Source organism: Ylistrum balloti, unplaced genomic scaffold (assembly GCF_031769215.1).
Source record: "Ylistrum balloti isolate Yb309-2 unplaced genomic scaffold, AGI_CSIRO_Ybal_v1 Utg369922, whole genome shotgun sequence".
NCBI lineage: Eukaryota > Metazoa > Mollusca > Bivalvia > Pectinida > Pectinidae > Ylistrum > Ylistrum balloti.
The window spans coordinates 3,080-75,168 of record NW_026782039.1 but is presented as its reverse complement, the minus strand read 5'-3'; the positions used below and the strand labels follow the sequence as shown (position 1 = coordinate 75,168).

Sequence of the window (72,089 nt, the reverse complement as noted above, 5' to 3'; positions counted from 1 at the left end):
AAGGTGCTATCTACTTGAGTGTCTTTTCGATTATAACATTTGTTCCAATGTACAAAAAATACTTCGAGTCTACATTTGGCGTAGGATGTATTTTTATTGAGTTGAATTTATCATAGAAACCAATGAATAATACGACATGTCAAAAAATCGTTCTTAAATGTCAAAATCGATTAAACGAGGGGAAATGAATGCGTACATTGTACAGTCATTTACTTGGTTCTTGTAATCTTATCTCTGAATATTTTGCATTATAGTACCTCCGGAAACCCATTCTATGACATCCCGTCATCGTCGCAGCGTCACACCAATAACTGGTAAGAATCCTGCTTATTTCCGTCAGCCACTGGTCTCTAGATAATTTGCCTGGAATATTGTTTGTGTCGTCTTGGTTCAACGTCCGCATACTTCGGTTAACAAATTATCATTCGATTAAGCTCAAGCTGAAACACTAAATAATGCTGAGAAGCTAATAATATGATGATTATACAGACAGGAAATGTGAAGTACAGACAACAATTACTTTCACATAGGTAAAGGTCACGGCCATTAGAATCCATATTATGTACACTTAAACGTGTAATCCTTCTCAACATGAAACTCAATGAAAGTGTTTATATATTGTTTTAGCGGAAGTATACACTCTAAATATATAAGTCGATTGTTTTAATGCGAAATACACGAGTCTTTTGTGTAAAACCTGATTATTTTCATCACAGTCGAGACCATTGGGATAATATCCCTTCCTCAGGCTTGTTACTTTCCTCATCTTATATATTAGAATTTATGATTAGTCTCGCCTTTCCTAACAAAACTTCAATATCAAAATCTTGAAAAAAGAGTGTAAACATGTATTCACACACCATTCTCTATAATCAATAACGAGGAACGAGGAAATATTTTGTTGATGTTAGAATAAAAATATGATGGATGATTCTTTCAATCAATGATTTTCGGAAAGTTATCGTCATGTTTTGACTTCTAAAACTAGAAGACATGTTATTCTCAAAAAAAGAAAAATAAAAAACAGCAAGCAAATACTGAATTGTCAACAAAATATTAATCAAAATCTACAAAAGAAGGACGTTTATCTATGTCAACCCTACAAATATCCAATTCTAAAATTGAGAGTACAGTTCGAGACAACAAAAAACCAGGCATACTTAGATATGGCATAGCATACAACTTCATACTTTGGTTTATAGTACTGACAATTTCTGTCATACACTTTGCTTATTGATCCAATATTTGCCCTAGTTTATCCTCTTTGTTTTCATAATTTAGGACACAACCTTAATACAGTGATAGTAACTCGGACCATGTTTCCTTTTATTATAGCTTCACTAGCTTTGTTTATGCTAAGATGTATAAATGGCCCATCATCTCCGTTTGTCTGAACAAGAAAATCAGTCACTTCACACAACAATATCAATTATATTTGCTGAAAAGTTAGGAAATTCAAGCTTATCAATATTGGACTATAGCAGCGAAGAAACAATCATAATGAGAAACAACGGATACTAACACTAGAAGGTTGTGAGAATAATATCATAATTCGATCGAAGAAATTTGGTTGGTTTAACTTTTTGAAAGTCTGTAGGAAGCAATCACATTTCCAAAATTTACTGTAGTGTGAATCACTATTTTATTCCCATTCCGCAAATATTGAAGTTTAAAATGATGAGCAATTCAGTTTAAGTTTGGTATATGTACAGTTGTTTTGAAAGCCTCTCAAATGTGTAATATAGAAGAAACCTATATATTCACTGTTGTAGACTCGATGTAGTGATTTTGATCAAAAAGCGAAGATTACCAAGTACACTGATAGATTTCTAGAAAGACTTTTTACCTTGTCTACCAGGAAAAAAGGACAGTTTACTCTCCGAGATAACGAAATAACGTTGTCAAAATTTTATGTTTTCTTTCTATTTTTACACGTGATCATTGTACACTCATATTCGGTGGGATTATTGTGTCTTTGCTTTGATACCCAGTTATCTAAAAGGCTATTTGTAGACATTGTGGTGATGAGACTATAGATCTAAATATACAGGTGGTGTGATTACATGACAGGGCTCAAAAATACCCGATACGGCCAATATTTGTCACAAATGTGAATTAGGAAATACAGCCATATAATTTTGTGATGACCTTAATCTTCTATATTGTACCTATATATAAAATACTTAATAAATGAAGGTCAGGGTGAGGATTTGAATCCTTCTTAATGTAAATAACATCCCTCGTGCGTCTGCATTGGGAATAACAAATTAACTACATGGCATTATGTTGATTAAACTTAAACATGACACTGATCGTAAAATAATGAATTCTATCAACAAATTATGTTCATGATTTTTTTCAAATATCTAATCAACTACATGTGTCCAATGTATTAATGTAGATACTCATGATATAGATCGTTAAATTTTTGGTTTCCTGATTGATGTCAAATTGAGTATCGTCTTAATGTTTAAATGTTCATTTAAAAACCAATGGATCTAAATCGATAATATTTTTAACTTTTAGAAAGAGTTAAATGATATCGTGATTTAAAGGTTATTATTCATTGTTTTTGATATTAGGTGAATGTTTCTTCTTTACACTAGGTTTGACTAAAATAGATGTACATCTGCTAACATATGTCATATGTTGTATTCAGATTTAGAATCTAATATGCCGATACAACTCTCAAGTAAAAATAATACTTACAAAGATTAGAAAAAAACCATGAATATTCTGTTTCACCATCGTGTCCATACTGTTACAGTTACACGTGTCAGTTCAAGAAAATAGCAATCGGACTACTTTACACGCCATTTATATTCTAATTAAAGAAACCTACCGAAATTCTGAAAAGTGTTAAGATATTTCATTCTTGCTAATATGAAATTCTATGTTGCATCATTAACACCGATGCTGTGGGCTGGCCCCTTTCATTTATCCGACTTTCCCTCTAGAGCAACCTTGATTATATAATGTCTGGCGTCACTCTAGTGTCATTTACACCTCATATGGCTGTATAATGCGCTTTATTTATCATAGGATGCATACACTGAATAATGTCATGGTATATTAGTATTTCTTTAGTACTGGTTGAGATGTGACTCGCTCTAATGGTAGGAGTACAGACACACACACTGTATTGAGGAACGCATTGCCACTAATGGACGACAACACAGGACATCCATGCACATTGCCACTAATGGACGACAGCACAGGACCGATGCGCTCAATGCCGCTAGTAGACAATACCGTGTTGCGCTTCTCATTACCGCTTGTAGATGACAACGGTTCATCATCTTCATCACAAATGTATATATTTCCTCATCACAATGTTTGAGTAATGTTACTTAGTATCAATCTTACTTAGTATAATCATTTAGTATCAGTATAGCTTGGTTTCAATGTTACCTAGTAATATATGTTACTTAGTATCAATGTTACTTAGTAATAGATATACTTAGTATCAATGTTACTTGGTACTTATAGATACTTATAGATGTCAAGGACAAGAAAAGCTTGAAAAATGGACTAAAGCAACAAAAACATACCGACATGTTTACGTTGCTTGTTATAAGGATGAGATAGCTTTAATTTGTTTACCTTACTTGTTTTTAGAATAATATATCATTATAAGGATGAGATGTTTACGTAAAAGGGGGAATGCGTATTATTTCAGACACTATGGTGAGGAATCCTTGATGATCGTTGGAGCATTGGTGGGGAAAAGTGATGTATAGTTCGATATTACTTCTGGATCATGGCATCACCGAAATTACATTTTTTAAATTCGCAGTGCATGTATCGTCGTTTTGGCCGACAAAAATGTCGATATTTTTTTCATTATTAAAAGAGCCGATCAAAACGTTCTTGAGTCTGTGTTTAAATTTCTTTTACATCTTTGAATTCATAAATCAACCAACCAACCAACCAACTAACTAACTGACTGACTGACTAACTTACTAACTAACGTCGTATACAGACACCCGAGTAAATAATGTCATCACGATTTCATATTTTATATCGTATACATGTTGAATATTTATCTGGGCTATCCAGTTTTTTTTTGTTTTATTTTAATACAATACGGTTTAGTGAACTTTACTGTAAACATGTGCCATACTGCTGTTTGTATCTTTCCGTAATGGAAACTCCAATAGCGAGTGATGAAGGCGATTCTTAATTTTGATGTTGGATGAGGTAATGTACATCGTGTAAAAGTTAAGTATTCCTATAGGAGAATGATTTTTCTGATGCAGATTTTCAAGATGGATAAAAAAAAATTTGGGATCATAATCCACATTCTACTTATTCTATGTGTTTAATATACACTATCATATAATACTTGATTTTGTTGAGAACATAGCTGAATCCGGTGTTTATACAGATTCATGTGTAGTTAAGGAACCAAAGTTTACAACCGATTTTGGCACATCCGTGAAACAAAAGCAAAGCACCATGATAACAAATAATGAAACCTGTGGGAAGTAGAAGTGCAGTGAAACCATGAAAATGTAAACGTCGTCAGCACATTCATACCTGACTAGAAATGATAATGAAGCGATTTTTTGGTTTGATATGAACGGAAATTGTTCTTATTTCATTCTTCATTTTTACATTTCTCCTGTGATCTTATAATGTTTATACACTAGTTCAGGAGGACAAAAATAGCTAGGTATAGTATTTTCTCAACTATTAAAGCGCAGCGATAAGATCAATGTTACATTGAAAAATGAATGCATTTCAGCTATTCTTCCGTATGACCTACAATCAGAACGGTAATTATTTATGAAATATGGGTTTTTAAAAATATTGACGTCCTTGGCCGTGATTCCTTAACATGACCTTTGGTAATCTCGTATGTCACCGGAATTAATAACGCATGTACACGTTAGGTCACTTCCGGCGATTGATGTAGTGATAATCAATAACTAAGCATACGCAGTAATAGCAGTAATTTTACATGCCATGTTGTCACTTCACATTAGACTCCGGAGCAAAAATGATAAACGCATATTTTGGTTGTGGTCGAATAGTCATTATCGTGTTTATCTTATTAGAACGCTTGCATATATCATAACCGCCATGAAGGATACAGCTGTTTATTATGTACATGTCTGGATTATAAAAGTTACATTAAACGGAGTTTTTATCGGTTAACCTGCGCCGTAATCAATAACTACAAAAACTGAACCTTTGTGTTTAAAAAATGAAAAGGAATTTCAAAAGACTCATAATCGACCAAAGCATAATTTCTTCCTTCATGAAAGTTTATTATTCATATAATGACGTCATAACAACACAGCTGTAACGTCAGAATCCGCGTCCATCACGAGAACCGATTTTATACCACGACAAGATGACCTTTAATCGTGCTATATGGTGCTCCAGACGTCATTGTTCCGCATCCACAAAGAGGCGTTGATTACTGACATACGTTTGAATTAATTTCAATATCTGTAAAGAAGTCCTATTTATGGTGGAAACACCAGTGAATGAATGACGTGTGAACTTTGATTAAGTTGACAATTTGGCAGGAATTGCGCTTCACAAACACGTGGAAATAATAAAAAATGAACTAGGTTTTTTCTTTTTTTTTTATTATGATTTCCCTGTTTTCTTATTTAATTCCATTTATTGCATCGACGATTGTACGCTTAATTATTATTTGTTATATATTTTGATTTTCCATAAACTATTTTGATAAACTATTAGTTTTGCTTATCAATTAGCATCATAGTACTGCTATGCTGTTATACCGTTACACTCATTCTGATAGTATCAACAAGCATAGGCTGGTACAGCGCTGGTTAATTTATCGAAGGAATAGGTCTTTTGTGACAGAAACTCGTCGTTTTTGTATGTTTTTTTCTTACTCTCGCAGGTTTTTTTAATTACATGAAAGACTAGCTTAAGCTAATTTTAAACAACGGCTATACAACAATCATTTTTGGTGTATCATCTATGTTTATACCATCTGTTAACTTTTTCTCGGAACAGTCATTTCTCTTTAATTGTGATAAATATGGCATGAAAGAGCGCATAAAAATAAAATGACTAGTATTTAATTTGCTGTCAATAGCTAATCACTTGTGACATGTAGGGTGGTTAAACACGGCTGTTGCTATTCAGAAATGGAAATTTTACTATAGGAAAATTGAAATCATCACGCTTACCATAAAGCTTAGTGGATAGTTATTTATCTTATAGAAAAATATTGAGGTTAGGTGTTGATGTAGAAGAGACTGCCGTATTAAGTTAGCCAAAAATGAGCCATAGTTTATTTCCGATGCCAATGTTCTGTTGGAAAATTCTACCAACAATGTATATATACTGAAGGGGATGATGTTGAAAACTAACGCAATATGTCCACCAAAAGCTTTCGTAGCATCACTGACGAGCACTATCAGGACGAAACAGCTTTATGATGTAGTTTGAAGCGATGTTTAAGACTAACGTATCTAACTCTGTATTTACATCAAAAGGTACTATTGAATAGGTAACAGGCACTGCTGGTAAACTTTTAGTTCCCGAAATTTGCCGAGATTATTTGCATGCCACGTTTTCATTCATTCGAATAATGGAAATGTTCAGAATATGGAATATTCAGAATATGACTGCTTAAGATAATAGTATAAAAAAGGCTGTTTATATGGAGTTTTGTGAAATTTATATCCTGCTCATTAAAACTCATTAATTCCAATAATTGTAATACGGAGACATGATAAGCCTCATTTCCTCTTTCAAAAGATTGGATAATGTGTAGATAGGGTTTCTTTCATTGTCTAGCAATCCTAGTTCTTTTTGTATTCCGGAAATATAGTAAGAAATATAATAACAAGGGACAAGGATCAAACTGTATGGCCTATATGAACTAACAAACACAATTTAAGACGCCAAAAATAAGCTGTAGATAGGCCGTTTTACGTTTATGAATATTGCTGACTTGAGGTATGGTTCGTGGCAAGGAATCTATTTCTGCAATATGTGATCACTGAAAAGCGATGGCCTATTTCCCTATGAAGCGTTTGATCTTTATATTTGAATTAACGTATCGTGGAAACAAATTATATGGGAGGCCTTTTATGACAGTGGTATCGATAAAAATAACTTTTAATAGGATTCTGCCTTTAGCATGACGTTATTAATTCCCTGTAATATTCATCTGCATCAATGTATTTTTCAGAACTAAAACATCAGTTTACCATAAACCATGTCTTTTAATTCAGCAGAATAGATGGTGAATATAGATCAAATCGTTATTAATATGTAACACTTAATGAATGCTATTGGTCCAGTATGATGAGTCTTATCGCCATCAAACAATGAACATTCAATTTGCCTTTGTAAAGGGAAAATGCGTAAAGGAAATGATTTTATTTTTGTGACAAGATATTAATACTTCCCTCACTCATAATCAAAGGATAACACAAAATTGTTAAAATGCAAAACATCGGAAATTCTCATTTCGACCCTAATGACGAAAGATTAGCCCTCTAGCGAAATATGAGTATGCGCAGTCAAGTTGCAGTATGTTACGAACACAAATGGCTTGCGGTGGAGGTTCGCCGATTCCTTGTAACGGCTTGCGTTGATGATTGCTTAAATCTGCGTCACGTGTGACTAGCAAAACGTTTAAACAGCATTGGCAAAGCGGTAGAAAGGTTGAACACGTCAAAGGATTGCCTCCTTGGTTCAATCGCTCAGAGATAATTTTGAATTACTTAAAATGAATTTGGTATACAATGGATCTAGGTAATGTCGGCAGAATAGAGGAATATTTAATTTCTGACGCAAAAGTATTAAGACGGGTTTCCACTCCATTCAAATTATCATTTCGCATTAATGAGTGTCTCTGGTTATAAATTAGGATATTTTCGTATAGCTTGCTTGTCACTTGACGACATCTTGAACAAAAAAATGTTGATATTGGGAACAGACCCTTGTGTATCGAAACACCTGCGACATTTAAACACCGTAGGCTGGGAATGCAGGAAGGCTGCTACATAGAAATTTGAAATAATCACGATTATTATACAACGTGGTGCAATTAATATATAGTCGTCACGTAGAACATAGCAAATATAGCGTTTTAGATATAGAATATAACATGAAAGTCATGGTCCAAAGGAGACTTTATCAGAATGTCCGTTTGGTAGAATGTGTTGTCCTGACGAAATACATGAAATATTGATTGTGGCCAAATTGAAGATCATTGATGTATGAGATTGCAGGTGGTAGACATGCTAGTGAGCTTTCACTCCCCGAGGTTTGCCGTAACCTGCATGACATGTTTTTATTTATCCAGTAGTGGAACGCTTCAGGATACACATATGTACTTGGCATTGCCCTAAAATGATCAGATTTATGGAACTTACAAAATTCATTGAATCATGGGGCTAGTACATCTCCCAACCGATGTTTAAACGATTCGGTACTTAGCATCACTGACAAGTCCTACAAGGACAAAAAGAGCTGTACGATGCGTTTTAATTCATTATTTGGCTATACTGTATCTTACTCGAATTTTTTGTTGAAAGGTAACTGACTTGTGAGTCTTTGACAATATTTTTTTATGCCTTATATTTGTGATTGTGAAGACAACTAGTTAAATATCTTTTCCTTGACATTTTTATATAAAAATACTAGGTAGAAACGACAAACAGACGTCAATCGTCAGGGATTAACTGCCACATTTCAACTACGACAACAACAAGTTTCCGTGTTGCAAATTGGTAGACAATGGCTGACAAAATGAAATAATTATAAAACAAATTCAGTGATGTAAAAATGCAACTGCAAGAAGCTTATATCTTACATCGTTTCCATGATCGAAACTCTTTTTCAAATCATATTTTTGATTATCAATCGAAATTTCCTGTAATACTGAATTAAAAACATGATGACTAGACATTTTACGACTTAATAGGTGTAAAAGAAATCTCTCGGTTGTAATAGACTGTGAATGATTATACCTATAAAATCTCATATTGTTGATGATAATACTGTCAATAAAAATCATATCTGATAACGAAATCTTGTAAATTTCAACACAACATTTCTCATTCCAGACTTTACATAATCATAATTTAAACTCATATAAGACAACTTGTCTTTACTTATTTTTGGTAGTGACTAAAACAACGGTTCCACTGTTCACTGCTTCTTCTCACACAGTGTGTAATGCTTTGAATATTTCGTTGTTGTTGTGCGACGTGTTGGTTTGAAAACAGAAAAAAAGCAAGTACAATTAAAGATGACGGATGAGGACATAATAAAAAAAATTGTTCTACTGTAAACAATCAACATGAATAGAAAATGCTTTCTTTACTGATAATATTTTTATCAGAATCCTTACGTCCGGTAGTTTTCTGAAAGTATTTGTTTCTTTGTGTAGACATGCCTGTATAAACGATATAAAATACATTATGCATATGTATTACATTTTGTTTGTAGGATAAAGGCAAAAGGCACACACGTGACTAGTTCGTTTCAGTATAAATTTAGACTAAAACAGATGAGTCAAGTAATGAAATAAACTGCGTCACACAGCTAATTCGTCCTATTAGGACGCGTCTGTTATGCTAAGGGCTTAGAATTTGAAATCTTGGAGCCAACTGAGGAAAAACGAATTAGGTCGGTAATGAATACTTCCGGTATACATTATCTCTGCAGTTTTTACTATTATGGTACCTTATACCTGACACTTCGTCTTTTAGTATATTAAAATAAATAATTTTCGTATACATTTTTTTTCCAATTTGGTATAAAACCTTTTTTTAAGTGTTTCTTACATATTCTAGATAACAAGATAAAATTGTAGAATCCAATGAAAAACGGCCTATTCAAAAGGGACGTCGTATTGTCTAGTGTAACGTTAAACTATCTAGCCTCGGTTGTTCAATGTAACTTGTTAGTCTATCGAGTTTGATGGTAATACCTCCCAACAGACTATTGGCTTACCTATGGGAACTAACTGCGCCCCTACGTTGGCTGACTTCTTTTTGGATTCATACGAGGCTGAATGTATTGGAGAGCTTATCAGAACGATCACATGCTCTACTTTAATGCAAGTTAAGTTTGCATTATGATTATGTTATGTTGGTATTTTCTTGATGTTTTTCATTCCTATCTTTTAAAACAAAAATACAGCTAAGATATGATAAAGAATGTTTCCAATTTTGTTTAATTTGATTAAAGGATTCAAGATGGCCTAAGAAGCAAATACAACAGTTTGCATGTGCTATCGGTAGCCTCTTTATGCGTACGTTTACAGGTAGGCATTTAAGTCCAAACATGTAAAAAGGCTGGAATATAGCGTCCGTTTTTGCCAAAAATGAAAAAAATGTATGGTTTTTGAGGGAAATGCTACAATGTAATTTCTTCATTTCTTAAAAAAAATAAACAAGGACATTCTGATGATAACATATTAGATATCATATAAAAGGAAGAAGTCACAGTTTTAAATGCATTGGAAACAGGAGATAAAAATGTGATTTATTTTGAGAACGAACATACTATTCTAAAGGTAAAAAATACAACTGCCTATTGGAGCCCATTTGTAATTATGTGCTAAAAACCATCTTCAAATAGTATAGAATAAAGAAAATAAGTTATTTGCAAAGTCATTAAAATTGATTGACAATATTGCTTTGTACTTTTTTAACGAGAGGGGTGGGGGGGGGGGGACCTGTTTTGGATTGAAGAATTGTAAAGTGAACTGAAATAAAATTTACACTTGGTTTTATTAGTAATAGGGGACGGTCACCTACACTAATAGACCACTAAAGCTGAATTTCAACTTTCAAAATGGCCGTCATGTTCCCTAACAACCACAAAAATCAAATGTTCTTCCAACTGCTGAATCAATATTCTAACAAGAACGTAAGTGATAGATTTAAGTTGGTTTAGACATTAAACCACCTAATCTGGAATCCAATATGGCGTCTTCGTCCTAGAATCTGAAAGAAGACTTGGTGTTTTGCGCGCTTGGGAAATATGGTCGAGTTTTGTTTGAAACTCTTCATATATAGTATGCATCTATGGATGTTTCGCCACTTTTGAATGGACTGAATGTGGAAGACATTCAAAATGTCATTTGTTAAGAATTTTTTTTTTTTTTTTTTTTTTTACAAATGTTTAACAAATTAATTTATTGGCATTATAGTTATTGTTTTAGTATTTTGGTATTTAGTTTATGGTTCGAACTTTCTTATTTCACTAAAATAACATTTTTTATCTGTTTTGTGACATCGGCGTCCATAGTTTAGTAATTATGTCACATAATTAATTAATTGGGCAAGTGTGTCATCGATTAATATGGATTAAATGTAAAGTCAAGGGTACCGCCTTTAATGGCACAAAGCTATGTATCAGTGAGTGGTCTCGAAGGGTGAAAAAAATCTTTAGGCCGACCGTTATGGGAAATTAGCATTGCTGGAAACCCCACCTTTTCACTAGCCACTGGTTATGTCTAACCAGCATTTGAACAACCGCGGCCTGGCGTCTAAAACTAGCTTAATTTCCCTATTTTTATCGTCGCTGCATTTTAGGTTTAGTTCGGCTTTTTATGCATCTGTTTTTCCTTTTAAAATGTAAAAACAAAAAATAATGACTTGCCGTTATCCTTTATAATGAGAAGCCATTAAGTATCCTCTATATATCACACTGTTTTATCGTGATATGAAGCTGTACATGCGTGATGCTCGGTAGTTTACCTATTGGTTCCGTTCTTGTTTACCATTTTATCATTCGAGATGTACGTGGCGGGTGTTGTGGTGAAACAAAAGACACTTATAAATATAAAAATTTTATTCTCCTGGTAATTTTTCTCAAGAGTCCCACTGTAAATCGTTCTTTTGTTCATATTTCCCTTAGTATTATTGAAATGGAGTTTAAATTAGGATTTTTTTTGCTTAATATATATATATATTACTATAGAAACTTTCCTCGTACATACATAAGTTCCAAGAGTCGATTCCGTTTGACGTTTTTATTCTTTCATGTTCATGTTAGTCGTCCAGCAATTCTGGTGTTTATTTTAATTCTTTCTTACTAATTGAACGTGAAAGTCCTGTACATTATGTATATATTGGTTGATTGAATTAACAAGTTTATATCAAAGAAAAAAGTAGATAAGCCATGACTTACAATTCCATATCCATACTGTATAGTCTGTACCATGTTACAGCCTGATGAGATGTCATCGACCCCATTGTTCGAAATTAATATTTCCGTTGAGCTATACAAATGTAGATTCGGTCTGCATTCTCAGTTTTTGCTACCGTGATTTTACGTCTAACGTATTCACTAAGTTACGGTTATTCAGACGACAGTTCAACTTGAGGCCAACACATTCTTTTCCGATGTGGACATCTTGTGTCCATTAATTAACACCAATAAATCACCTGTTAATATGTTATCAATACGTTCGCAAGACATCTCATCCCCTAATTAGTAATTCATTTATTCCAACGTGGTGTGTTAGTGGGGTTGATAAAACAAATGTTCGTAGCATGTCTCACCACTGTAACAGTATTTCTTTGAAATAGAATGAATTAGGGATAAGTTTTTTAAATTTAAAATCAGTACAGAGATTTGTATCTGTTTAGAATAAAGAGCTAAGCTATTTTGTATCATAGTTAATACATTACTTGAAAGTACATATGTTTAGCTGTTGATCAGGGGTGACATGGAGAAAGATGTAGCATAAAAATAACCTATTGTTTAGAATTACCGTTTAAAGTACTTATTTAATATGTCAATATATGTTTTGAATGGTAACATCCACATAGTGTCTGTTTGGAAGTATTCCTTAAGACTGATGGGAAATATTGGTGTTATTATTGGCATACCCGTGTCCTTCCTTTGGCTGGCTTGTGTTTGTTTTCAAACCAGACTATGTTAATCGAAGACCCTTGTAAAGCCCTTCCAGTCTCAATTTCAAATTAATTGATGATTTTTGTTTTTGATTTACGAAGAAATTTATTGACTATGTCCATCATAAATAACCACCTGCATTAAAGATCAGGGACAGGATAAACTCTTCTACACCATTCGCTTGCTTCGATCTTTTCTCACAATGAAATGAACTGTGACAGCTTCTTAACTGCAATACGACATGTCTGTATGTGATTGTGCAACAGCCCCATCTATTTGTGTAACTCTCATCTCTACAGAGAAGCTCCACAGCAAACTGCTTGCCTGAAACGCAGGGCTTTGAACGTGAGAATGTGACATTTATACAGTGATGGTGACAATCACTACGTACAAAGACCACAATTGACTGGATTTGTCTCGCACTTTGTAACAATTACGACGATGGCCATGCCTTTTTATTGGTCGACCTAGTTCCATTAGCACCAAAAGACTGGCAAGATTGACGAGGTCGTTGGTGTTACGTCAAATAGATTTCCATTATAGAATTATATATTTGATTTCAGAAGAGTGATGTATGACATCTGCCTGTCTTGATATCGGACTCAATGTTGAAGTTATTGGGTATCTCAACAATACACTTTTTATCTTTAATCTATAAATCACTAGGGTCTCCGAGGCCCAGCAACTGTTATTTTCTGGCATTTGTAGATGTGTCCAATACGTTTTCATGGGGGATTCAACAGAGGGAAATGATAAAACGAAAACCTGATCAATTCACTTCCAGATTAGATCTTATTAAGCTACCAGTGTTCCTGTGGACAATCTACGTTCGACTATTTCATGCAAAAAATATGAGGTCATGTCTTTAAACTAGGAACTCTTTCTTCAATAGAAATAATTTCAGTCATCCGATTAAATATTAATTATTATTTTTAAATCCTTAACTTAATACACTACTTAAACCTACTGTGTCTTATACTACATTTGCATTGAAAGATATTAATAACTTATGTGTCTTTTGTATGAGAGGGGTGTTGGTATTATGTGTCGTTTGTATTGATGGGTGCTGTTAACTTATATGCCTTTGTATTAAGGAGTGCTGTTAACTAATGTGCCTTTGTATCAAGGGGTTATAGTAACTTATGTGTCTTTGTATTGAGGAGTTCTGGTTACTTATATGTCTTTGTATCGAGGGGTTCTGTTAACTTATGTGTCTTTGTATTGAGGGGTTCTGTTAACTTATCTGTCTTTGTATTGAGGGGTTCTGGTAACTTATGTGTCTTTGTATTGTGGGGTTCTGTTAACTTATGTATGTTTTGCATTGAGGGGTTCTTTTACCTGATGTGTCTTTGTATTGAGGGGTTCTGTTAACTTATATGTCTTTGTATTTGAGGGGTTCTGGTAACTTATCTGTCTTTGTATTGAGGGGTTTTGGTAACTTATGTGTCTTTGTATTGTGGGGTTCTGATAACTTATGTGTCTTTCTATTGAGGGGTTCTGGTAACTTATCTGTCTTTGTATCGAGGGGTTCTGGTAACTTATGTATCTTTGTATTGAGGAGTGTTAACTGATGTGTCTTTGTATTGAGGGGTTCTGGTAACTTATGTGTCTATGTTTTGAGGGGTTCTGTTAACTTATGTATATTGTATTGAGGGGTTCTGGTAACTTATGAGGTTTTTTGTATCGAGGGGTTCGTGTAACTTATGTGTCGTTGTATTATGGTATGCTGTTAACTTATGTATCATGTATTGAGAGGTTCTGTTAACTTATGTGTCTTTGTATTGAGAGGTTCTGTTAACTTATGTGTCTTTGTATTGAGAGGTTCTGTTAACTTATGTGTCTTTGTATTGAGAGGTTCTGTTAACTTATGTGTCTTTTGTATTGAGGGGTTCTGGTAACTTATCTGTCTTTGCATTGAGGGGTTCTGTTAACTTATCTGTCTTTGTATTGAGGGGTTCTGGTAACTTATCTGTCTTTGTATTGAGGGGTTCTGTTAACTTATGTATGTTTTGTATTGAAAGGTCTGTTAACTTATGTGTCTTTTGTATTGAGGGGTTCTGGTAACTTATCTGTCTTTGTATTGAGGGGTTCTGGTAACTTATCTGTCTTTGTATTGAGGGGTTCTGTTAACTTATGTATGTTTTGTATTGAAAGGTCTGTTAACTTATGTGTCTTTTGTATTGAGGGGTTCTGTTAACTTATGTGTCTTTTGTATTGAGGGGTTCTGGTAACTTATCTGTCTTTGTATTGAGGGGTTCTGTTAACTTATCTGTCTTTGTATTGAGGGGTTCTGTTAACTTATGTATGTTTTGTATTGAAAGGTCTGTTAACTTATCTGTCTTTGTATTGAGGGGTTCTGTTAACTTATCTGTCTTTGTATTGAGGGGTTCTGTTAACTTATGTGTCTTTTGTATTGAGGGGTTCTGTTAACTTATCTGTCTTTGTATTGAGGGGTTCTGTTAACTTATGTATGTTCTGTATTGAAGCGCTCTGTCATTTTTGAGAGGTTCTATTTACATATATGATTTGTACTGAGTGATGCTGTACATTTGTGCGACTCTTTTACGGAATGGTGATATTCATTTGTGTGTCTTTAGTGTTGGCCTTATAGATTTGAGATTTTGTCATACATCTTTCCAATGCTAACTCACTCATGAGAGAATACAAATCTTATTTGCTTCCAATAAAATCCAAACTCGGTTCGAATTCTTCATAGCAAAGTAGATTGTCTACATGCTGGTTGTTTAACCAAATCTGTGTCTAAACATATACTTAGTCATAAACGTATTGTAATTTGTGGAGTGGATAGGGAAGAGTAGAAATTCTATCAATGAATATCACACAAATTAATTATAAAACATGTCAAAATAAAAGTGGACCTTCATATGCCAGTCTCCTTTTATCTAATACATTCATTAAGATAATACGGGATAGATATCTTGAAATTAAAATCGATAATATCACCATTGATAGTTTCATCATTCCGTGAAAAAACACCTTTTTTCGGTTTGAATATTTGAAAACAATTCATTTTAGTAACTGAAAGACTGGTCTGATAAAAGTAACCTTGAGTCAATTACGGTAAGTCAGGAGCTGAAAAACCTTTTAACTATGTTTGATACGTTTGCGATGAAGTTTTACTATGTATAACATCTTGAAACTAAGCGACAATAACAATACATTTCGTATGAAATGTTATATTGTTCTTTATGTAAGGAGCGGGTTAATCAATACCGAAAGGCAATGTCGCCAAACCGGGACAAAAAAAAAAAAAAAAAACGCCATTTCAACTTTTTTTATCAGTTAAGGTATTTGTTATTTAGTTTTGGTAGATTTTCGTCTTGTCATTATTTCGCGGGCATCAAAGAAAAAAGATGAAATGTCAGGCATGGCGACCTATAGTCTTTATCAACCTGGATATCTCGAAAATCGTGTGTTATACATTTAACCGCCATCTGTCGATATTTTTCATTGACATAGCCATATTGGGAATAAGCCCTTGACTATCGAAAGTTTTTATATGTAAATAACCCAGTCTATCTTCAAACATATTATACCTGTATGTGTTGTATATTTGTTGTTAACGTGTTATATAAGTGACCCTGTCGGGTGTGCTTGTCTTGTGGAATTCGGTGAACAAGAGCGATGTGGCAGTGACATAAACATGAACACAACTGTTATATCAATACCTGTGTCTTCCCTTACGTCGCATACTAATTACGATGCCGCATCTGTCTACGTCACATTCCTTCCGGAGTCTCTCTCCATCTAGACGTCAGCGCGAGCGGTCAAAGGTTGGGGTATTGACAAGATCCTCTATGTCGCAACAGAAACCTGGTAAATTAACAATGACTCGAAAGTATCGACGAGAACCTTTTGCGTTCGTGACTAGGTAAGCATAAAGACAGACCAGAACCATACAACTCTTTTTTCCATCTATTTGATCAGAACGGCTCGATTACAAAAGAGACCAATGTAAGGATTCGGGAATGATTCTGTTCCCGCTGGCTGCGTTGTGAGTAAACGTCGAGTATGGCAATAAATGTAGCAATACATGAAATTCAAGGTAGAGCTTTTTTCGTTTTTGGTAAATAATGCAATAAATTCTATTGGTTGGGCAGGTGACCAAATACTTTTTCACGTCCATTCCGGGAATTGAACCACGGACGGCAAACTGAAAGGCGAGTGGGTTACCACGGCGCCACCCAACCACTCGTTATTGCAGAAATGTAGAATCAGAGAGGGTAAGTGAAAAAGCAAACTTTGTAGAGACAAATATAATTATATGGAAATTGGCAAAACATTCTCATCATTTTCACTTTACATACTTGGACAAGTACACCAAGTTCACAAACAATAGAGGCCAAATCACGAGCGTAACTCACGCTGAGTACATTTAGTATAATGGTAGAGCTCCTTCATGTACAGGTTCGTTTGGTGTGCATATCGCTCCTTTTTAATCTGTATCAATGCACTCAGTTGATGGAGACACCGTGAAACTCTCAAAGGTTGGCTAATCTTAGTTAAGTACATGCTATTTGGAAGAGCATTGGGGGCGCAGAGATAAGATAAGTCTGTTTTTCACGTTCGAGATAAAAAGTAATTTCGAGATATTATGTCAAAATTTCGATTTAGAAAGTCAAATTTTCGAGTTATCAACACAAAATAAAGAAAAAAAAAAAGAAAATTATTATTATCTGCATGACCATAATGCTTTCCGTGTGACAAACTTAGTCTATTCTTAAAGAGACTCAAACGCCCGTGCTTGACACGTCATATACTCTCCTTTCACTCATATCTCAATCGTATAATACTTTGTTCAATCGGTAAAGCGGTGCGTTGAACAAAACGATAAAACATGTACAGACAATCCTAGAGAAACACGAGATATAATGAGTTATTGAAAGATATATTCCAAAATTTCTCAGTTTTTTTTCCAATAAAGCACGGTTTGTTATTGCTCTTTTCGAAAAATGTTTTCATTTTATTCCGGAATGCGTTTAGTTTTATAAAAAGCAAATAAAACAACCAATATGAAGACCTGTTTTATGAGTTTATAAGTACATTATTGTATCTACATACATGTTACATCAATATAGTATGTTCTTATATCACATTATGATGATGGTCTATCTAACGAGTTCATGATATCAGGCTTTTTCCGGTTTTTACTCATACCAGGTTCGAACTGGTGTACAAGAAAGCTCGCATATATGTAACAATTTTATACGTTGCTATACTGCTAAACACAGATATCGCATTCCCTGGAAGATGATGGACACTCATACCTTATCTAGCTCGGAGTCTTCTTATCATGAACACCCAAGACAACTACGCCAAATTCCAAACCATGGGAATGTAACGATTTCATCATGGTATTTTAGGTACTGAGGGTTTTATCAGTAAACTCTGGGTAGAAATCAGGTTTTTATGACGCGTTTTAATTTAATCTATTTCCATTTCTATATGGACCAAAGGGTCCACTTACAGAATGCATAACAACAATACACCACACGTATATTACTGTCACTTATGTTTGTCACAGACTAAAAGATACACTTGGGTAATGCAGATGGGACTAGTGATGAAATATTCTTTAAATTTATCTTGAACTCTGCCAGATATAAACAAAACATATATCAGTCTGGTGCCTATCAAGACAGTTAAAGTTGTATTGAATACTGTTTAAAACACTGTTTTTCTAACCTTTATCCGACTTTTCTAGCAGTAAAACTTTTTGAAACAAATTGACCGTAGATTTCGCCTACGGACTAGACATACGTTTGGTTGATTAAATATGGGCAGTCAAAAGCATTATTTACACATTTAAAAAGAAAAGCATATTCTATTCTGCTGTGATCGAGGCTAGAAAAGACTAAAATATCTACAGGTGACAGCGTAAGACATGGACTTGTAATCGACGTGTGCCTTAAAACAAAAAAAAATTGCTTTGGACAAATTCCACTTAGTGAATTAAAGATGTTTGGTAAGGAGTCCAGATCTGACAACAGTATTCTAACTGACTCCTAACAAGACTTACGTATAAAGCCCTTAAAACAGATATTTGTGTAAAACCTGTACATATACGTTTTATAAAGCCGAGCACTTGCTTTGCTTTGGAAACAGTACGACTAATAAGGGTACCATATCGTTGTTTTACGACAGATAGCAGTTCATTGAATATGACAAGAAAAGGTTAAGGCTCAAGTATCGAACCTTGGGGCACACCGGAATTTTCCTCAAAACAACCGGATGTTGTCCAAATGACAGTAACACGCTGCAATCTGTCTTTTAGATAAGTAATAAACCAACATGCTACTATGTGAAATTATAATCTGTTGTCCACTTTGTACGCCATACGATTTTAACTTGTACAATAATAATCTGTGGTCCACTTTGTACGCCATACGATTTTAACTTGTACAATAATTATCTGTGGTCCACTTTGTACGCCATACGATTTTAACTTGTACAATAATTATCTGTGGTCCACTTTGTACGCCATACGATTTTAACTTGTACAATAATTATCTGTGGTCCACTTTGTGCGCCATACGATTTTAACTTGTACAATAATAATCTGTTGTCCACTTTGTACGCCATACAATTTTAACTTGTACAATAATAATCTGTGGTCCACTTTGTCGAAAGCCTTTAGAAAATCAGTATTTACCGCATGTAATTCTACTTTTTCGTCAGAAAGCCTTTGAAAAATCAGTATATACCGCATGTAATTCTGCTTTTTTGTCAAAGGCTAAGTTGGAAATATAATCTGATTTACTGTTGTATTTAAGGTAAAAATCGGGTTCTAAGACGTGGTAGAAAAAACCCTATAGAAAACCGGTGATAACCAACACTTAAATGTATGTTACACCCATATTCATCCAAATATTCGTAATCACAGTCTCGGTAACACTGCAATCATTTTCTGAGTCACAGTTCGGTTCGTAAAAGATAATTTCATTCAGAAGGAAAGATATAAAGGAAAGCTGTTTGGTATTGATCAGTAAAACATACCAGAATGTGGATCTTCCAATACAGATTTCCTGGATTCTGTCAGCATCAAGTCTTCTCAGAACGTGATAACGTGATGCATTGTGTATTTCCGGATTTACAAACTCCTTTTCGGTTACAACCTTAGCATAATTTCAAGTATCTTCATGGAATGTAACTTAACATTCAGTTCTAATAATAGATATGAAATAACAATTACAAGTTATCATAAGAGTACTTTACAGCCAATAGAATAGCATCTAACTTACAGCAACAACCGTGTTAACGATAACAAGGACAGAAAACAAAAACCACACATATACATAATAATGATACAAACATCTAACAATGATCTGTAAAACAGATACAGATAGACAAAACTATTGTTCTTATTTTTATTTATAAATCTAAGACCTGGGTACATTGTAATTAGTGAAAGTGAAAAGCCGGAAACGTAATACAAGAAAATGATTACCAATAAGATCACAATATCATCTTGGACCTTTCGATATTCTGTGGATTGTAGATCCTGCCGTCAGCAGTATAACTCTATATAAAAGCAATTTCAGGAACAAACCTTGGTAAATCAATATCGTAATCTTGGAGCAAATTTTAGATTGTAAAAATCGTAAATATGGAAGCAAATTTAAGTAGGCAAAAAGCATTATTAAACCTTTGAAGGTAAAATGTCGAGATTTTGAGAATATACATCGTTATTTTCCAAGCAGGCCTTTGGCATGACTCTCTAAGCAAACTTTGGTGTATAGAAATCGTGATTCGGAAGTAAAAGTTGGTATGTACAGTGAAATGTCTATTGTTGCTTTAAAGACACAGATGATTAATAGATCAATGGAATACTTGCTATGTGCTTGCGGTATTGTATTATAGCTGGAAAAGGTACAATGGGTGATAACTTGTCCTAGTTCACTGGAGCATCATATTTTTATACCTAACCAGGGTTAACTAGTCTTATAATAGAGACTGCAAACACACTTGTTATCAACAAATGTTTTCGTTCGACCATTAAGGAAGATGGTGAATCTCGTGATTGAGAGACAGTGCATAAAATACTTGACTAGAAGTATTGGAAGTGTAGAAACATAATGTACGTATCTTTGATCTACTGCACAATGAAATAGAGATCCAGATTTTCCCTTAGGTTACCCAGCTGAAAACTTCAGAAATGATTTATACAATAATATCGAGAAACATGGACACCTTTCTGACTTGTTTTTCTGACTCTATGTCATTGAATTTTTCATTTTGATCTCAGAACATTTCTGCTCGTATGTAAACTGATCGTTTTATTACCTTATACTATTTCAGTAACAAAATGACTGTTATTAAAATGTATTTAACTATTTCTTCAGGTCTAGACATGCCACTAACTCCATAGTCTAATTTCTACAGATGTGCCATTGATCAACATTAACAAATAATGATAAATCAGTAAAGGCTGTATTATTTTCAGGTATGATAAAATAAATACCTGCTTTATTGGTAGATAAGAAATGTAATGTGTTAAGGTTAACAGAAATTATGAATCTGTCTTTATGCAGTTTGAACCTGCATCACCGACATCTTCAGACGATCATCGAAAAGTCGTCTGAACATTCAAAGATATCATTCTTACACGTGAGGCCTAAGAATAACACTTACAAGCCAAGTGCAGTGAACAGTTTATATGTCACTGTGGTCTTAACCTGAGGTAAAAGGACAAATTAATACACAATTTGCATTATGATATTTGAACCCTACAATTTTTGAACCATGAAATAAATCTGGTATGAATAAATGGATGTCGTCGTCTTAGGCCAAGGTCAAATGAAGCCAAATATCCTGTATCACTTAATCAACCATTTGATCTGATAAAATGGGTCAGATATGGTTGATGTAAATGAGTAGTGCCATCGTATTACCATAACTTGATATTATGGATCTCTTAACGTGTTAATATTTTGTAGCGAACAGGAAAAATATCCTTGGCAAATAAAGGGAGACATCTAGTTCGAGTCACAACCACAGTTTTGTTATCAATTACATCGGATAGACTAACTCTCGTTTGAATATTGAGTTCAATTAAGGAATAAACTTTTGAAGCAATTTTCATAACCAACAAAATAATCTAATTTGTTTCATCATTTGACGAGAAGATTGCCATATTCTCGCATTGTTTGGTTCGAAATATGGAATACAAATGTTCTTAATTTGGTTAGAATTGATTATAACTTTAAAACTATAACGTAACCGCTCGCTTACGTTAGGCGCTGTTGGTCCTTGGCTGTGAGTTGGAATCTCTCGGGACGAAAGTATGTTAAATATATTCCTTAAGGGAACGAGTTAAGTGTCATCTTGTAATTATCAGTAAGTGTAGAATCAATCAATTGTTTTAAGGTCAAGGTAAACATCTTGTGAAATCTGCCATGTTTGGTCGTTGTTTCCGATATCGGCCCATTTATTTATCAAGTGAAAAAGTGATTATATTTTTTTCGGTAACGTTCAGTCGTTTTTTCGTTTTCCTCGAAGCTGTGCCTTGAAATTGTTTCATCAACAATCTCATTAACATGACAATTACAGTTAAAGTAGCATGATAGTTGTGAAGTCAGTTACACAGAAAATTTCCATTGATTTAATGCCGATATATTGAGTCTGTAATGGTTGATGATATAATATTTCAACACCTCATCAACAAAAATACGTCATGATATACCTCCTCCACTTTGATTATTATTAGACTCAACGTTGACTCGGAGGAATGGAAATACCAGAAATCGCAATTGTTCTTAAAACAGTTTATTTGAAATTCAAATTCGCCTCTTTGATGCCTCAGTTTTTCTGAAAACAAAATAGTTATATTAGATCAGACAGTAAATCGCTTCACAGGTGGGAAACTCTTTATCTTAATTACACACATCTGACATCAATTAATTTTGTGAGAAGCTTTAAAAGAAGGAAAAGCAGATCACATGAAGATAGCATCAACAGTATCGAGCACTTGTCCGCTTCATCAACATTTTCATATCATGATGACGTCATCAACATTTTTTGGCGAGTGGATTGCATCAAGAAAATTGTCGCGAACTTGATGCCGTCACGAACATTGCGAAGATCTCGATGACGTCATCGACATAGTCGGTGGCCTGATCGCATCATCAATATTGCCGAGGATTTGATAATGGCAATGTCGAAGACATGATGTCACCATCAACATTACCCATGACATGAAGACATCATTAACATTGCCGATGAGAGAGGGAGAAAGAGAGCAAATTAATGTACATGTCCGCTTCTCGTGTGCTACTGTTCATGCTGGACCGTTTCTTGCGACACTTTTACCTTGTGTAACCTTACGCTACCTCGTCGGAACAATCTCGTGTTATACATACATCAATTATAATTAAAACTATTTAATATCTTGGTGTCAATGGAGAGATATCAAGACATGTTGGTCCTGAACTGTTTTTGTAGCAAGGAAAACCCTAATAGGATGAATCGTAATCGTAACACCCAAGTCCAAGCCTAGTAAACAGGTCGATCATCCTCGGTTGTGTTGATGCACGGTTTTGTTTTCCATGTCAGATGTATTTCATTCTGTCATTCACGGGATGTAGTTTTTGCAAACTTTTGAAATATTTTCTGTCTTCACACATCGATGGCCGAGCGTGCTGACGTAGATGAATTTGAATAGGAACGAGTCGTGAGAAATGATAGATGGCCGCTCAATGCGTCTTCATCCCTGAAGACTTAAGGGAAGTCTTTATTGGCGTGTTACTCGGACACTAAAATCAATAAAAAGAGCATATTTAATAGTGTCCTCAGTAATAGCAAATATATTTCACAACTGTGGGTGATATTGCGCACTCGTGAAAAATACAAAAAATACTACACACACGATCACACGAACCTTTTAAAATGCCTAACGTGTTAGCTCCGCATTCAAGACGTTCGGTTGGGGATTGGATGTGATCTCAGGTAATGTAATCTGCGTTGCAGTGTTTGCTGACTTTCACGGAAATAAACGTTTGCCATGGAAATGAAAGTCATGTCACAAGTAAACAGCCCCTTCAGATGTCTGGTTTTGTGTTTTTTGTACCGAGCTTTATGATTTGTCAATTTTATCTGATGGTTTGTGTTCTCTCTTTTCATTGGCGAAAATCTGTTAAAGTGTTATTTTTGCTGTATATCACTGGCAAAAATGTACTAAACTAAACATTATCTTATGATATGAAAATGCTTTAGATCAGCAGGTTAAGAAGAGACAAGGAGGTGGAGTGGTTGGTATAAATGTAGTGTCTATCTATTTTACTTATCAGTGCAACTTTTACCCGCGTGCATTACGTTGTAGTAGTCATCCACATCAAAGAAATACGCTAACAATGCTTGATGTTAATTAGCGTCGGAACATGAACATGACATCCAACCACACAACAACAAAATCTCTTGGACAGGCAATATCCATATCTGTATAAGTATTATTTTTCAGAGTATACTTATCAGAGTTTTGATAAATTCTCGTTACGTCTAAATGGGAAATGTTGGTTCACTGTTACTGAGATGTAGTTCACAATATTGACGTTACAGATGATTTTCGTTTTCCCACGTTTTACTTAGCCATTGTCTGTTGTTGTTGTCCCTATGGAGGAGGACTATATACGGAACCAAATCTGGAATTGCTTTACTCACATATCCGTAACTGTCTTTTTACTTTGTAAAGAATAGAATGATCCTTAATTTCTAGGGTCGACAATACAACATGATGTATTCATTCTTCAAATCTTGCCAAATTTAAATAATTTTAAGATAAAATCATTAAGATGTAGGCACGTTGAGTTTGACAAATTGAATCCTCAGCCAGAGGCACACAGATGTAGTTGACCGTAAACCGGAAGTGGAGGTTTCGACGTGTTCATCTATTTGACCAATCGAGCCTATCATCAGTAATTCCTTTATATTGAATTATCGTTAGTCTATTAAAACAATCAAAGACTGTATGATTACTCTATATCGTCTCTATGTCCCTAATATGAAGCTCAGAAGGCGATTTAAATTGAAATCCGTGACCTCAGCGGACCAAATTCTTCTGGAAAATAACGCCATGATTGTTAACGTGACCCCGATAAGTCAATGTGATTTCACCCCACAATCAATTGTGATGTATCTGGTATCACTAAGTCAGAATAGGGGGTCCCTGGTGTCTACCAAAAAAAACGTCAACCGAAAACAATAGGTTTATATTGGTAGCATAAATCTGTATAAATAAGGATAATTGGTATTACGTGGCTGTAGCTTATTCTATAAGTGCATGACCTACTTTATCAACAGGTGGTCTACAATGTACTTTATCACACCGTAACATTCTTTATCAGTATTTATCAACCTAGATCTTAAGGCCTGATATGCGTTTTGCTGAAACTACACAAAAATATTCATTACTTCCCAATTTAAAGTTTGTGAGAACAACGAAGAAACTATGGACACATCAAAAGAATCCGAGTTCAAACTCAAACTGAATGATACGATGGCGAAACAGTTAAATCTTCTAAACGTACACTCAAAATGAATGATACGATGGCGAAACAGTAAAACTTTCTATAGGTACACTCAAACTGAATGATACGATGGCGAAACAGTAAAACGTTCAATAGGTACACTCAAACTGAATAATACAATGGTAAAACAGTAAAATATTTTAAACGTACACTCAAAATGTTATGTAATTTAAAAATCATACCATATGCAGATGACTCAAAAAATGACGTCCCTTTATAATGTTAACCAACTTGATACCGACATATATGATATGAAACAAGGTCAGAGTTCAGAGCACGGCATATAAATATGGTCAAATGCAGCAACTTATGGGTGACATCTATCAATAAGTACTTTTTCTTTTCTGATTGATATACATGTTCATTGACTGTAAGTAAGGTAACGGAACTACTTGACCCCCGTTCTTGCCCCCTATATATCAAGGCTGTACGATCTTTCAACAAACTATTGGTATATATATAGGAACAAACTTGATCCTTCTCGAAAATCTATTGTTTTTATCTTTATGCGAGGCTTAATTTATCAAAGAGCTTATCAACATATGTGACAAAGATAATACCATGTCCTCCGTTATATTAATGGCGTCCTGTCTTTAAACAGATTTATTGACCAAGTTAATCATATACCTGTCAGATTTAGAAATCATGGACAAGACAAAGTCTTCTACATGTACATAAGCCGCTTACCTCGATCTTTTCCTACAACGACACCAACATGGACAGCTTCCCATCAAAATGTATGATAAACGTAATCATTTCAATTTCCCTATCATGATTTTTTTTCTTTTCTCGGTAGCAACAGTCCCGCATCCCCAACCTGTTTCACACGTTGCAGTTGGTTCGATATTCAAGGGTTTGTTCCAAGTATCAAGATTTTCATGCGAAATGTAGGCAGCTGACAAACTAACAATACAGTTTTCAAGAGGTTTCGGTTGACGAGGATTGTGGGGACGTTTTACGGTGGTCATAATTACATTGTTTCTCATTAAGAAATACGCTATTTCTTTGTGTGATAAGAAGCTGGACGTGTTTGCTGCTTGCTAGTTTTCTTGTTGGTTACGTTGTTGTATACCTTGTTCTCATTTGAGAACGTGACGTTATTTCCTAAGATTGATCAAGATTTACATGACGAAGCAGACGACGGTTACTCTTCCGGAACACATTGTCTTATCATCCTTGTACCTTGTACGAGTCTCCTTGTGAATCTTTCTTTATTCATATATATAAAGCTAGTTTCATCTAATTTGTAATTGAATTATGAATCTGTCAACGTGTCGATATTTTCTTTGTTTATTTATCATTTTTAACGAAAAAACGATTACATTTTTATAAATAATTAAATAAAGTAGATATTGACGGTTATGGATATGTGAGATTCTAATTTCGTCAAATTGTTTCCAGTTGTCTTTGTAAATCGCTTCCGGAATAATAAAGCTCAGAATTTAAATCGCTCATCCAGTGCAATGTTCTGAAATCAAAGTTCATATAACGTTATCGTTACGCGTAAAATATAAGAAAGGGCGTTTCGTTAACATAGACAAATCTGGAGCGAGTGTTTAGAACATGTTCTAAAATTGTGTAAATATTGTTATTGTAATGTGGGATTTTGCCTAACAAAAATGTAATGGTACCATCTAGTACGAACACTATCTAGCCGTAGAAGCAAACACTCCAGGAAATAATTGTATAATTAAGTACATGTGTTATTCAACAAGGGTTGCTTTCAAATCATCTTAGTGAAGATTAATGACGTTCGAAAACAGAATACCCAGGGGAAACGGTTTATCATTCTCAGAGTTGTTTAATCTTGTTTATAAACATATAAAATATGTAGATAATAGGATAGGTAAGTGATTCCTAACCATGAAATCTTAACTTCATGAAAAGATAAACAAGAAAAAGAATGAACATTTATAGAGAAACGATTATCTGTTAAGATGGACAAATAGCATGTGTAAGATTCTGAAAATAGGTTAGAGAAACAAAAATCATCTTATCAAAACATTTATCAAATAGTAAAGTCACTTGAATTAATGTCTAAAGATTTTTTTTATTAAAATTATCTAACATTTAAGCTCTGGATATCTTGTAGAACAACTCTGTACTTTCCTTAGCTATAACAGCTGCTGCTTCTTATATACTGTTGTACAATCTTTTGGTGTCAAGGTCAAACGTGAACTGTACGAAAGTAATCAAGGTTCCTTCTGCACTCCTCGCCCTGACTGACATCTCCCCAACCGGACGACAACCCAACACGGAGACTGAAAACTCCCCATCCAGACTGACATCTCTCTACCAGGACTGATAACTCCACATCCACTACGGCAACTCCCCACTCCGACTGACAACTCGCTATCCAGACTGACAACTCCCCACCCCGACTGACAACTCGCTATCCAGACTGACAACTCCACACCCAGACTGACAACTCGCTATCCAGACTGACAACTCCCCACCCCGACTGACAACTCGCTATCCAGACTGACAACCCAACACGAAGACTGAAAACTCCCCATCCAGACTGACATCTCTCTACCAGGACTGATAACTCCACATCCACTACGACAACTCCCCTACGCGACTGACAACTCCCCACCCCGAAGGCAACTCCCCACCCAGACTGACAACTCCCCATCCAGACTGACAACTCGCTATCCAGACTGACAACTCCACACCCAGACTGACAACTCGCTATCCAGACTGACAACTCCACACCCAGACTTACAACTCCCCACCCCGACTGACAACTCCCCATCCAGACTGACAACTCCCTATCTAGGCTAACAACTCCCCATCCAGAATGACAACTCCTTACCCAGACTGACAAGTCCGTCCACACACAGACTGACAACTGCACACCCAGAGTGACAACTCTTCACCCAGACTAACAACTCCACACACAGATTGACAACTCCACACACATGAAATCGTTTATAAAGAGGAATCCATGAGCCAGAATAAGTTATGTCCAACCATTTTGTTTACAAACAATAAGATAACGAATGTAGATGCACTTTTCTGATAATAAGCAATCAATGATACAAGGACATAAAGATGCTATCTTTGGTGTGCGTATTTAATTGATAACACGTGACCTGTTGTTGAAACAATTATTCCTGAAAGTGGTTTGGTATGTATACCGTTTTACAGACAGAGCTGATGCAGCATCAACATACAATCATATATTAAGGCTTCTATAATGTCTGGATCACATATTTTATTAATCCTAGGTACTGCACAGGTGATCAGTCTGCCTGGTATAGATACAAACGATAACATATTTTAAAGAACAAATCTCGACGATGAGTTATGTAGAAACAGTATATATTTTAAACAAAATGTTGATTTAAATAAATAAATGAGATAAATAAACATAAAAATAATACTAAGGTATCTCTCGAAATATATTTGATGTTTTTCCACAAGCACTTAAACCTGTGGATAAACAACAGCACTATCTCTTTTATTGAGAGTAGTTTACCTATATTTTGCGTCGAATGCAGTTCAGAAAATTTAAATTGTGCTATTTTCATTGTTTTACACAGTAAGATTTAGCATCGCTCACCCTTTGCTATTTAACTTTCTCTTTGGTTAAGATTATCAGGGAGTTGGTGTAAATGAATAATTGGAAAACCAATCGTGGAAAAATGTCAGAGTTCAATTATAGTTGACCCCGATAATTTTGATCGAGGAAAGACAAGGATTTAAGTACATCGATAAGAAACACACGACTACGTTTATGGAGAAAGGAGAATAGGAACGAAAAACGAAAATTGACTTGAATGTATATAGAGTGTGGCTAGCAGCCGTCAAGTACATGAACATATGGACCAGGTCCCTTCCTTTCAGTGGCTAACATTTCCAAAACAATAATTTGAATTTATTTCGCTGAAAAAATAGGGTATTAGAGGGTGAGGTGATTAAGATACGCTCCCTGTTTAGGATACGGGCAATGTTAACATGTTTTGTTCATAAGTCAAATATGAAGATAATATCAAAATTGTTGAATTGTTTAATTTGTTTCCAAAATATGTGATAAAAGATTAGTATACGACTTTATATGAAACCCACTATCAGCCTTTTGATATATATCAGGTCTTTGGGCTGATGAGAGATATAACAATAGACGTACACTATTAATCAAATATTGAATGTAGAATGGAGGTGGGAGAAGGCTGGATGTTATCCGAAGATCCGATAATGAGGAAAACTGATAAGATGATTTTGTTTCAATATTTGTCACTAATTTATCATTGACCAGTTTGTAATTAACTCGTGTGATAAAGCAAGCCTTGATACGTCCTCGTCTACAGGTTCCCATCCAGTGACATTATTGGCTGTGCGTTCCTCGACTATACAAATTCCCACGTATGCGACAATGCATGGTGTGAGAATGAATCGCCTTTTCATCCTATTACAAGTTCCCATTCACTGATACCGATACAGCGACAGACAGGACAAATGTATGTTGTGCGCGTGGCGTCTGACCACTAGGAGGAGTAGCGTACTCAGGTTAATATCTCTAGAAACGCACACTTATGGTATGCCTTTAATTCTCAGGAGTTGTCTTCAAATCGTTACTTTATCAGTTTTTTTTTATATAAAACACAAGCTATTGCATAACTCGCTGCAGTTGAAGATCGCGTTTTTGGCACTTAACCTGAATTGAACAACTCACCGGGTATTTCAAAGCTTCAAACACAGTTTCTATGAAAGACGAGTGTTTCTTGGATATTTAACATCATCTCGGACAGACACGTGATCTGATCTAAACTGGCCTGTGGACATCTCTTGAACACCTCACTAGCTAGATATTGATGTATTTAATTTCTGACGACTCTGTATTCACGATTTCTGAAGAGATAAATTGCTAAATTTAGGAATCTAAAATCGTCATCATGGAAATGGATGGGGAAAGTTTCTCTAATGTCACTTTTTCGGATTTAACTTACGGGACAGTTTATGAAGCGAACTACACAAACTACTCGACAGAGGCCGAACTACCCGGCTATATTTTCTGGTATGTTACCATAGCTAACCTGTGTATATTTATTGTTGGGGTTGTCGGCAACATCTTGGTGCTCACCGTTATCATACGCAACAAGAAAATGCGCACGCACATGAACTGTCTATTGTGTAACCTATGTATTGCGGATCTCCAGGTGTTACTTATATGCCAGCCGGCAGGTATGGTGGAGTTTTACGGAAAAGATCGTTGGTATCTAGGACCCGTCATGTGTAAGTATCGGACATTCTGTTTCTCATCATAATATTTATATATATATATATATTATGAGCGCATCAATATACACACGCATTGAGAATTTTAGTATTTCGTAATTCGAAACTTATTTTCGGAATTTACTTGTCATTGTAGTATAAAGTTGTTAACCATAAGTACTAGGATACACGTTTCATGTTAAGTTTTATTGTAATTAACTGAAATAGTTGCTTCGACGTAATGTCCCTTACATTCGTTACATATTTTCCAATTCAATCCTATTTATAAACGGGATATTTCCATGAGAAGAAAGCAAACAATTTCGTTTCGCGTTTACATCTGAGCAGAAAGGGAACTTGTGATTAATCCGTACACTTTACATAGATATGAACGTAGAACAGTTAGATTTCATTGCTGCACGAATCCTTACATTTAATAAATCCCTAATATTCAATAGTTCAAACGTTTATATTTAGACTTCCATTGTAAACTCAATAGCGTTCAACGATCTCGTCGTTATACATTGAATAGATACGTCTCAGCTGTGCCTGTCAGTCGCTCTCTGGTCATAGTGACACGGCTTTCAAATGTTGTAGCCCACAATGTATGTTTGATGTAGTGACACGTGTTACAACTTAACATAGTTGTAGTCCACACTGTATGTTTGATGTTGTGACACGTGTTACAACTTAACAATGTGGTAGTCCACACTGTATGTTTGATGTTGTGACACGTGTTACAACTTAACAATGTTGTAGTCCACACTGTATGTTTGATGTTGTGACACGTGTTACAACTTAACATAGTTGTAGTCCACACTGTATGTTTGATGTTGTGACACGTGTTACAACTTAACATAGTTGTAGTCCACACTGTATGTTTGATGTTGTGACACGTGTTACAACTTAACATAGTTGTAGTCCACACTGTATGTTTGATGTTGTGACACGTGTTACAACTTAACATAGTTGTAGTCCACACTATATGTTTGATGTTGCAACTTAACATAGTTGTACACGTGTTACAACTTAACATAGTTGTAGTCCACACTGTATGTTTGATGTTGTGACACGTGTTACAACTTAACATAGTTGTAGTCCACACTGTATGTTTGATGTTGTGACACGTGTTACAACTTAACATAGTTGTAGTCCACACTATATGTTTGATGTTGTGACACGTGTTACAACTTAACATAGTTGTAGTCCACACTGTATGTTTGATGTTGTGACACGTGTTACAACTTAACATAATTGTAGTCCACACTGTATGTTTGATGTAGTGACACGGTCAAACGTTTTAATACATCTATCTATTACACGCTATCTTTAAGTAGGATATACGTTTATCAGCTCGTGACTTTGACATTTCGGTGTCTATTGTTTACTCGTCATCATGACCTCGACATTAACAAGACTCATCAACATGATTTCGATATTACAAGACTCGACAGCATGACCTCAACATTAACAAGACTCGACAGCATGACCTCGACATTAACACGACTCGACAGCATGACCTCAACATTAACAAGACTCATCAACATGATTTCGACATTACAAGACTCGACAGCATGACCTCAACATTAACAAGACTCGACAGCATGACCTCGACATTAACACGACTCGACAGCATGACCTCAACATTAACAAGACTCGACAGCATGACCTCGACATTAGCAAGTATCGTCATCATGACCTCAACTTTAACAAGATTCAGCAACATGACCTCGACATCAACAGGTTTTGACAACATGATCTCGAGCACTGTGAATATGACCTCGACATTAACACTTTATGGATTCGGTATTTATACAGATATATCAAGCATATCTAACCTCCTAATTATTTTGTGATCGTGTAATGGTACTTATGGATGTAAAATGATAAATTTTCATTTTATCGCTGTTATTGTTTGATGTTATGTAATACTGTTTGATGTTGTATGATTTTGTTTGTGTTGTTGGTTTAACAGCCTGGGTTGTATTTTTGGCACGTCTATCAATAGAGATTGTAATTCGGCACACGTCCAGTCCTATGCTTAAGATTCGCTGTTGACATCAATATAGAACAGCTATACCGTCTCACGTTAAATACTTATCAAGGTGAAATTAAGATCTGTAATGTGACCCTGGAGAAACTGTGATGAGGGTGTGAAACATGACATTAGCGCACTCTTGGCAACTGTAAAGAACACGTCAGATTCTATCACCAGGCTGTCCTGATCGTTTGGTCCTTTTCTCAATTTTCCTTTTACATTACTAACATATACAAAGTCAAGAGGCAGAGATAAACAAATATAAGAACGAATTTTTGTGAAAACCAGTTTCGTAAAGGGACAAAGCAAATTATTCGTCTATTTGCATTAAGCAATTTTGAAAAGAAGTAGAATGTAGCGGAATGACGTATACATATGTATTTATGTATTTCTGTCTCGAACACCACAAAGAAACACAGATACCTGTATTTTCACGAAAAGAAGAAGTTATAGAGGTTACATAAACAAATGGTTGTGATAAATGGTATTTCTTTCATCCGGGTACTTTTTTCTCAAAAGATTGATAACTTAACTTTTTGAACGAATGTGACAAAAATACCATATATAACAACCATGGATTTTTGTGATCTGTTTCTACCGCATTGTGATAGCTATTCCGAAGTCGAATGGTCCTGTACTATACACACGTGTGTTTTATTTACGTCATGATTTGGGGCGCAATGATATGACTTTTGCTGCAATGCCGCTAATAAGCAAATCTGACAGTATTAGAAATACATGGATATACAATGTATCATAACTCATTCCAAATATAACACTAGACATTAATTAGTTTGGTATCATCAAAGCAAAGAAACAAGAAACCCAGAGAACAATCTTTAAAAAGTTATTGGGCGTTCCAATTTCCGTAGATACCCAAGCCCCCTTGTTGGCCAAAGTTCACCCTATCATTCAATCAAAACACGTAAAGGTGTTATACCACATGTGACATACAATATGTTGGTGCCGTGGGAGTTGATTAGCCCCAACCTTATGTGGTAGGAAGTTTTGTTTGTCAACGAATCTTGATTGGGAGATTTTCTTTTAAAAACGCACGATGGTCTTCCTTCTCCAAATAAATGTTGTTGTAGATGGCACTGATCTTACATGATTTGTGATGCTGACAATCCTCTCTCTCTTTTGACCTCAGTGTTCCTTGTTCCCGAGGCAAAAATGAGTAAACAATTACCGATTTTCAATTTTAAGCTCATTTTTATATCGGCGACAAGACTAGACTAGTAGTGGCCTTCATTAGATCTACTGTGTCTGACGAGTGGATTATTTTCTTCCCTGTTTTTGATCAATCAATAGCATTGATTGTTATTAAGGTTAATGGTTGCGACTGACCAGAAATTACCAAATGGAGGTACTGGCAACATTTTGTGAATGAGTTTGATTTTCAGTATTCTATTTACAATTGTATATAGAATTCAATCGTTCAATTACCATTGTTAAACCTAAACAACTCTTCTTAAATTGGCCCACACATTCCCACATCGTTTATACTCTCACATCCATTCTTACATTCCCGCATCTCATCTCATGTCCATACTCTCACACCTAAACTTACGTTCCTCGTCACATCGCACGTCCATACGCACACACCAAACATTTACATTCCCACATCACCTAACATATCAATACGCGCATATCTTAACTTAAATACCCAAAAAATTACATTGCCGTACCACATTACATGTTCATGCTCTCCCATCGGAACTTACATTAGTGTAATATAATGTCTATTTCATAGGCGCAGACCGGAATTTGCTTTGTTCATTTCCGCATGCTACGTCCATACGCTTACTCGCAATCTCTAAAATTAATGGATGGGCATGTGAGAAGATGAGATTACATCAGACTATTTATCCTACATCCGTCCTATGTTCACATTCCAACAATTATCAAAATAACGTAGATCACGACCTATCCAATATCAGTTTATTGTCGAATTATTTTTACATCCATCGTCACTACCACCATTGCGGCATCAACCATGATTAAGGGGATCGTGCACACAACCATGATTAAGGGGATCGTGCACACAACCATGATTAAGGGGACCATACACACAGCCATGATTACGGGGATCGTGCACACAACCATGATTAAGGGGACCATACACACAGCCATGATTAAGGGGACCATACACACAACCATGATTAAGGGGATCGTGCACACAGCCATGATTAAGGGGACCATACACACAGCCATGATTAAGGGGACCATACACACAACCATGATTAAGGGGACCTACACACAGCCATGATTAAGTGGACCATACACACAACCATGATTAAAGGGACCATACACACAACCATGATTAAGGGGACCATACACACAGCCATGATTAAGGGGACCATACACACAGCCATGATTAAGGGGACCATACACACACGGGGAGTGTTTCACGACAAGACATTTACTCCGCATGTCTGTTGGACATAGAAACGTTTGAATGTCTCCTTTTAAGGCAAAGAAACGCCCACCGTAATCCTTTCAGTGCATTTCTGATAGATATTTCATGAAGGCGTCTGTGTTGGTGTACAATTATTTGCATACACAGTGCTGTTTCACTTAAAATTCGGCGCAACTAATAAAAACAAACCTATCGAGGAGTATTCATGTTGAAAATAACAAAATGCGCAGCATTTTTCTCGAGAAAGCTGAAATATGATGAAATTTTGAAATTAGAAGCTTCTGGTGTGGCGGATCTGTTTAATACGTTCAATATACGTTACATATCCTGTGATACACAGATAGATTAATGAACTATTAAGTAACTTGTGTATAGAAAACATCAAGAAAATGCCAACATGACAACAGGTATTTATATGCAGAATAACTTGATTCGGATTTTTGAATTCATCACATTTATAAAACAGATGTACGGTGGTATCTTTTTTAGTGTTATTGAAGTTGCAGAGAGGACTATCTTTTCGTTTTGCTTTAAAAAGCAATGACTTTGTACTTAGAAAGTACTGGGAAACGGGAAAGGTTTCACGCCAGAGCGGGACCTTTCGGCTGCTGCCATGTAAGAGACGATGTAATTCTCGTTCACGAAAAGTGAAGGAAATTTATTTTGGTCCTGTATAGAGTAACACTAATGTTATGACTTTATTGACTCTTCAGATTAGGCGTAATCTTAGCCACGGGAAGAGGCATTACAATTAATCAGGTATTCATCATATTCGAGCAACGTTATAATCAAAACTCAAATTCAATAAAACTAGAACGAAATATGAACAATAGAAAGATTTATACGGAGACTACTGCAAAAATTCGAGGAGAATAAAGCCAAGTGTTCCAGATGAGTAAGCGTATTCTGCTTCATCGACGACACCCGCCATTTAACCTTGGTCAATCAAAGTAAAAATTGTCATGTTCTCAAATGAGAACAAGGTATACAACAACGGAACCAACTGTCAACCTAACGAACATCAAAGCTGCGCAGCTTCATATCGCTCAAAGAGATAGAATATTTCTCAATGAGATTACTATGACTACCTGCATCTTTGAAAACCCTGTGTTACGAGTTTGTCCTTCAGATGACGGCATCTTGCACGGAAAATGGGATAATGGGAACAGGCCATTGAATATCGAATCAGCAGCACGGGAAACAGGGTTGTTGTTATCCAGAAATTGAAAATTCACAATAGGAAAATTGAAATCATCATGATCATCAACCGAGTTGAGGAAGCAGGATGGTTGATTTATTGTTATTGAGTATTCATTATAAAAATATCCATTGATGCAAATCATCCAGCCCATGCAACTTGGTGGAAAAGTGTCATTGTTGGTTTCGTAGCAGGAAAAAATAAGAGGTAAGCGACTGAAGCAAAGGAATCTGTCATGTTCATGCTTTCCTATTTTGGCGGGTAACATCATTTTAACTCCACATCGAAAACAGGCACATGTGTATGTAAATCAATCAATCAATCAATCAATCGATCGATCATAAAGTTGATATAATGAAGAAAGGAAATGGATATATGTGTATTTAGTGTATATTCCTTCAAACGAACAACTGGCAATTCACAATTAAAAAAGAGAAGAAACACCAAAAAGAAGTTCAAAGAGATAAAATTCTGGTAATCTGGAGTGGCTGGCATGCAGTTGTAATTAACACAAATGGACTGCTAACACTACACTTCATATCGTTTTAAGGACAATATATAGTTCTGGCTGTAATGACTAGTAATGACTGGCAATGGAAACCTTCTGCTCCCATTCCATCTCATTTAGATCACGCAAGCACCCATAAAACTTGATTACGTAACTTGAAATTAAACTGCTTTGATTTGTGTTCGTCAGCAATACTCCCATCACTCAGACATGTAACAGCGTAGGTGTTGGAAGTGGGGCTGATCCCATCAAAAGGATATATCATGATCCCAATGTAGAAATCGTCCTGATTATACAATGCCTTAGTGTTAACTTGTGTTCAGGAATCGGCATTTTTATTTTCATATATATTCCATGGTTAAAAAATATCAAATCATGAATACATACAAATATATTATAAGATTTAACATCATGAAGTGTTTATTGTATTTATCCGAGTACCTCCTTTCAGGATTTTCCGTGTTTTGAGTAGACTGTAGTGAGTTCTCCTAACCCACTAGTGATATTATCAATCGAGACATCCATCGGACAGGCGTTTTTGTGCTTTCAACAGGCAATGGGTTTGTAAAATATCACCAATTTGTAATTGTTACAGTATATTTGAATTTCTTGGAAAATGATCCTATAGGAAGAAAACAAATAGAAAATACAAACATGTCAACATAATCAAAATCCAACCTCAAATTCCATTAAACTAGGTCAAAATATGGACAAAAGATAGATTTACAAGGAGTTGCAGAAAAATGTAAAAGTAGAAGTTCAGGTGTTCCGGAGGAGTGTTCAATGGAATGTAAATCTTTGTCGGGATATCATTAGGATTCTATCGCCCCCGCAACCATGTAAAGCTTGCGTGAACCACTAGATTTGTAATAAAAGTTCATTAACAAAACGAGGCTTTCATGATAATTAGCTTTTACATTGCAACCCCTGAATCGATATAAGTGACATTTTTCTTGTCAATTTGCTAATGAAGTTTACGTAATCTGGCTAGTAACGAGGTACAAGTGTTATATAGTGCCACGGTATGTGTAATGATAACGTGATATTGTTGACAATCTATTGTTGACCAGACATATCGATAATCAGACGTAATAATATGCATTGAAGTCTAAGTGTAATGATTCAGCCACCATAGACAATCGATTATCAACATGCGTTATTGCATGTTTTCCTTCACCATTGTCTCCTGATCTATTGATTCAGAGTCTTTACACTGGTAGATAACTAGTGTTGTGATGGATGATAATGAATCTACATTACTAATCCACCATTCTCATCAACATTCCAGCATCTGTAGTATACACCCAATTTTATCAATTCATTTTATCCACCTGCCCCTCGATACATTGAATGCATTTCTTTATAGCTGACATAGCAGAGGATGAGTTCATCATTTTTTTAGCCTACATGATATCTTGGTGATGTAATTCACTTCTCTATTACATTTTAAAGTAAACTGTAATAAGGCTTATATGTATATACATGTGTTTTAATTACAGTTGTCTCCAATTCATCATGCAGACACTAATCATATAAGTTCTGGATTCCCCTTAACTTGACCTCTAGTGTTTCTTTATTTGTCAACATTGATTTCCTGACAACAAACACATCCCGTTGTAAAGTGATCCCTTCAGTATGTGACACCAGCTGCTGTCCTAACCTGGGGGATGTTTAGAAATTAGAGGAAATCTGTATTCATCCTTAACTTGTGAGTTCAGTTAATGGTCACCGTGAAGGAGTAATACTCCTGTCGAATGGCTCAGTGTTATTTCTATAAATTGTTTCGTATTTCTTTTGTCTCGCTGTCTTGTTTTAAGCAGTTTTTTTTAACTTACTACACTATTTTATAATAAAACTCTATCACCATTGTGTTTTTTTCATTCCCTGTGTTCATGTTCCATATCTGCTACGATTTCGGACGTTGTCAAGGTTTTCTGTTGACTTGGTAAATCTTTGGGATGCGTTTATTGACGCCGAAGTGATTCATTTGATGCTGTGAGTATTAATAATCTGTACGTTATGATATATTGTTCATCAGTTAACAATTTGATATATTTTCTTTTTTGTTGATTTCATGTAAAACATTCATTTCGTTACTTGCTACCAAAAAAAGAGGATGAAACTACTGCACCTCGGCCAGTCGTGTTGAGGAAATTATGGTAGCAACAAATATGTGAAATCATTATAGTTTCTACGTCTTGACACGAACGACGTTTACATGACATAATTTCACTTAAAAAGGTAAATAATCTGAAGGAAAGGAATTCCATGTCTTTGTTCATCGACAAGGGAAATTTATTATAGTATTACAAACGTGGGGTCATTATATTAAAAAGAAATCCATGTTTTTTTAAAAGATTGACAACGCCTTAAACATTTGATAAATTATAGTTTTGTGTTTAAAACTGACAAATGCAGCCATAACTTTCTTGTTGTTGACGGAAATGAGATTTCATTGCGAACGCATAACAATGACATCAGTAGAAATACACAGAGAAGCATGATCGATTTCTGGTTTTCGTTATCGTGAAATTTTTGGGGAATTAGATAGGCTCGAGGTAGATGTTGACATATTATTAACTATATATGTCCTTGATAATTTTGATCATCATGGAAAAATTAAAGTCATCCTGTAGAATATCACGTCTAATTTGTTTTATTTTAGATGGCAATATTCTAGTTTTCATTATTTTAAAGGCAGCTTTCAATAGTGAAATGTAAAAATAACTGGTTTTCAATTTTATTCTAAGTGGTTTCGCCGTTAGAACAATAATAAAAATAGGGAGAGGCACGGAAACGGAAACCGTTAAAGAACCAGTCAGCTAGTCAATCGATACACAGCAGTCTGAAGGAAGTACTTAACAATGTTAAAAAATACATCACAAATATCGCAAGGACATAAGAAGACGTCCATAAAACCGTTATCATAACTCTAAATTGAATTAAGATGTACAAATTATGAGCAAAACGTGAAAAGATTTACACAGAGACACATGAAAAGAGCAAAGAGAATAAGGCTGTGTTTTAGGTATATTTCAAAACTCGTTAACGTGAAATTTACCCTTTTTCGTTTCTTTGTTAATCTGACATTTTAAAATCCAACAAAGAGTTCGTAAGAAAGTGAACTATTAAGTTTCTTACAAAACAACTATAAACCATCTCAATATAGAAAGCTGATCACGTGGTGGTCGCAGAATTCTTCTTTTTTTTTTTCTCCTTGTATAACTTTCCCCAGGGAGTTGTAACTAAACTAAGACGTCCTCCGTTGTTTTTTGTTGTTACATCTACAAAACATTCAATCAATACTTCTTTCTGTTGGCCACAGATTTCTTCTTCCTGTTATAGACACTTTTTTTCAGTCCCCCTTACGAACCCTTAGCATAAGGTATATCTTAGGAAATCAATCAGGGACGAAAATGTTAATAAAAAAAATGTTCGACGATAATATGAACAAGATATAAATTTACGACTTAGATTAAGACTATTTGTGAACAATAAGCCTTCAGGTTAGCTCCCGTTGTCCAGATAGAGCCGCACGCAGAGTTAATGTCTAACACTCTGATAAGCGTTTTTGTTTGTCTTTTTTCTTTGCAATGTTCGCCGTTAGGTGGCGTGCCTGGGAACAAATGCCGATTTCAGACATGGTTATGCTTGATACAGCAATGAGTGGACACAAGACCCTTAGACGTGACAGAGTCTTAAGTCCTATCGCATTCACAGAATCAGTTTATCGACAAAGAGATCGAAGTCTTCAGCTAGGAATAAAAGAATTTTGTGATTCTCCGTGACGTATGAGTCTCGATGGCATCACTTATCTACGTTATCCACTCCGGTCGGTACCGGAAGTCATATGTTCCCCAATTAAAACCGTAGATAGACAACCTAGAACGCAGTTTAAGCACATCTGTTAGGGCCAACAAGAGTGATTAGTATAAGTTGACATAACTTGTTTCGCAATTGTTGTAAAATAAATAAAGTTTATATATATATCTGTTATACGCGACGTCTAGACAGCTGACAGAAAAAACAGAAATCAGATAGCGCCCATTAGACCGTTCCTTTTTGTAATACATTTCATTTCCGATTATTTGCATTAGAGGTAATTGTACTCTGATACGTGTCCCTTATTTATGATGCTTACTGTTTTGTTGATAATAGTGATTTATCTAATCTGAATGCCACTATTTCCTATACAGAAACTTATCACACTTACAACACAAAATTGTTTTTGGTCACTTCCAAGATTTTATTTGAAAAATAAAATCATTTGTTAGTTTATTTATTTGCCGATATCGGTAACATGTACTAAGTGAAATTTTAGAAACGTTTGGCCTATTCTTCATTGATATTTTATATCATAAATCAAAGGAAAGGGAACTTTAGATAACTGTTAATGTCATTAATAAAAAGAAAATTTCAACATGTCAACAGAAATATAATCCAAAGTCAAATTCAATAAAACTATGGCAAAACATAAACAAAAGAATGATTTTGATTCCTGGAAAAGTACCGGGAGAATAGGACCAGGTGATGCTGAGGAGTTAACATATTCTGCTTCATGAACGACAGCCAATATGCAAATATAGGTCAATTTAAGTAAGTAATGTCAGGTTCTCTCAAGTGAGAAAAAGGACAGAACTACCTAAACTAAAGAATAATAACAGCACTGTCGTCATAGCGATTTCATTGAGGAATGTTCAATTTATTATAATATTTCTATTTCTATGAAGCTAAGCGCGTTTGATGCTCCCGCAATGTAAATATTTGTTAATCCCACTAATTAATGTCATGGTGAGAACAAGGTATATAACAACAGAGCAAACAGAAATACTAAATACTGAGCATTATGTCCAACATAAAAAAGAACATTTCCATATGAGATAATTATGACGACCGTATAACTTTCCCATCATTGTTATTAAGCTACATCTCTCGAAGCCCTGTGTTGGGAGTTTGTCTGTTAGTTGCAAGAAAACCAATATTGACGACAAACTATTCAATACCGAATCAACTGCGGCATGTAAGCGCTTTAGGTTTAGGGTGCAGGAATGTTGCCACCAAGGAATGAAAAATTTACGATAACAATTGAAATCATCACGTCCATCATACAGCTTAGTTAAAAGTTATAAATGTTGTCTTGGTTGTTGGAATTCATCGAGGTAAGTGGGTGATGAATTTTACCATTCTGTTTACTACTACACACCATAGCTGTATATATTGTAATCATATGGTTCAGGAATTTTGGGGCATGTTTGTTATAAAGGGGCATACAATCTTACATTCCTGGTTGACAACACCCTTTCTAGCGTTTTGGTAGCAAGCATGTTTGTCCTGCAGAATTAAGGTATACACACATGTCAACAAAACGTGTCCTTCGCGTGGCCAATTTATTTATTTTTCTTGCCTTCATTTTTTACTTAATCGAGTGAAAATATCAACACATATGACATGTCATTATCATGCTATCAATCCTTTCCTAAATGGGAGAGTTTAATAACCTTCTTCACTGTGTTAAATAGAAGTCTTGATGACGAGTATGACAGAATATTCTGTTAAATCGGAAATGTCAACATTCATTGTGTCATTGTCATTAGGGGGCAACTATCAATAGTCGACATCACTGTAAATACGTCAATATATGAGATGGTCAGATAAAATGCAACGCGATATCAGCTTCAATTTGACATCCCTCTAATGGAAAGAAAATCTCGTTGGAATTTTGTTGGATATTTGTATTTAATGGTGAACAGTTCTTTACTAGAAATAGAACACGGCGTTGATACGTCATAATTACAGATAGGAAGCGCGTCACCCTGAGTACCTTAGGGTAGCAATCAAGTATAAATGTATACGGCATCTGTCCAGACAGTCCACAGACTAATGGAGTCGAGGATAATGAGAAAATGCCGTATACTAAATACTTCCTTATTACTATGCGGGACACCGAATGTATTTGACCATTAAAACATGACGCTGTAGATTTTTATCATCATAAATGATACATGGTACAGGCGTATATATCTGGCCAGAATGTTTATGGGGCAGAAACCTGTTTTGCCACTTTTGTTATGATATATATACCTGTTATAGGTGTGTATAAAAAAGTTAAATCCTCAATATAGCGATGCTTATAACTAGTTTATTAATACTAAACATGTAATAAATAGGAGTCGACGTTTAGATCACTCGACGTTGTTTTAAAATTAACTTATCTATGAAAATGATAAAGTTTATTGATCTATAGGGCTTGGGCACCTCCCTGTCTAGATTTGGACCTTTCGTTCCATCACTCCAGATTTTCCTCAGTCGCCTTCTAGGCTTTAAAATTTATGTTTTTATCATCATTGACAAGTCAATGAGGGAGGAAACAGCTGTTTGTTCCAATTTAATCAATTTGCTCTATTGTATCTAACTCTTGTGTTAAAAGGTGCTATTCACATTTGTGTCTTTCTACAATTTATCAAAAAAAAGAAAAAAAATGAAATAAAGTGACTTTACTAATATTTCAAATGATTTCTAATGTCTAATTAGATAGGAAATGTATGGTGTTCATCAATTTTATCGCAGACATTGTGGAATAACCTGTTTAAATTAATTATTTCTGTTTACAAATCTTGAATTCTGTACTTAATTTATCTTTCCAACGTAATGGTACAATCAATATATGTGCTCTGTTTTATAGCTTTTTGGTAGTCCCTTGAACTTCCAAACATCGAAGTTTGACTGTAACTGTATACATCGCTGTGAATGAATTTCAGTTGTTTTAAACCCAGACAACAAACGTTTAACATTTAATCTAATAACAATGATTTATTACTTTTCAAACCCAATTCCGAACACTGGCCATTCCACTCATAGCCATTATTTTGTTAAGGATCAAATTTGCAACGTTCTAGCAATACAGACTTATACTGGCAAATGAGTTTAAGACAAAGCCAATTGAAACTTATATCGTCCTCCTAATAATGTCTAGACTAGTGACCCCATTGTTTCCGAGTGACTACGTCATAGAGAGATTTGTCGTTTTACATCTGTAAGTAAACGAAATGATGTGATTAGTGTCGTAATTAAATTTCCGGTATCAATGTATATTACGTCACGAGTATGCCGCCATTGTTTTTAACCCGTGGTAATGGTTGTGTCTAAAATAAGTCACTAAATGTACAGCACAGAGACACTTCTTTCTTTCTGTCTGTCGTATTCGAATGTCTGTATTTGCTACATCAGGCAACCCTTTGATTATATAAAAAGGTCGAGTCGATTGACATCTACTTTGCATTTCTGTATCCATTGTGATCGTGACTTCATTACGAAAAAAACTGTTTGGTTTATTACTTTGCTCAGTATATACTTTGAACAACTCCCGAATATGAATTAGACTTTTGAATTGATTTATTGTTTCTTATCCTAAGAGTTTCTTATATACTTTTAAAACTGTTATGTTAGACAAATTACACAGCATACTATAAATTACACAGAATACTACTAATTACACAGAATACTGCTAATTACACAGCATACTGCTAATTATACAGCATACTAATAATTACACAGCATACTATAAATTACACAGAATACTACTAATTACACAGAATACTACTAATTACACAGCATACTGCTAATTATACAGCATACTACTAATTACACAGCATACTAATAATTACACAGAATACTACTAATTACACAGCATACTGCTAATTACACAGCATACTACTAATTACACAGCATACTAATAATTACACAGAATACTACTAATTACACAGCATACTAATAATTACACAGCATACTACTAATTACACAGCATACTAATAATTACACAGCATACTACTAATTACACAGAATACTACTAATTACACAGAATACTACTAATTACACAGCATACTACTAATTACACAGCATACTAATAATTACACAGAATACTACTAATTACACAGCATACGACTAATTACACAGCATACTACTAATTACACAGCATACTGCTAATCATACAGCATACTACTAATTACACAGCATACTAATAATTACACAGCATACTGCTAATCATACAGCATACTACTAATTACACAGAATACTACTTATTACACAGTATACTACTAATTACACAGCATACTGCTAATTACACGGCATACTACTAATTACACAGAATACTACTAATTACACAGCATACTGCTAATTATACAGCATACTACTAATGACACAGCATACTGCTAATTACACGGCATACTATTAATTACACGGCATATTGCTAATTACACGGCATACTACTAATTACACAGAATACTTCTAATTACACAGTATACTGCTAATTATACAGCATACTACTAATTACACAGAATACTTCTAATTAAACAGCATACGACTAATTACACAGCATACTAATAATTACACAGCATACTACTAATTACACAGCATACTACTAATTACACAGCATACTACTAATTACACAGAATACTACTAATTACACAGCATACTACTAATTACACAGAATACTACTAATTACACAGTATACTACTAATTACACAGCATACTACTAATTACACAGCATACTACTAATTACACAGAATACTGCTCCATGACATTGTATAGATTATTCCTCTCGGATCACTTTCCAGGTTTTATCTATATCTTGTATATACCCTGAACAAAAACACTATTTTGTCTTTATACTCCTGTACCCGTCCTTTCTATAATTATTTTCTTAAGTTTTACAGTACGAGAATGTTACTTATTATTATGTGTATTCGTTGTTTATACAGTTTTTACAGTACGAGAATGTTACTTATTATTATGTGTATCCGTTGTTTATACAGTTTTTACAGTACGAGAATGTTACTTATTATTATGTGTATCCGTTGTTTATACAGTTTTTTTCTGTACGAGAATGTTACTTGTTATTTATGTTTAACCGCCATTCCCACACGAGAATATGGACATATGATAAAACATACTGGTAAATAGGAAGAAATTACAGAATATCGCTCTTCTTCAATGTTCGTCATGATTATACATAGTTGTATAAAAGGAATTTAGTAAAGAGTTATAAAGCAAGATTACATTCAATAAAATTCGAATCAATGAATGTGGTGATGTAAAAGTTTTAGTATTTTTCTTCTTATTTTTTAACTAAAGTAGGAAATGAAGGAAAATTCGATCAAAATTAGACATGATGTTTTCATCCGTTTCGCGTTAACAATTTCTTGATTGTCAAGACAGATAAATAATGTTTCATTGCATAACATGGTAAAGTAATTGAGTAATGATGTGAAATGAACTTTATAATTTGAGATATCACCAGGCCCCGTCCAATATTTATCGCTGAGGAAGTGATTTTATCTCCTCCATCCTACACATGATGCTGAACACAGTGTGAGAAGCGGAAATGGCAAGAGGTGGATCAATATTGTCAGGTGTTAGCTGATAGAGAAAAATTCAGTAAATTGTTTTTCATACTTACATGGTGGATAGTTCGTTATTAGAAATATCTAACGTTTATCTATGTCTTATTAATATAAAGTAGGAACAGATCAAACTTCGCTTTCAAAGTTTCTGAAATAACATATGTAGGAACAAAATCTGGCCATGAACCAAATTATATTTTATTCAGCAAATTGACAATTACATGTGATAGGAACAATTCAAAACATGTCCTTATATAGGAGGGTTCTCACTTAACACACACCATCCACACTGTCACTAATTTAATGCTCCATACACATCATCCACACTGTCACTAATTTAATGGTCCATACACATCATCCACACTGTCACTAATTTAATGGTCCATACACATCATCCACACTGTCACTAATTTAATGCTTCATACACATCATCCACACTGTCACTAATTTAATGGTCCATACACATCATCCACACTATCACTAATTTAATGGTCCATACACATCATCCACACTGTCACTAATTTAATGGTCCATACACATCATCCACACTGTCACTAATTTAATGGTCCATACACATCATCCACACTGTCACTAATTTAATGGTCCATACACATCATCCACACTGTCACTAATTTAATGCTTCATACACATCATCCACACTGTCACTAATTTAATGGTCCATACACATCATCCACACTGTCACTAATTTAATGGTCCATACACATCATCCACACTGTCACTAATTTAATGGTCCATACACATCATCCACACTGTCACTAATTTAATGCTTCATACACATCATCCACACTGTCACTAATTTAATGGTCCATACACATCATCCACACTGTCACTAATTTAATGCTTCATACACATCATCCACACTGTCACTAATTTAATGGTTCATACACATCATCCACACTGTCACTAATTTAATGGTCCATATACATCATCCACACTGTCACTAATTTAATGGTTCATACACACCATCCACACTAACTAAAACTAGAGTGAACATTATAAATTGCTAATAGTCTAAAAAAAAGTAGGAAATAGTACAAATTATGAACTGATACATGTATAAAAGTATTGCAAGATAACAAATATACAACAATTTCATATATGACTATTGTGATGAATGTATGCGTATTCATTCAATTTGTGAAATTTTACATGAAACTACAGCAATATTGCTATCTAACCTTAAATGAACAAAGAACGATCATGTATGTTTTATACAATATGACTAAACAAAATTTACCAAAAATCAATAAGAACACACCGATATGCATAATATCGAAAGCGTTGAAACAAGGAAGAAAACTACGATAAAATAAGAAAAAGAAGAACATGATCACATGATCCGGAAGGGTAAGCACCGCCTGCTTCATCGACGACACTAGTCATGTTAACAGAAAGATAGCATTCATATTTCTCATGATATTTAAGAAAGGCAAATTTAAAACTTACTACATTTTTCCTCTGTGAAATAGAAACAAATATCTTGTTATAGTAGATAATTTAATGTGTGCAGCACATTTGCTTCGCAAAGTAAATCGCTATTCTGTGATATGTAGTTTATTGCTTTACTGGAAACCATTAAATATCCTCTTGTTAGAATACAAATCTCCTAACACAACCAGTTGAGCAGATTTTGATGCGACTCCTAACACAACCAGTTGAGCAGATTTTGATGTGACTTCTCGATGACTACACGGCTCCCATCATCAGACAAACAGCCAGTGTGAAGCGTATTATCGTCAACGAAAGTAGTTTTTGAGATTGTGAGGAGTACACCAAATTTTTCGTCAGTACTTTAATCCTCCAATGTTCTACAGGTTGTGTTCAAGCACAATTATTGTACTTTTGCAGTCTTTTTCAAATTGTTGTAAGGAAGATGTTTCAACTCACTGTTCATACTATATATATATACAACTATATATGTAATTATTTCATCTTCTCAGGTTGATATTGTAATTGTGGAGCTTAAATCAGCTCATTATTATCCTAAGTTTACATACTTAGTGCATCTTGAAACCGGAATGGAGTTATTGCAATATCCTTAACGCCAGTTTTTTCTTGTACAGCTGCAACGTCAAAGGCGACAAATTGTCATTTTAGAATAACAGATACAAGCTAACCTTACACAGGAAATATGCCGGTAGTAGGGAGTGTTTGGTTGGATTTCAACACTACAATTCATGATGCATTTCATTTCGATAGTAGGTATGTCGTATCTTAATAATCCATTTCTGATTAGCAACATCCCTGCACTTCCAACCTAACGTGTTTCCATGTCACTATTGATTCGAATTTCAAGGGCCTATTCCCAACATCCCGATTTTCTTGTCAGATGTCGTTACCTGACAGACGAGCACAGGATATCGAGAGATGCGAGTTGATGAAAATATTCGTAAATTTAACACTCGTCATAGTGATCGATTGCAAAGTATATTTCTTTGAGCGATATGAAACTAAACGTGTTTGATGCTCGTTATTTTGCCTGCTTTTACGATAATTGTATCACTTGTTTTCATTCGAGAAAGTGACATTACATACTTGGATTAACATTTACATGGCCCTTATCGTTGATGAAGAAAAACAAGATTACTCCTCCAGAACACTTGGTGTAATTCTCCTTGTACATGTACATTTTAGGAGTCTCCTTGTAAATCTTTTTCGGTTCCTATTTTGACATAGTTTTGATTATGATCGTGTTTGTAATTTTGTTGTCTTGTATAGGTAGGTGTTATTCTCTTGTGTGTCATTGAAACAACTCAGCGTGCTAGGATAGATAATTCGGCTCAGCATTACATAATTAATTTTTACACGAAGGGTATAAAGAGCATGACTCTCTTCTATCTTTTTTCTAGTGGTTGTAATGTCATTCATATTAGGAAGCTTCCGTAATCACTGGCTGATATCCTGAACATGACAAAGAGTCTTTCTGCTTAGGTAGTAAACACAAAGGAGGCGCATTCAAGAGCATCACAGGAATTAACTACGTAACATATACATGACTTTTTAAACTGTTCACGTCTGACGACCTCTCCTGTGTAATCACGACAGAAGAGGCGAATTAACTGATTTACTGAGCACGCTCTTATTCCACGCAGCACCAAATAACACCAAATCACAGTACACTACACTACACTAAATTACCCTACAGTACTCTACACTTAACACTCTACTACACTACACCACACTACACTACGTTACACTACACTATACCACACTACACCACACTACACTACGCTACACTACACTATACCACACTACACCACACTGCACTACGCTATATCACACTACACTACACTACACTACGCTACACTACACTATACCACACTACACCACACTACACTACGCTACACTACACTATACCACACTACACCACACTACACCACACTGCACTACGCTATATCACACTACACTACACTACACTACACTACGCTACACTACACTATACCACACTACACCACACTACACTACGCTACACTACACTATACCACACTACACCACACTACACTACGCTACACTACACTATACCACACTACACCACACTACACTACGCTACACTACACTATACCACACTACACCACACTACACTACGCTACACTACACTATACCACACTACACTACGCTACACTACACTATACCACACTACACCACACTACACTACGCTATACCACACTACACCACACTACACTACGCTACACTACACTATACCACACTATACCACACTACATCACACTACACTGCACTATACCACACTACACCACACTACACTACGCTATACCACACAACACCAAATCACAGTTCACTACGCTACACTAAACTACACTACACTAAACTTACACCTACACTACACTACGCTACGCTACGCTACACTACGCTACACTACACTACACTAAACTACACTACGCTACACTACACTACACTACACTACGCTACACTACACTACACTACACTACACTACACTACACTATACCACACAACACCAAATCACAGTTCACTACGCTACACTAAATTACCCTATAGTACTCTGCACTTAACACTACACTACACTACACTACTACACTACGCTATACCACACAACACCAAATCACAGTACACTACGTTGCACTAAATTACCCTATAGTACTCTGCACTTAACACTGTACTACACTATGCTACGCTACAATACACTACGCTACACTACACTACACTACACTACACTACACTACACTACACTACACTACACGACACTATACTACACTACACTACACAATACAACACTACACTACACTTACATCTACACTACACTACACTACACTACACTACGCTACACTACACTACACTACACTACACTATACTACACTACACTTCACTACGCTACGCTACACTACACTACACTACACTATACCACACAACACCAAATCACAGTTCACTACGCTACACTAAATTATCCTATAGTACTCTGCACTTAACACTACACTGCACTACACTACACTACGCTACACTACGCTACACTACGCTATACCACACAACACCAAATCACAGTTCACTACGTTACACTAAATTACCCTATAGTACACTGAACTTAACACTGCACTGCACTACACTACACTACGCTATACCACACAACACCAAATCACAGTACACTACATTACACTAAATTACCCTATAGTACTCTGCACTTAACACTTTACTACACTATGCTACGCTACAATAAACTACACTACAGTACACTACACTACATGATACTACACAATTTTAAACTATACACCACACCATACCATACCACACCACACCTCACTATTCAGTAAAAAGTGAAGAAAAAGTTGAACAAATGTAAGATATTCGCAGAAGTGATTGATGACTTTAACATCTATCACATTGTAGACTACATATAACATTTTGGTAAGGTAACACCTCCTGTTCTTTGTAAAATTCTACATTACCTGAAAGATGTTGGTCTATGTAATAGACTATGACGTACCATTTTAATCTATTGTGTTAACACACCAATTTAAGATTTTTAACATTTGTCTTTTACCTTTTGGTTTATTTAATGTTATTTCCTTTTGGATCGCTGTGTTTTACCGTTTGATGGCCCTAATGACCTTTTATGTGTTGACGGGCCCTTAGGAATATAATAATAATAATAATAATAATAATTATAATAACAATAACACCTCGTGATCAGACGTTAGAGCTGCGGGTTATGGTCCAACAGTCTTTTGCAGCAATGTTTTTCTTATGACTGAAGGAATCTGACAAAGGAAGCCATTGGCCTGAGGTTATTTTACAATAGGTATGGTAGCTACGGCCCTTATTCACTCTAATTATCTTAGGTCGCGTCGGAACTTTTTAGAAATCACGTATTATCTCGTTTATCTCGTTTATCTCGTGCTATAAACAAAAATTTCAGTCTTGCTTCACATGAGAATCAGGATGTGATGATTAGTTGTGTAGTCTTATTGTTTTATGATACGTCCGTATAACGACACTTTCAACAAAAAATGCTGTCATTCCATCATCCGTGTGTAATACTGCATTGACACTGTAATGGTAGACTGTGTTATATGCTGCCTATTTTTAACGACCAACCTAAATCTTATCGTAAATGAAATAATAACCTACCAATTCTTGCCCTAATGACTTATGGGAATTTGTTGACATCACACTTGTTATAGTAGATAAATATTATTTTAAAAAACTTATGTTTTTGCCATTGGTTTAATAAAAAGTTTTCAAATGATGTGAATCATATGTATGAAAAACGAACATTTTAGTAAAAATTCTATTACATGAATGAATCAACCGATTTCCCAGCCAAAGATAAAGCAGGCGAATTTTATGTTGTAAATTGATGGTATTCTTAAACAAATGTGAGCGATAAAACATACATACACAGAATGTCGTTCTGTAGCCGGGAGACACTTACTCGATTCCAAATCACCAAGTGTACGGCTGTCAGAACCGAACATACCCATTTATCCTTTTTCTTGTTGTGCGTTCCACTGGTAAATTTGCATCTAATATGAATAATCGATTACCTTTAGAATTATATGTAAAATAATAACAAAATTATTCTACACCAACATTGGTTTTGTATGTAGTTGATATTGCGGCTTCTAGATCACGATATTGACTCCTGTTTTGCTTTGTTTATTGTGCCTCTGCTGCTTTCGTCTATCTCTGATTAAATCCTTGTTTCATGTGTTAAAGACTGTTCTTGTGAGATTTCTCATACAGGCGCCATCCATCCATCCATCCATCTATCCGTCTCACCGTCCTACCGTCCGTCCATCCATCCATCTACCTAACTATGAGGAACACATCTAATTGCTATGGAAGCTGTAAAAAGAATACATAAAAGACCATGAAATAAGGAAAAGCGTATTGATATGTGCAATGTTCGTGTATCTGTCTTACTTAAAATTGAACCTGTCAAACATGAAAAATAACACTTTTTATGTGTCAAAATATTGTATTCACTAAATGTATACTGATCCTGTCTATACAGATTAGCTAATTTGGGTAGATGCTTCAAACAATCCCTCCCCAGAATTTATGTTAGTCATTTGGCATGCTTGTAGATTGCAGTAAAAGTCATATTGATCCAAATCATACTAAACAAATTTTATTGACCACGCACTTTGTCTCGAATTCTAGAGGTATGCCATAACCTGCATGCGAGCTTTAATGAATTGGAATAAATGCACGATTCAATAGATATAACATTAATATGTCATTCTTTTGAAATCATCCGGTACTTCACGATTAAGAGATTTATGAAATTGTGGTGCACCTGTACTTTCCTATCAAGATTTTGACATTTCTTTCAACTAATACAACCTCAGGTGCCTTCCAGATTATGACACGCGAGGGCATTAATACAGGTCCTGGAAGGACGAAACAGCAGAATGGCGCAGTTTAATACTAGTTATTGCTTGACGCAATCAATTTTCTTTTTAATTTTTATTGATTGGTGTTGTTATCTCTTGTGTCTTGTGTACAATCCGATTTAACACATTTGCTGGATCAGGAGATCATCTCCGATGTATATTACATATTCCATTAAAAACTACCAAACTAAGGGAATCCACTGTTCTCTTGTTAAGTTTGTCCTTTTGTATCGCTATCTGGCTCCTGTAAAGAGAATGCTCGCGAACTATGCAAGAACAAATCTTGCGTCGAATAGGACGAAGTGTACTTGAAAATTGTGAGATTTATTAGAAATCCTTGTTGACAATATTTCTTGAGGAAAATTGATTTGGATTGTGATCATGATAGTAAAGATGGTCTTTTGTTGGCTCTAGTGTTTTCATAGGGACATATTTATCTAACAGCTAGACCGACGACCAAGGCATTCTATTTCACATTTAGTACACTTGCTAACCCTATTACTTCAATAAATTTCACAATATTCCTTTATAGGATAATTTTAAAAAGAATGTCAAGTACGGGTGTATTAAAAATTAAACGTTGATAAATTATATCCTGAGTTTAAAGTGTGTTCTGGTCCATCTCTTCCTTACCAGGGAACATCTTGTAAAAACATTGGATTACAGGTACTGTCAATCAAAGAATGTTTGAATATATTTGTTAATGGAACAATGGGGAAATAAATGCATTTGCGAATTAATTACAAATTAAGTGAACTTTTGCTCCTTAACACGAGAGATATACAGTTTCAATTGATGGCCACGATTCCGTTGTTATATTCCTTGTTCTCGTTTGAGAATGTGACATTACTTATATGAATTGACAAACATTTACATGGCGGGTGTCGTCGATGAAGCAGAAGACACATACTCTTCCGTAACACTTGATTGTATTTTTCTTGTAATTTTTTCAGGGAACTACGTGTTAATCATTCTTTTCTTGATGTTTTGTTTATGCGTCTTTTGATTTGAGTTCGGATTAAAATTGTGTTCACATGTAGATATGTTTCATTTTTAGATAAAGAGATAATTAATTTTTCTCCGCCGTTGACAATTAGAAATTAGAAATACTTGATTTGCAGGTTTTTATTGATCATTCTAGCTTCTATGTTGCGTATTGTAAAATGATAATGTTCACCTGAAAACATTAAAAGCTGCATGTGGTTGTCGTAATTCAGTTTCTTATTTATACATTATGTTCCGTTGGAGTGTAAAAGTAGTGTGATTTATTCTGAAATCTGATTAATATTACCCTTCTATTTCTAAATGGGTGTTGAAAGCTGTCATTCACTGATATCGTTGTTCACATGACCGTGAATAAATCTATGCGCTACGTTTACTTACCCAGAATCCGTGTAGGTTCGTTTTTTCATTCATGTGTACTCAAACGGACTGGTTTTAACGTTGATTAGTTATCACGCGATCACATTGACCTAGATTTGGTAAATGACCCTACGTCGTCACGATGATAGTACCGATCATTTTACATAGACCAGAAAAACATAATTACGAAAGCCACGCAGGCCATTTCTCCCTGTATCCATTTTCTCATGATGGAGATGACATTCTGAAGTCTAATTAATATAGAACACGCCAACTTCTTACAGGACTGAAAAATAATATAAGACATTGGGGATATCCTGTCGTTGCGTCTATGCGACATTTCCGCAAAGACTACGGAAAGTAGTTCAATACACCATGGAGTCATTCAATATGTCCTGAAGAAACCCCGCACACTGCTTTCAGTCAGCAAAATAAAGAAGCCAGCTGGGTTTTTTTCACAACCATATGACTCCACGAAAATCGCGTAAAATCGAATGTCAATAACACGATGCACAACAGCTAATAGTATCCTGTGAAATCAATTTATCAACTTTAAAACAACAGTTCCACTTAAATGGGAATTTCAAAAAACAATGTTTATTTAAAATCATATTAACATCAGAAGCGCAAATACGCTGTTCTACTTATAGTTTTTCCCCTTACATCTGTATAATTGTATGGTCTACATTGTGCCTATTACTAAAACATAATGGATTTGAGATATTCCTCCTTGTTTCCTATTAAAACTGATATGAAAAGACAATAATTCGTGTATAGTCAAATCGAGGAAACGAAAACAAAATACGGAAACAACGGAAAATATTCGACGAAGGCTACTGAAAAAGAAAATGAAGAATAAGACTAGGTACTCCGTACTAATTGAGAACAAGGTTAGAAAGGTAAGACATTTCAAATCGGATATAGTAAAGCCAGGTAACGAGAGAGCACCTTATAACGATACAGAACAAAACCCGATAACGAGTATCGAACACATCTTAATTCGTATCACACGAAGAAGTAAAACATTTCCCAAGGCGACCAACACTTTGTGCTAAACGTTTCCGCCGTGCGTATGTTTCTAATTTCATAAATAGCTTTTGAAAGTGCATCGTTCTAGAAGATGACTTCAGCGTGTATGGTTTAATCATCAAAGTCGCGAAATAACCCCCTTGAAATTGCCCATATTTACAGTAATAGGTTCACGTTGCACGTTATTGCATCGGGGAAACGAGGTAAGAGGGCTGTGATATTTCCTTTACAGGAAAATCTATGGTAATTACATTTCTTCTGCATATTGTATTGTCCAATAGCAATATTTCTTAAGTGCCTAGTTCCTAAGGAAGATCGAAAACAATAAGTAACACTGATACACAAACGTCGTAAGAATTGAAATAATAAGCATAGAACATCTGTTTGGAACATTCAGATACTTGGTACAAGCTCTAGATTACCACGGTCAACAGTGACGTTAACAATACATAAATAATGGAACATAGCTGGCTTATATCATATCACTGAGTAGAAGGGGGACATGTGGTAGATTTCATCTTACAGCTTGGTGACAGTGGTATAGTAGTTTATCACAGTGTCGATAGTAAGACTTCCCATAAAAACGCAACTGGGAATTTTTACTATTTACTTTTGATCGTTGGGAGGGGGTAATTCTTATCAAAGCATAGTGTTGTGAACAAGCCATAAAGAATTCTCAATAATTAATTTCTTTTATCTAGCATTCCTCTCATTTCAACAAGATTTTATAATCGTTACATCACTTCAGTTAAGGGATGAATAGCTGTTTGTTGTTTCCAAACATTTATATTACAATATACATGTTGTATTTATACTTCGTTTGCTACGTTAAATATTACCTATGTATCATTGTAATGTCGTCATCCAATTATTGGTTGGTATAGGTTATCGTTTATTGTTTCAGTAACATCAGAAGATGGTGATTTTGAAAATATCATCATCAGTCTGCAAATAAAAAATAATAATAATAATAATAATGTTCTTTTCCAATACCAACAACTAATCCTTTGTTAACGTTGTTGTCTGTCTTCTGTTTTTATTTTTGTGACTATTTTTATGTTACAGGTAAACTGGTACCACTGTTTGAGAACGCGTCTTTGAATGCCTCCGTTCTAACGTTATGGGTGATAAGTTGTGAACGCTACCAAGCAATATGTCGTTCCCTCAAAAACAACATCTGTCAGCTAGCAAAGAATGCCGGAAACTGTGTACTTCTCATCTGGGCGTGCGCCTACTTACTCTCGCTTCCGTTTTTCTTTATGACGTACCATGAGACGGCGTCGTTTTACGACGGCACGGAAGTGATGGTGTGTCGTACTCATGTAAACGAGTTTTGGCACTTTTTCTACGTCACAGCCATGACGGTTGTATTCTTTCTTTTACCACTTGTGATCTTACTATTTATGTACTGTGCTATCATTAGAAAAATCTTTCTGACACAATCACCGGATGAAAATCCGCCAAGTCGTCAGCGGAAACAGGCCATTTTGATGATTATAGGAGTTGTTACTTTATTCTTCGTGTCACTGGTGCCAATCAGGACGGTTACAATGTGGATTGTCTACTACTCCTCGAACGACGACAAACGACAACTGGGATTCGAGACTTACACCAATTTTATCTGTTTAGCTAGAATAATGTTAAACGTAAACAGTGCTGGGAATCCTATCATATATGGACTTGTGTCCTCTAGATTCAGGATGGCATTCCGCAATATTGGAGCTTGTGGAAGGCGGTCTTCAAACAATGAGCAATCAAAATTTCCTACAGAAATATCAACTTCTAAACATAACCCAAGAGTTTTCAAAATGGAAAGGAAAAAAGTTTCGTTTGGTACTAATGTATGACGAGACCCAGTGGTACTAATGATAGTACAATGCTGACGGATGTTTCTTAAAGTTGTGATACGTTTTATCATCTCACTAGGATAATGAAATATTGTTACAAAGCAGTTCCAAGTGGAAAACTGATAATATTGAGTAACACATTCTACCTCTTTTATGAAGAGTTTGGAACCTTTCTGGGGAAAAATGTTTCATGAGAGGGGTATTGTAAAAATAACAAAAATGCATTTTGTCTCTCGTTTTTTTTTGTGTACGACAATATTACACATGTGCAGTAGTACTTGTTTCATTGTTTGCCAAAATCATCAGTCAACACTTAATTACAAAAAATAAAACAGCGTTAACACAATTTTAAAAAATAATAACAAGCATTCTACCCTCAAACACAAAATATATCAAACAATCAAAATACAAAATACACAAAACAGTCAATACATAAATACAAAGTATATCAAACAATTAACACACAAAATACACCAGTCAATACACAAACAAAAAATAAATCAATAAACTCACAAATACAAAGTACACAAAACCGTCAAAATAAGATATATCAAACAATTAACTCACAAATACAAAGTACACAAAACCGTCAAAATAAAACATAAAAATAATCATTAAAATATATCATTTATCAAACAGCCAACACACATACAAAATACATCAAACATTCAACATGAAAAAATATGAAACAATTACAAACACAAACGCAAACTATACTAATTATTCAACACACAGATACAAAATACATCAAACTGTCAACAAAAATATAAAAAGCAATTAACACTCAAGTACCATATAAACCAAACAGTCATCAAACAAACACAGTGTCGTAACTCATATCATACTACCAGTTGAGTGATTATTGCTATGCACAAATCAAAATATAACAAAGCTTTAGTAAAAAGGACAAACTGTATATAAAGTACAGCATTGATATTAGAAACCACACCAATTAAGGTAAAGGGTAGCAAAACATAGCCAAGAAAATTCCAAAATGTTTTTAATATTAGTTCAAAATCAGAATCGATGAAATAACGGTATCATAAAAAACAATATTTGCTCTAAAGCCCTTGAGGACGTGACGAAATCTAGACAAAGAAGGGAATGTTTCCTCTGCCTCATTGACGACAAAAATACATCACGGCACCAACACTGACAAATTAAACCACACTGTCATACTACATACAAAGACATATAGCAAAGCGTCAATACAGACAAACTATACCAAAGCGTCAAACCATATACAAAAATATAAAAAAAAATAGAAATATACCACAAAGTCAACAAAAAAAAAAAGGAAAAACAAAATATTTAAGGTCAAAATACCACCAACTTTGTATTGAAATGAAAATTCTTAGTTATAGTGCAAAATTCTTTATTTTTGAAATGTTGGTGTCTATGTACTATTAGGCATAAAATTTCCATTGTATCCTACTGAAAAGACAATAACACTTTCTGCTGAAATACTAAATTTTACTAGGTATGTTTTAAACCCTTTACGAGTTATACATCTGGAGTAATAAACATGAACACGTAAGTTGAACCGTGATGTAGAATATGTCCTTGACATGAAGAATGAAAGTTGCTTCGTCAGAGAAACAATGGGCACCGTCAGATTCTGCAGTATTTGTCAGATATTCATACCGTTTTGAATTTTACATCTGCGTTACAGATAAGTTACTATATATCTAAGTATCGTTCCCTATGTAATCTAAGCGTGTCTTTTATTTTGAGAAAGACTAACCTCCCGTGCGAATTTACAACTTCATAGGCTGTTGTCTTTCTCTGAAGGTCTTCATACACTTTTGTACAATGTAACGTCCATAACAGCCGATGTCACTATAATTCATTTCAGTTTGGTATATTGTGAAACACTCTATATCAAGTCTACCTATTTAAAGAGTCCAATTAGTCCAGTATGACGTAAAGTCGTATATGAGCTGGAAAAGCAGGAATTCCATTTAGACTTTTGTCCATCAAAATTACTTTTAGTCTTGTTTAACGTTAAGTCATGTATGCATTGGTTAGATCTTACATGCACTAGAAAACAAAATATCACAGCATTTGTTAATAAGATCAATAATAAAAAAAGATTATGAAATTTATATTTATGTGTTGCAGTTAAAAACAATGAAACTACCAGTATGCCAATTTAATCGTTATTTAAATCCAAATTCAATAAAACTATGTCAAAAGATGAACCAAAATAGATTTACACTTACATCCTTGGAAGAACCTGGAGACCACGTGTTCTGTAAGAGAAACCCGTCATGCATATCTTGGTTAGTTCTAATTCGTTATGTCGCCATTTCAAATGAGAACAAGGTGTACAAAAATAGAACCACCAGGAAGACTAATGAGCATCACAAACGCCAAACTGTATGTCGAGTAAAGAAATTTAGCAATAAAATTACTATGGCGAACCTGAAACGTCATTTTCATCAATCTGCATCTCTCGAAACATTTTGATGTGAGTTTGTCTGTCATTTGCCGACATCGATCATTACTTTGAGAACAGGCCCTTGGATATGGAATAACTGCGACATGTGAAACACCATCGGTTGGAGGTCCAGAAACAGAAACTCATACCGGCGAAATTCAAATCATCTCGCTTATCATTTAGCCTTGTAAACATTTGTCTGTGAAAGTTTATCGGTGAACTGTCACGGGAATCGTAATATATTGAACAAAGCCGTGGATATCTGATCAGCTGCAACATGTTTATACAATAAGTAGGGGAAGCACAAATGTTACCACCAAAGAACAGATTTACAGTAAAGTTGCATTGTAACAAATATATGAACCAATGCATTTACAAAAGCTGGACATCATATCATATAAAACAAAACAGAAAGCATATTTCTTCTAGGTTGTGCGGAGCGATAATAAATAGAAAAGTCTACATCAATAATCTACTAAGTAGTCAACAATAACGTCTATTTTTTTTTATTTCTTCCCAACCATTAACAAATAATTCATAGACGAAGAAATGTTTTCAATTATCTACTTTAATACAACACAACAGTTTATGACTAAATAAGAAGATTATTCTGTCATGATACTAAACGTCGCAGAGAAAATGATTAGTTGCATTTAGGTGTATTTCTTGACTCAGGCTGTATATGGAGTTTCAAATTGAATAGATAATTAACATCCTTATTGTTCTGCACTTCTAACTCTAATTTCTGAAAAACCTTAAATTGAAATTGAAAGGTCCAAACAATTACAATTTACCTAACACTTGACTGAAAACATCTTCTATCTGACAGGAACCGGACAGATACCAACATTAAACATTTTACTTCGTATTTGGAGATGAACTACGCCAAAATGAGTACTCAAATAGGCAAAGTTATTTTTAACCGTGGTGACAGAAGAAATTTCACTTCATAATGCATATTGATAAAACTATGAATTATTCAGAGTCAGTTTTATTAACGATCAACTCTTTGCGTCACTTGTGAAAAAGACTCTCATTATTATTGTTATTTTTTTACAATTTCATTGAACTATTGCATGACAAAGAAAACTTAACCGTTGCATTCAACTTAGTCTGTGATTTTGGTTTGCGATGCGATTTTCACGAACAACAAACATAACAAGACAATACCAATGCATATTTATGTGAACATAATCATAATCCAAACTCAAATTCAACAATTTCAAGGGAAAAAAGAAAGTCTTACAAAGTCGCTGAAAATGATTTCCTTGCACACCTGACAAGATATTGTAGATACAAACAGATGTTGTAAATTTGAACGAGAACATGATAAGATAAAACAAAATCAATGCCGAATTCCGTACTCTCCACAAATCAGCAATATCCGTATTTCGACCAGAGAAAAGCAGGTGGTAGGTCATTGTTATCATTTCCTTCACGACATGTGGTGGCCGTCAGAGTCTTTTAGGTAATTACAAGGAATGTTTTTAAAGTCGTGAAATAGCGATGGAGTTAAAGAAGAAAAACAATTTAGAACTTCAATAAAAAAAATACTCAATAGAAGATACACATATTATGGCATCTTTTTTCGATGCTAAAAGTGTTCCGAAACAAAATGGGTCTATAAAGACTCTTTAAATGTCACTACTCTTAACCACAGACTAGTTTTCCGTGCATACTGCACTACAATACTATTCCGAGCTACACGTACAACATAATGACAGATATCCAACATGAATCAAGAACAATCTTCAAGGTTACATCTAGATTCGAGATGTAGTATTTAGCAAGTTACACACAAACGTTAACTACAAAGATCAGATCATAAATTACGAAAAGGAACAAAGTTACCGTCACTCTCTGGAACCAGAAACCGACAAATACAAAAAGTCCGCCTTTTACAATGTTAGTGTAAAAGCTACAGACTTCTAATCTACAATCTACAGAACCCAAATTTCACAAGAGTTAGCATCATACTATTTTGGGAACAAACACCTTACAAGCAAAAATAGTTTAGTTGTAGGAATAGATCGAGATAATCGGCTGATGTGTATATCAGATGGACGCGGTGAATGGATTTCTTGATATTGAAAGTCAAGACGTTATGAAAATGAAATTAAATGTCTTTTCATGGTCTTTGTGGCCAAAATTTTGATAAGTCGTTTGATAAATTCAGCCTCGAATGATAACAAAAACAAGACAACCAACAGAGGGGCACAGTTGGTTCCCATATGTATACCAATAGTTTGTATAATAATAATAATAATAATAATATGCAGTATTTATATAGCGTTCTATACTTTTTAAAAAGTTGAGCTCAAAAGCGCTTTACAAGCCGTGTTTTAAAAACTTATCTCTACAAAGACAATATAAAAAATACATCACATATCTATCCATGATACTACAAATTGGGTAAATTTATGAAAAGTCAAATACTAGCGCAAACTAATTAAAACACTATTAACACATCAAATGCACGTTTGAAGAAATGCGTTTTCAGTCTGGATTTGAATACCGAGTGAGTCATATTCATTCCACAACTGTGCTGCCGAGTGGTCAAAACAGCGGACTCCGTATGTAGCAGTCCTTTTTCTAGGAACAGTCAGCATATCACTAGACTGTGATCTCAATGTCCTTGCTGGAACATATGGAACAATAAGTTCTTTCAAGTAGTCAGGACAGGGTCCATGTAGGGCATTGTAAATATGTACTAAAATTTTGTATTGGCATCGGAACTCTACAGGCAACCTATAAACTGACACAAGCATCTGTGTAATGTGGTCTCTCTTCTTTGTTCTAGTCACAAGTCGAGCTGCAGCATTTTGATCCTTTTGTTGTTTTTTCAACAGTGTATTCGGTATACCATACAGAAGCGCAGCGCATTGTCATAAACGCGATGTCACAAGAGAATGAACAAGTGTCTTACAGGCGTCTGACTATAGATATTGACAAATATATACTATGTTGTGAATTTGAAGGATTGACATTTGCATCAACTTCTTGTTCCATTGTGAAGGATAGTTCAAAGTACGCACCAAGGTTTTTCATAACTGATGCTGGCGTAATTGCACTGCTGCCAACAGTGAGCTGACAGTTTGCTTTGCTGGCGCTTAGGTGTAAGCACAATTACTTCTGTTATGTCCTGATTTAATTTAAGTAACTTGCAATTCATCCAACTGTTGACACAATTCAAGTTTGACTGACATAGCATTCCACTTCTCAGAAGGTTTTACAAAACTGAATCTTGTGGTACGCCGAAATCCAAAGTTTTCTTGTTCGATGTGATACTTCCAATTGCAACATTTTGCCTTCTATCTGATAAGTAGGACTGTATCCAAGACAAAGCTTTATCACTCTCTCCATGTGTAAAATGAACTCGTTTGTACATAATCCCATGGGATAGGACATCAAATGCAGCAGACAAGTCAAGTATTACAAGAATATAGCACAGTTGTTATCTAACGCTCTAACAATGTCGTGGTGTACTCTGAGGAGAGCTGTTTCTGTTGGATGAACTGAACGATAAACAGGCTGTAGATTGTCAAGTAAAGAATTAAGAATTGGGTGGTTCTCAAGACGGTTGGCCACGACCTTTTTACAAGAATATTGGATAAAAATGGTAAATTTGACACTGGCCGATAGTTTATTTTGATCTCTTTATCAAGTCAAGGTTGTTTCAGCAGTGGACGAATAATGGCAGTTTTGAAGTATTGAGGAACTTAGGAATCCGCGAATTCAGAAAAATGTTCACATCTTAACACGCAGTTTCTGAATCTATGTTTTAGTTAGGTTGAGAAAGCACCTCTCTGATGGATGAAATCTTGTTGATAAAGAATTTTGTTAAACTGCTCAGCTAAATTTATATTTGATTGACAAGTTGGTAAAACTTCGCCACCTTTCTTAACTATATGATCCTTAGCAACTGTCTATGATCATTCAGATATTTTGTCAGAGTAGTAGTTCCTTTTTGTTTGTATAAGGAGTTTACTCACAATTCGACATTAATCCTTGTATAGTTCATAGTGGATGGTAAGCTTTGTTCTTCTATATAGTCTTTCAGCCTTGCGTCGCTTTTGCTTTTCACTGCGCAGTTCTTCAGAAAACCATGGCGTTTTTGGTCACTCGTTTAGTGATGAGGGGTGCATGTTTGTCAATGATTGATGACAGGTCAGTGTTATAAGCATCGACAAGATCATCAACTGAACCTTCCAATGAATGAAGTATGGAAGTCAATTTCATATCTTGTATCAAATTTGGAATAGAAATGGCTCTATATTTCCTACACGACACTTCTTTTGTGATAACACCAGGTTTCACAACACACAATTATGTACACAACGCCGTATGATCCCTTGTAAGAGTTCCTTTAAATTTGGGGATCATGAAGGAAAGGGACCCCATGTACAATTGTGCTACCCTCACGTCTGATGACTAAGTCTAACGTGTGTCCTTGGACATGTGTGGCTCCTACAACATGTTGAACTAAATTATGACTATCAAGAAGATTTGAAAAGTGACGTGTATCCAAATTGTCTGGAACGTCCATGTGAAATTTAAAGTCACCTGTTATGAAAACTTCCCGTTGAAGAGTCTCCTGTGAGAGTTTCGGAGTTGATTTTGTCTGGAAGGCTGAGACAGATAAACAACAGTCTGAAATGTGTGTTGCCCAAGCTGACAGAACACTCAAGAAGTTATAAATGAGTAAAGTCATTCTGAGCAGTGGATGGTAATTGCTTCAGCTCCAAGTTAGCCTTGAAAACAACTACAAGACCACCTCCTCGTCGGTCACTTCTAGAGGAATATATAATATCATATCCTGTTGGAACAAGCTCACTAAATATGGTATTGTTTACTGCGGTAACGAGCCAAGTTTCTGTGATTGCCATAATGTCTATCTCATTTGATGTAATCAAGTCATTGATAGATGGTGCTTTGTTCTTGACAGATCGACAATTTAGTGTCCAAAATTTCAGCCTAGGAGGAACTGGAACTGAGCATACTATGGGAGTAAGTTTCTGAAATTGACGCAAATTGTCATAAGGCACCTCTGATTTTACTTCATATTTTGATGTACGTATTGTAATGACATAGGTGTTGAAAATCCATTCAGAATAGTTAATTGCACAAAGTTGTTGTGATAAATTCCCAGTTGTTTAATATGGATGTTTACAGAATAGTTCCTTATAGTACATATTGAGCATATAGATCTTATGAAATTTACTCTAGCTCTGGTACCTCTCCTTGTTCTTGTATTGGATTTACATGATGCTCTTGCACACAGGTTAAATCTTTGAATTGTATTGAGTCACAAACTAACAAGTCCAGATTTCACAGCTTCCAATGACAATAAGAAACACCTAAATAACAGTAGCTATAGTTCAATGGTCACAGTACGTTGAAATTCATTAGGTAAAAAACATCAAAGTTCCCACCATTAAAATTTCCTTCTTGAGCATCGAATATGATTATTTCTTTGTCAGTGTAGCTATCAAGTAATGTGACAATTTCCAGAAGAAAACACTGAAAATGTCAACATAAAACCATAAACTTCTTTGAGAGTTTTCTTGGAGCAACTGTACAAGCGCTAACCACTACTTACCTATCTTACCGCCAAGATGTTGTCAGTCGGAAAAAAAAATCATTTTTATTATTTCGTCCTCCTTCTTTTTAATTTGGACGTATTCTTCACGAATTTCGCTTCGGTAAACTTCATAACCATATATTCATACGCTGCTCACCTTTCAGGAAAGGAAAGCTCTCATAACAAGAGAACGAGGGCGTTTCATCAGTTTAGAATTGGATATGATGTTGTGCAGGGTGGACAAATCAAAAGTTCATATATAAGAAATGCTTTTATGAAATTAATGAAGTAAACTGCATCTTACAGCTGTTTCGTCCTTCTATGACTGGTCAGTTATGCTAAGGGCCCAAAATTGAAAATACAAAATGATCGCAAGAAATACAAAAAATCATGACGGAGAGGTGACATAGCTTCACAATTCAATTAAAGTAATAATTTTCATAAATTAGATAATTTAGAACAATGTCAAGTACAGGTGTATATTGTGACATGTTCTACTATACAAGTGAATTAAAACGTGTCATGCAGATTGCGGCTACACCTCGCGGATTAAAAGTTCACAAGCTAGATGATATCGGCACAATAGCAATGGACTATAGTCATGACAATTAAACACATCTACAAATATATCAGTAATCTAGAGTGTTGACAGATGCATGATTGTTTGCCTTAAGTGGGGTAAAATCCCAATCAGAAAGTGTCCTGTTTTATTGTACATTGGAATAGGACTTGTTGGCATCTCAAACAGTGGAAGAAAGATAACTCCCGAGGTAGCAGTACACAGTTTCTTGGTGTGGCCGTGGGTAATATTTTTATTCATTAGATTACCCCATTATAAAGGTTTTAATTAAAATTTTAAAATGCACCCTTAGTTAAATTGGCCTTGTGTTGTTGAAGTGGACAATGTGGAGTTTCATTTTTTTCCAAATAATATATTAGCTTTGTGTTGGAGGTTACTATTTGGGCATTCTCGATTCTGTGCACCAAAAATAACTTTATTGGAATTACATTTTCATGTTGTGAATGATTTACGAGTTGGAATTTGCTGAAATGTAAGTGGCTTGTTGCCATGAGAGTGTCGTTGAATTTAAGACATGTGTTCAGATAAAATTGTGTTTTTTTTTTTTTTTTTTTTTTACAATTTTAACATTTTTAGTTGGTAGCCATGAAAATCACATGTTAGAAATCAGAGGAAACTTTTGATTTACACAATTTTTATCTCTCTACTATTAATGTAATTATTATGTAGTTTATAAATATATATACATGTAATGACGTATTTTTCATACCAAACTGCTATACCTGTATATCTCAATCATGACCAATAATTTCAGGAAAAATGCAATTAAACTGTTTAAGGCTACCCGAGCGTTTTTTGAAGATTTTAAGCGTCTTACTATTCATACACTTCTATGCAATTATCATTTGCCTCACGGTGGTTGTATTTTGGAATGTTGAAGTATGATTGGTCTTTTCTAAAAAGTAACAACAGATTTTAAAATTTAAATTTGAATTTGTTATTGAGGGGTTACTCGCTGTAACGTTAACGCTGTTTTTCTATACGACAAGCCTGGCATATTGATTGATTACTAATTTTGCAAAAATAACAGAAAAGTTCTGTAAGGTATTTGTTCGCTCTCTCAATGTAGTGTTTACCCTTCAAGTTCTTTCAATATGTGGTATAATGTTTTAATGTTGACAATGTAGTAGATATGTAGTTGTGGGTTTTATGTTGTCTGATAAATGGAAGTTTTGGTTTCAATTTTTCCAATGTAAAACTACCACTTAAAAGCATATTGAGCTATACTGTAAACATTAACTAATATCTACAATAAAAAAAACAATGGAAGTGATATATGACTTGAAATGGTGAACTGTTACTGAGTTCACGATTATTTATTTTTCACAAATATTGCTGATCCTATGTCCTGTGGTGGAATATTGACGCTGTTATTGACAACTAAATTTAGCGCTGTTGACATCTATTGAGGTCCATGTAATGCATAGCATTGTTGATTCATATAAAGGTTGGGAACAAAAAAAGTAAAAGATTAAAAGATTTCAGAATGAAAAAACATCACAACAACTTCAATTCTGTAGACATTTTCAGAATAAAAAATCGCAACAACCTCAATACTGTAGACAATTTCAGAATAAAAGAATATCACAACAATTTCAATGTTGTAAAAATATATATCAAATAATTAGAGGCATAATTAGAGTCCGGCTGATATTGTTTGTCCGAACTCTTGTAAGAAACATTGATCCATGGAAATATGCTAAGGTAATACTTCTATATGTATTGAATGCAATCCAGTACCTATATCTCATATATATATATATATCACGCCTATTTCACATACCTGTATTATCTATTTTACATACATGTAACACCTGAAATACTCATGGTTGTTCAGACTGGGTCAGTACTCTGTCCCAGGTATCAAGTGATACTCTTTTACTTCTGAAATGTAGAAAGATGGTTCATTACGTGTCATAACAGGGATTGAATCAACAGATGACATTGTACATTAATAAAAAAAAAATAGTTGAAACACAGTTCAGAAATAAGTGGGAATTATGTATAATATGAAAACAAAGGAAAGCAGTTACGGAGATGAGCCTGTTTTGTACCAACGTGCTTATCAGAGTGACCTAATGATATGTCATGTAGTATAATAGCGTTAATGAATATTCAAACCCCATCTATTTTGGAAATACGTTGAAGGATTAAAAATTCATAACAAGTAATGAATGGAATTATCATCTTCAAAGCAATGAAGTAATAAAATGTCATTACACAAATAAAAAATAACTGTAGCTGGCCAGTGTGGTCTCACCGTTTGATCAAAATAATATCCACTGGGTTACCGCCCAAGACAGCATGTGGAGCGAAGGAGAAACAGACTTAACGGAGAATATGATCATTGGAGATGGAATTTGAAAGGCTGTTTGTCTCGCAAAATATCATCTAGCTTTACATTGCATAATGTCAGTGGGTATTTAAACCATGTTGAATGTGTCACCAAAGATTACATAATATTTGTGTGTCCGGTAAACGTGACCGTTATCAGCTAAAGGGACGGTCCTCATGCGTGGCCTTGTCAGCTCTAGTCAGTGCTTAAAGACAGTCTAGAATGACTTGCCAGTTTGTGATAGTGTAATTATGAGTTTTGCCCGAGAAACTCCATAATGACAAAAAATATTATATGCATTTAAACTATTATGTCGATTGTGGACTTCAATTTTGTAATACTGTCTTTAAATTATTTATCTCTTCTAGGACACAAGTGTAGCATATGACATTCATTTAGTCCATATCTTGGGAACAAATCAAATATCGATTATTTTCTGTTTCAATTGCTTTTAGATTGTTCACTTACATGAAGTAGCAGATTCCTCACAAAGCAAGTGCCTATAAGAATAATTGTCAACATAGGAGACAGTGTTACTTTCAGAACAATAACTCAACACTCGACAATTTTTTTTCTTTTGATTATGAATTATTGCGTATAGAAGATAAATTTAAAACGGTACAAACACACAGACATTAAATAAAAAAAAAGTATTTTCCAAGAATTCAAACAGTGAACAATTAATGATATATTTTACAAATCTGGGAAAAGTCTCTCAAACATTTTAATAGTTTTCAAATGCTGGAAAAATAAGACATCAAATTCACTCTTTTTTCTTGAAACTTTACCATACATAGCGCATTGATGAAATTTATAAAATCTTGAATTAAAAATTTGAAATTTGGGACATATGAAGTTTGGTGTGTTCGATCATAAGTACGACTAGTGATTCGTTGTTTTAAATGCAACAGATGACCATCCTTCAACTATGTTTACTTTTATTTTCCATGTTTTGTTTAACTCGTCTTTGAAAATCGTTTCTTTATTCATAGTTTACCATCGTTAATCGAACTTAGTTACACTCTGTTTGACATCAGCATCCTCTTCCATATATGTATTTATTGGGGAAAAAACACATACAACAGTTGTCTAACACATCAAAAAGAACTCTATCAATAGTACAAGTTTTGCCTCCACATTGGCGTAGCTCTTGACGGTGTCTTCCCTTTCTGTTTGAAATTTTCTGACATATATAATATTACATAATTTATTTCCGTCTGATGCGCTGCCACTGTCATTAGGCTTATATATTGAACTTCGTGTTCCGCCTGTAATTTTTTCTTTTAATCTTATATACTAACAAGATGAAATTTACTTGTTAGCTGTACGATCACGTCATGGTTAATTTAGTGCTTGTATATTTCTTGTATGTTGTACATTTGTGTGCTTAAGTTGTGATAATATTCAATCTTATCCATATAGTAATTATTATTAACTAAGGTAAGAAAATAATCATGAGAAACCAAAGTACCTCTTCAATTTTATTTTGAAAAATAGCAGTATTTACAATGCAAATAACGAGAAAAATGATAACGATGTATGTTTATATACATAATGATATATATATGTGTCCTACTTCTTTCCAAATATTGAAGATCCGTGGTGCCTCTGGGGAACAAGCACGTGATCTATTATATGCACAACTCCGTTTGTGGCTGCGATATCAGCTGTTGTAACTGTGGCGGTGTTGGCATAGATATGTGAACCTAAAACAAAGGTTATTTATTAATATTTTAGTATAAGTAAATATAGACTGTGTGACAACAATGCAGTCTCAATAAAGCATTATACTTATAAGCTAATTGCCTGCCCAGCCCAGACAATGAGACAACAAGACAAAATTACATGTCATACTTAATTTATTTCGAGTGTTATAGGAGGTGCGTCTAAGGAGATAATATCAGAAAACAATCAATATAATATAATATGTGTCATTCTTTATATATCCAGAATCAAGTATAGGTATTGACCTACCTGTAGCTCCAATTCTGATGACGTCGTGTCGAGAATCCAGTGTCCTGAGATATTCCCTGTTGTAGAGACCGGCTGAATACTCGGTGTGTGGTACCACGTGATATTCCAGGATTTCTGAATGTTAGTATATCATGTATCACTATTGGTTACTGGGCAATATGTATTAGCTTCATGTAATGACACAATATACAATGCAACAAAGTCTTATATGCAGAGAGGACAATCAATCTAAATGTAGGTTTATTGAATTGAGCTTGTAATCTGAACAATATTACATATCGTTTCAATCCTACAATAAGCTAGTCACAGAGAAAATTAATATCCAAGACAGGTACCATATCGAATTCCCTGTTAAATAATCATTGTAGCCTACATCAAAATTGTTAAAAAAATAAAATTTCATGAGTAGACAATCGATATCCATTAAACATGTAACTTTTGATTACATAAAAATCAGTTAGGCTCACGTGATATATATGATGTAATTATGTTAATTCGAAGGACTATGACATAGTTGAAAAAAAAAATTAAAAACAAATTTAAGCTCATGTGTGGTGACTATTATAGTTATAAAAAGGGTCAAATATAACAGAAAACACCAGATAAACATTGATGACTGGGATTGTGTTTAAACAAATAAACAAAAAACATATAAGTGAATCCAACCATAAATAATCAAAATCTGATAAAATAAATAATGCATCAACTGCATCAAACTGTTGTTTCATCCTTACAAGACTCGTCAATAAAGCTAAGAACTTAAATTATGAAACATTGGAGGCTACCAAAAATCAAGATCGATCGAAAGATATGTCAAAATCTAGATTACGTGATTGAGAAATGAATATATTCTTGAGTCAATATTGCTAATATTTTCATTTACGCGAAAGTTTTGTGTATGGAGATGACTTTCGGTCAGAATGAGAAAAGATTAATAAAAAAAATAAAAAATAGAATTTCACTTTATAGTCACTGTACAAATCGATATGTCTTACCTTTGAGAAGTTGTGGATTTGAGGAAAGGCTGTGCAATGTTGATGATCCAAGTCGTGCAAACGCTTCATTTGTTGGCGCGAAGACAGTGAGACCGTCCCCTTTCAATGCAAAATTTACGAAATCAAAACATTAAAAAGGCTTACTTTAATGTTACATGGATTTATATTTTTCGACAATGAAAGACAAAATTTAAAATATACTATTAAAGTTCTACAATTTCACTGAAGTGAACTTACCTTGTAGAGCAGATACCAGATTTGCTGATTTGACATTCGATAACAAAACAGATAATTCCGGGGCACCAGCAACGATATCGACGATGCTGCCCTCTGGTGGGAGCATTACTGTATCGATAACATGGATATATCCGTTGTCAGCCGCGATATCGAAGTGCGTTATTCTTGATCCTTCAACAGTAACTTCCTGTTGCTAAAAAGACGATAATGAAATTGGCCTAAGACGTTTGACGTGAAGTGTTAAACATAGTACATCAGAGAAGCACAACATTGTCTATTTCAAATGATAATTACGTGTAGATAGTATCACTTAAAGAATTCTTGTTGCCCATGCGCATTTTTGAAAACTAATCAGTGATCTCTGCTTATTTATCAATAGCCTCTTAATCCCAAGACAGTGCGTCTGTATTATAAGTGTTAATTACTACAATGAAATCAATCAAGACCAATATAAATTTAACTACATGAAAAATATATCATCCTTTCATGTTTACCAGTAAGCTCACAATTATAATTTTGATTATATATATAATTAGTACAACCAACTAAGCCAGTAATTATTATTCATTTTTCAACTAGGGTCCTTGGCACATGAAACAGCGGTCGGGGTTGAACAGTTA

At 34.8% G+C, this 72,089-nt stretch overlaps 2 protein-coding genes across 2 annotated transcripts in view; one reads left to right on the top strand and one right to left on the bottom strand.

The window, feature by feature from the left end:
• The first annotated feature begins 30,319 nt into the window (after positions 1 to 30,319).
• Positions 30,320 to 57,327, top strand: LOC132546934 (galanin receptor type 1-like). The gene is made up of 2 exons (XM_060210661.1): positions 30,320 to 30,659; positions 56,546 to 57,327. Exons 1-2 carry the CDS (start codon positions 30,320 to 30,322, stop codon positions 57,325 to 57,327), a joined length of 1,122 nt encoding a protein of 373 aa, XP_060066644.1.
• Positions 57,328 to 69,835: 12,508 nt separating this feature from the next.
• Positions 69,836 to 72,089, bottom strand: part of LOC132546943 (transforming growth factor-beta-induced protein ig-h3-like) — a 3,619-nt gene continuing 1,365 nt past the window's right edge. The window contains exons 3-6 of the mRNA XM_060210672.1: positions 71,470 to 71,656; positions 71,233 to 71,331; positions 70,238 to 70,351; positions 69,836 to 69,969 (exon numbers count right to left, since the gene is read on the bottom strand). Coding sequence (XP_060066655.1) covers positions 69,836 to 69,969; positions 70,238 to 70,351; positions 71,233 to 71,331; positions 71,470 to 71,656 — 534 coding nt within the window. The remainder of the gene's footprint in view (positions 69,970 to 70,237; positions 70,352 to 71,232; positions 71,332 to 71,469; positions 71,657 to 72,089) is intronic.

Bases quoted from the DNA above. Each gene is read 5' to 3' on its own strand.
- LOC132546934 (XM_060210661.1), top strand. From the start codon at position 30,320: ATGGAAATGGATGGGGAAAGTTTCTCTAATGTCACTTTTTCGGATTTA. The intron at 30,660-56,545 runs GTAAGTATCGGA...TTTATGTTACAG, and splicing joins GTATCTAGGACCCGTCATGT to GTAAACTGGTACCACTGTTT.